General features: G+C 40.4%; 1 protein-coding gene across 2 annotated transcripts; it reads right to left on the reverse strand.

The window, feature by feature from the left end:
* Positions 1-6,543: 6,543 nt before the first annotated feature.
* On the reverse strand, positions 6,544-55,352 carry LOC142166338 (uncharacterized). Of its 2 annotated transcripts, XR_012696684.1 has the most exons (3): positions 54,701-55,352; positions 41,610-45,874; positions 6,544-9,465 (listed from the first exon to the last, which is right to left on the reverse strand). XR_012696684.1 is itself a non-coding variant. In XM_075225378.1 (2 exons), the coding sequence occupies exon 2, from the start codon at positions 45,779-45,781 to the stop codon at positions 44,663-44,665; it is 1,119 nt and encodes a 372-aa protein (XP_075081479.1). In that variant the 5' UTR covers positions 45,782-45,874; positions 54,701-55,352; the 3' UTR covers positions 38,528-44,662. The 2 variants fall into 2 exon arrangements, 1 of the variants encoding a protein (XP_075081479.1); XM_075225378.1 differs by lacking the exon at positions 6,544-9,465 and having other exon boundaries at positions 38,528-45,874.
* Between the last annotated feature and the right edge of the window lie 16,737 nt (positions 55,353-72,089).

Raw genomic sequence — 72,089 nt, forward strand, 5'->3', positions numbered from 1 at the left:
TCTATAACTTAGCCCTTTTTACATGTTTCACAAGTATAAGCCGCTCATGTACATATCTTTAAAACCGTTTCAATTATACACACCAACATTATTTTCCAAGACTCCTTTATAAACTCATACCCTTTTTAAATCGCACATTCCCTTTATAGATATCATATTCTCATTTAGATATATTAAGTCGTACCCTTTAACACTAATTAAGCATAATGAAAATAACTAATCCTATAAACCTAGTCAAAATCCTATGGAGCTATCTTAGGTAGATTATAAGGGGTGCCTAATACCTTCCCCTTAGAAGAATAAGAACCATTACCCAAAATCTCACCGGTTAGCATACTAACAGAAAAATGACTTTAGTAATTAAATAGGTACCCTGGTATACTTTTAAATATTAGGTGGTGACTCTCTTTTATCAGGAACAGAGAAATCACAAGTTGAATCTTGTTTCGACTCGTACAAAATAGGGTACAACATCAATACCTGTGAACACCGACGAATTCAAATAAAGAAACATGTTCACTCTGGAACTAGCAGAATCCCCTCGTTGGCTGGAAGAAGTGGGTGCAATATTCATTCTCTGGTCATGGGAAGCCACTATCTGAGCCAACATCTATATGGATCCCCTAAGGTCCCCATCAGAAGCAGTAGGATCAGAAGTTGAGGCTGGGGGTGGAACCAGAGTATCAATTGGAGGAGAAATCATTGTATTTTCATTATAAGAAGGAATTGGTGCATTCCTAGTAGGAATAGTATAATCAGAAGGCATTATGATTGGGGAACATCCTCACCCCACGGGTTCTCACTCATCGTATCAGGTAAATTATTGACTTCCACTCTTTGGGTGGCATCAGATCTTTGGATACTTCTTGCCTTCTTCTTAGGCACCATGTACTAAAAATTAGAACAATGCACGAGTTAAAGGAGGAACTGTCTTATAATCAAGCTCGATCGCACAATCTAGAGTATCAAAGAAGGGTGACATTCGTAAATGCCCAAGTCGACTCCTAATTATAGATGTGGTCTAAAAAAACCAATAAGAATGACTCTTGATGCATTCTACCCGACCTTAACCATGAATAAAGTGAATATGTATACCATTAGGTAGACAATAAGAGGATGATATGTACAACACCAATTCATTACCATTAGTAACTTCATTTGCGATTTTCAAAGTTTTACAAGTTCGTAGTTTGAAATTGGATACATGATTAACAATTATATCATTTCTAGTTAGACTTCCCCAAATCAAAATACAACCCACACTATGTCTACAGAGTCTCTAATTGATACAAGAGAGTAATATGATAGTGCCGGTGACAAGTCCCCCGACTATACCTCAAAACACTCTGCACAAGAAGCAAAAGACACAAGACCCCGATATGAAGTAGGGCTCGCCAAGTTAGCCAAGAAGAGGGTGTACAAGTATCACTGGTTGATGCCGCCTGCTATGGAACCACATGCATCCATTAAAGATGCAACGTCCCCGGCAAAATAAATGTTAGTATATATGAAATAGTAATAGTATGTTAAGATAAACACCCTCTCAACAAATCGAGTGACAACACAAAAGGAAAGAAACATGAATAAATGAGAAACCAGGTAATATTGAAATACCAAATCAAGATTAAGGTAAATCTTCAAGTAAAAATCGATGTTTTAGGTTGGGAGATCTTTAGTACTGATTCACCACCGTGCTTATAGAACAAAGTCTAATATTTGCCTAATTGGCTAAGCCGTCTCACCCTAAAGTATGAGACTCGACATCAAAACACAACACCACCTTGTGCGTGACATAACGTCTGATCTCTGCCTGATCGGCTAAGCCGTCTCAGCACAATGTCGTGTGGATCGACATCATCTTTTGCTAGAAATTACCTCATCCCAATTACGAGGAATAATCTCAACACATCAATCTCGTCCCAATTAAGGGGAATAATCTCAACACATCAGCATGGGAATTTACCCATCAATCACTCCTACACCGGCACATGTAGTTTCGGGTTTTGGTTATTTCAACCTACCCTTCCTCGGTGACTAAACGATACTCCAAAAAGACATTTATTATATAAAGGAATTACAACTCATTTCATAATCTTTCAAATTTCCTTTCATTTCTTTGGCACTATTAGCCACAAGTGTAATTTTCATTCTTAGCACGATGACCACATTTAACAATCATACTTTCATTCATTCATTTCCTTTCAAGGATCATTTTAAAATATTTAAGGATATTTGAAACATTGAGAAAAATTATATCTTCAGCTCATAAACATGTAAGAATTCAAAACACATTGAGTATAAGCATAAAAGAAGATCATAGCGATTTCAATGGAATCATAGATTGAGATTATAAGAAGTTGATAAATCAATCGTACTTGAAATATTTTAAAATAGAGAACATGGAATGATGAAGCAGTTAAAACATGAATTGGGTAGATAATCATTTGGTACATAAATCATTTGTGGCATTCGATACAATAAGAATAGGAACTCGGACAAATCAAACTTGGAACTTTATACGAAGATCATGGAATCCGATTATACGGAAGAAAGTTAGCCAACATACCTTAAATTCTCCCCTTAATGATATTATAATGATCCACTACACTAAAAAACTTCAATATATTATAACAACATCCAATGAGACCAATATTAGTAACACATTTCACAATTGAGGCCATTTAGGCACTTTATCAAACACCTAGTAGGTATAAATCTTTACATTTTTTATTCATAGAACTAGTTCATCCAACTACCACCATTTACTAACAATTTATACCATTATCATTCTTAAGCAATTTATAACTCCAGCATCACATGCATATCCAACCATCCACCCCCAACCAATAAAATTCAATCAAATAATTACTTTTTCAATCTCTACAATGGTTATAAATTTAAATTGAGAACTTATGGCTTCCAATAACCATCCCATAAGTTCCAATGCTTAATTCTTACTCATTTCCCATAATAAATCTGTGCATGTAAGTCTAAGGGTGTATGATTACCTTTTGGAAGAAATCTTGTAAAACCCTCCTTTGTGTTCTTGAAGAAATTTTCTTGAAAATCTAATGATTCCATGGTGGATTGAGCTAGTTCTTGTGTGGAAATGATAGGGTTAACACCAAGACAGTGCAGATTTCTAACCTTGAAGATGAGAGGAGTTGGGGTTCTTGAGAGAGTGGAGTAAAGCTCCAAAATTCTTCCAAGTGAAATGGGGAAAATGTTCTCCCGAAATGACTTAAAAGAAACCTTAAGCTGGGGCACGCCTAGTCTTGCGAAGTGAGCCTCACTTTGATGTCCACTCCATATAAGGGAAGATAAGATCCATGCCTGGTCTGGCGAAGCGAGCCTTGCTTTACTGTCCACCAAGGTAACTGGGTGGTTTAACTTTAGTAATTTGAACATAACTTTTAGTAGGAATGTCCAAATGATGAATGACTTGATGAGTTTGAAACGAGACTCGAAGAGTTACGCTTTAGGGGAAAAATTCATGGAAAGTATCTTTATATTATGAGAGTTATACCCATTCAAAGTCAGGTGTAGTGCAAATTTAGACATCTTTTTCACTTAATACATCCAACTCGTTCAAAGCAATTTCTTCCCACTTACAAACCTCCTTAATATGTTCCGAAACACTTTTTCTTTATAAAATATACTACTAGGTTGTGTGCCTAGAATATATATATATCACTACAAGAAAATAGGCATACGACGACATTTTTTAAATGTCATTTTGAGTCATATAAATGTCACAAAATTATTAACGACATTTATTTGACATTTATAGCAAACATCGTAAATTTCGTTGTCGGGAATTTTCCGACATTTACATTAATGTTGGCAAATAAATAGTGACATTTATATACTGACTTTTTATCAAATGTCACCAGCTTGAGTACAAAATCAATATAGTTTCAACATACAAAGAAATGTCGGCAATCTTACTCATCCTTTCTACATATACATGCAAAATGTCGGTAAATCTTCTTTTGTCAATAGCTTTTTTTCTTTTTATACTTGAAGGAAGTTAATAATTCTTATCTACTAATAACACAATCATTCATACAATTTTGATACTACAATGCCATACCCAACAAAAGAATTTTGAATTAAAACAAAAGAGATACGTACACATTATTTTTGAAAATCTTACAATACCACTCAGTAGTGGTTCTCAAAAATATAAAGTTTTTCCCCAGTACATATTCAGAACAAGCTATGCTAACTATAAATAAACTCCAATGTTGAGTACAAAAAATATTAATTCACAACAGTTCTTTGCACAAGAGTTTCTCTTTTGACTCCAATTTTTGCATATCAACCTGACATAAAACCAAACAATAAAAGCAATAATTAGAAGTTAAAAATTCAAGGTAACAAAAACCAGTTAGCAAACCACTTCTATAGAGTTATATGGCATATGATATCACATGCAAAGTTAGAATCCGTGCAGCTTAAAAACCTTTCATCATACAAACAAAAATGAATAATAGACTTACTTATCACAAAGAAAAATAAAACAATAAGAAACTTCAAGTCTTCGAATACGAGCCACAATGTAAATATGTACCATAAAGTAAGAAAATGCAAAATGTGCTTGAACACATCTACATCTGTTTAGTTAACATACAGAATGCGAAGTTCTCTCTATCCTTTTCCTCTCCCTAATCCCTTCTAACTAAGCATGACATTTCAATTTTAGGATTAAATGATGTTTGTATAATCATTTGGATATACTGATACCCTTTTCGCAAGGAAACCACAAGAATTTTCTTTATCTCAAAGATATTGTGAAGAGTATAACCTTTGACGAGCTGGCAGACCTTGAGTATGCTCCTAACACAACTCATTTTCAATACTTGCATGGTAATCTTGTTAGTATTGCATTTTAGGTCTAATCAACCAAGCAAACGTCTAGAGGTATTGATAGGTAATACAAACTAGATATTTACTTATCTCAATTTAAGGAGATGATCCTCTTGAGTGACCTACGGATGAGAACCACAATCAACTAGAATTCAGAGGCCATATTTGGTTAATGACCATGCTATAGAGGTCATTTTTCTCCTAGAAATACATAGTACTATCCATATTCTTACTCATGAAAAGCAGAATGTCATCTCCTGTGAGGAATCTAACATTATAAATCGATGAGGTTAGTTATTTGGTGCTACAGTTTCAAGTTTTTCTTCCTCTGGTGAACTAATCTCGAGTATTTATGTGTCAAGGAAACATAATCTTGCTTATTTTTCTACTAAAGTTTTGGCATTATAGGTGTAAATAAGTTATTCTATCATACTAAAAGATTATTCTATCGGACTTAAATGTAATCTTACCCAACTAAATGCAAAAGCGTGATATTTCCTATAAGGCATAGTTCAGTTTCTGACTTATCCAAGCTAGATTTCTGTAATTTGGACCTGCAGGTACCTTTCTACACTCATCCTACCACTATTAGCACCTATAAACCTAATCAACTAATTAAATAATTTACATGGACTAAGAAGGAGCGTAACAAGGATGAACTATAACAACATGACAGTAAAACAATCATATTAAAGATGTAAGAATAGACAAAATACAATAAAAGAAAGAATCAACCAAATAAAATAAAAACTGCGAATACACAATGACATTAAAAGGAAAAAGGCGGAGATACTAAAGATACTAAAGCTTTATCCCCAAAATGATTCAATTTCATCACTCCACAATAGCCATGTATCTTCAACATAAATAGAGAACTGTTAAATTCATAAATAACTCTATCTACCACTTCCCAAGCACAACAAACTTCGGTACATCAAACTAAACGAAAGGTCAACCATTTTAAAGGCAGAAAATACAATCCAGTGGACATAATAGAATGAAAATCACAAAAAGAAAATACTTAACACACCTTAATAACCTCGATCAAAAGTCTGAGAAGTATCAGTAGTATCTGTCATGTTTAGAGTTTAGAACAATCTAAGACCAACCTGGTTGCTTCCCCTTTCAATTTTCGGCGCCACACTGAGATTTGCTTATCGCTAATCGAGTGCAACTTTGAACTTCGAGAATGTGATTTGCAATCGATCAATTTGTGAATTTGAGATGACGACATCAATTATTTGGGTATGAGGAAAGGGGAAGATCGGAGGCATGGTTTTAAGAGGAAAGATTGGGGTTAGGGTTTTTAATAAACATAGTTGACCATGCCTATATATTTTTAGCTTAATAAGTATAAATGTAAGTTTCCTTCATTAGATATAAATGTCAGTAAATAACGACTCATATAGCTACATTTCAATTAAAAGTCGCAATTACTGTGTCATTTTTAATCAAATGTCATTGAATTTACCGCATTTTTTATGAAGTGGCACAAAATGATTTTTTTTCCGACACTTTTTTCACATGTCACTGATTAAATGTGGCCGTAGATCTCTTTTCTTGTTGTGTATATATATATATATATATATATATATATATATATATATATATATATATATATATATATATATATATAATCCCAAAACATGGGTCCAAGTCTTACAATTTGTCCAACAGAATACTAAAACGAGCAACCTACTACTAGGAAAAACAACAGCAACTAAAACAAATGAAAATAAACTAACTATTACATAGTTTGCATAAGTAGACTGCCATAGGACATTGATGTGATTAAGTCCACAAGCCAAGTGCAAAGAACTCATAGTTTAACCTCTAAAACTCTCACCGAGCCTCAGGTTTTGCATTCCAAAGGAGAAGGCAAATGTGCGACTCCAAAAACACACTTCTTCTTAGCAATACTACAGAAATCCATCAAAACTGTGTAGGAGCATTTGATCACACCATGACATCCAAGCATGATATTAACTATCAAATAGGAGTCCTTGCTGATCATGGTAACACTCTAGTTCAGTGCAGCAGCATAGGGAAAGATAAACCTGCTATCCATGTATATAATACAAGCAGGCGAAGACTGGAACAACATCAACATTTCCCGTTCATACAGTACCGTGTCACCTCCAGATTGAGTATGAGAACATACTAATACCATTGAACAGTACCAAGATACTATACAAACACACAGTAGTTGAAATACTTCATGTATATCGACACTTACTCACAAGAGATAATGCAAACTTGTAGAAGGTGCAATCTGTAACCATAAACTAAACCAAAACGACAACCTCACAGCTACATGATGCATGCCAGTATATAACTAATTAGTATAAACACCTTGTGAACTTATAGTAATGACAATCGACTACTTGCTTGCTATAATAGAGCCATACAGTGTCAGGTGACTACCAAAATAAGCAAGATTACATGCTAATACCACTAGAAAGTCACCTACCAATACATATCAACAGAAATAACAACAAACAACAATAGGCAATAGAAATACAAACATAGTCATCAATCAGGTTCATTTATCTTTGCCACCCATACCCTACGATTTGGGGTTTGGGCCTTGTCCATATTGAGTAGTCTCCTCCCTAAACTAGGTAGTTCAGAAAAGGATTGGAAAGTGATTGTATCTGCAAAAGACAATATAAAGTTAGCTAAAAATCCGCCATAGTGTTGCCTTCCTTTAACACATGCTGGAATATCACATTAAACTCCTCCTTCATCTCCTTTATCCTACTAACTTCAGCCACAATACACCGTGGTGGATCCCAATCACCTTCAATTATCTTCTTCATCCCTAATGAATCAGCTTCCATGATGAGAGTGTGAAGATCCCGAGCCACACAATATGCTAAGCCGGTTTCAATTGCCTTAGCTTCAACTATAATATTGGTTGTGTCATCCAGTTATTATGCTCTTGCATACACCAAGTCTCTTGTACTATCTCACACAGAAACCTAATGGACTAGGACCCGGATTGCATCTTGAGGCACCTGTATTGCACTTATACCATCCATCATAAGGCAATTGCCAAGTTACCCTTCTAGTCACTATCACTGGCTTGTAATCCTCAAAAAACTTAATCATATCCGGCCAAAGATAGGGAATATTAGGTAACCAACAGTATATAGCTTTAGTTAAGAAGTGTAGAGTCTTGTTAATCTCATAAATCACTCTGTTAACATACTTTGATCCCCCATTTCTATTTATGTTTCTCATCTTCCACAACTCCAAAGTGAAAATTGCTGGCACATATTGTTATAATGGTTTCAGTTTTGGACAACATGAAACATACCACCATGCCCTAATCACTTGATGCCCCTGTATGAGCTGAACATTAATCCTTGTTGCATTCATAAATGTCTTCCACAATCTAGGGCTAGTATGACCTGATAGGAACAAGTAATCACAGCTTTCCTCTTGTGGAGATTGACAACACCAACACCTAGACATATATATACCCTTGCCTTTTCCACGGGTCATCAGTAGCCAATTTGAATCTCTATAGCCTCCAAAGGAAGAACGAAATCTTGAAGGGCAGATCTTTAATCCACATATGCTTGAATTCTTGAGTAGGGTTTGCCCTATGTCTCACTTGTTGCCATGCACTATCGATTGTGAACTTGAATGAAGCTATAGGTCTCCACCAAGGCTTGTCCAGTAACCTCCAGTTCCTTCAAACTGCGCCTGATGTATAATATGTTCTGCAATATCCTCAGGAAAGGATTGTTCAATCAACTGGTCATTCCATCCATCTCCTTGCCTCAAGTCTGCCACTTCTTGTAAGTCCTCATTGATGTGAAAATTAGGTGGCACTACATGATATAAAGATCCTAATCCAGTCCAGTTTTCATGCCAAACATTTGTAGTACCACTCTTCATAAATCTCATGCTCCACATCTTGCCTAGCATTTAACATTTACCTCCAAACATGAGAGCCTTGCCTAATTTGTACCACTGTTGGTATCTCCTCCTTGCAATATTTGTTTAGCATAAAATTTGACCACAATGACTTTGTAATCCTAAATCTCCACCATAACTTTGCAAACAGTTCCCTAGATACATCAAACAAGGATTTGAAGCTTAACCCTCCTTCCTCCTTTGGGAGACAAAGCTTTTGCCATGAGGACTAATGTCTATTCCTCCCTTCTTCTTTATTGCTCCAGAAGAATCTTGCAAATAACTTATGCAATAGTTCCATTATGTTTTTAGGAGGATTCAAAACTGAAAGTAAGTTCACTGGCATGCTTTGAAGCGCACTATTGATTAGTGTAGCCTTGCCTCCATAAGATAACAACTTTCCTTTCCATGAGTGCAGCTTGGCCTTTACCTTTTTTATAACATCATCATAGTAGTCTTTCCTTCTCCTAATATTGAATACTGGACACCTTATGTAGATGAATGGTAATTCACCCTTAGTAAAACCAGTGATATTACCAACTGTTTGAACCAAAGCAGTTTCCACCTTAGAGTGCATATAATAGGAACTCTTTTCCTTTTTGATGAGCTGGCCTGAAATCTTCTCATATCCACATAACACTGCCATGATCTTCTTCAATGAGTACGCATAAGCTGAGGCAAAAAGAACTGTATCATCAGCATATGAAATATGATTCAATAGATCAGTCCACTTAGTCATTTTAAAACCCCTAAAAGATTTGGCATCAAACAATTTGTTCAATGATCTAGACAACAATTTTTCTGACAGTATGAATAATGCAGAAGATAATGGATCTCCTTTCTTCACCCCTCTAGTACAATAAACGAAACCTGAATATTGCCCATTCACCACGACGGAGTACCAGTTATTTGACAACAAATTCCATATCATGATGATAAAATGTTCAGCAAATCCCATCTTCCTTAACATATGAAGCAAGTACTTCCAAGACACCCTGTCGTTTTCTTTAGCCATGTCCAATTTAGTCATTACATTAGCAGGTTTGCCCCTTAGCCTAATGTCAGTAACACTTTCCTGAGTGAGGAGTATGTTTTCAAAAATGCTTCTTCCCTTCACAAAGCCAGACTGGTTAGAGGATCAAAGAAGGAAAGAACTTCTCTAGTCTATCAAGTATAACTCTAGACATCACCTTATTGATGAAACTTCTCAATCTTATGGGCCTCAAATATAAGAAAGTCTGAACCCTTGGCTTTTTTGGAAGTAACACAAGATTAGTATGTGTCATAGTGTAACAAACCGGCCGGTCATTTTAAGAATTAATGCCCCGATTCCCTATTAACATCTTTTCCCATGTTTATTTTTGCTATTTTGATTTACCGGGATGTCTGATTGAGTTTCGGAGAGTTTTGGGACACTTAGTCCCTAAATGAGAGTTTAAGTTTTAGAAATTGAACCGTAGTCGGAGCAATGTAAAGACGACCTCGGAATGGAATTCCATTGGTACCGTTATCTCCGTTGGGTGATTTCGGGATTAGGGGCATGTTCAGATTGCGGTTTGGAGATCCGTAGCTAATTTAGGCTTGAAATGTTAAAAGTTGAATTTTTTAAGTTTCCGGTTCGATAATGAGATTTTGATATCGGGGCCGTAATGGGATTGCGGAAGTTGGAGTAGCTCTATAGTGATGAATGTGACGTTCTTGCAAAATTTTAGGTCATTCAAACAAAATTTGATAGACTTTTTGATCGAAAGCATAATTTGAGAGTTTTTGGGATTCTTAGGCTTGAATCCAATGTAAAATTGGTGTTTTGATATTGTTTTGAGCGTTCCAAAAATTGGAACAAGTTTGATTGATGTTTTAGGATTGGTTGGCATGTTTGGTTGAAGTCCAGGGGGCCTCGGGTGTGTTTCGGATGCTCAACGGGGCATTTTGGAACTTGTTGGAATTGTAGAAAAATTAAAGTAGCCTAGTTCTGGTTTCCTTCTTCGCGTTCGCGAGTAGGGTCTCGCATTCGCGAAGAGGAGCTGGGGCTGGGGGGAGTTTTAGTGCTTCACGTTCGCAAAGTTGGAGGAGATGTTGCATCGCGTTCGCGACCTGGGAATCGCGTTCGCGATGAAGGAAGCTGGACCCAAGAAAAGTTGTACTTCGCGAATGCGAGAGTCCTTCTACGTTCGCGAAGAAGAAATAACTGGGCAGTATTTAAATAGCCAATCTGCGACCCTTCTTCATTTTTCCACCATTTTTGAACGAGATTGAAGCTTTTGAGAGAGATTCTTGAGGAAACCAAAGGGGAATCACTTGGAGGTAATATTATTGACTTCATAACTCGTTTATATGTGCTTAAAGGTCTAATTAGTGGTAAAAATTAGGGAAAAATCAGTGCAAAATGGGTAATTAGGGCTTGAGATTAAGAGACCTTAAAATGGGTGTTTGAAGGGTCAATTGAACTCCAATTTTAGTGTTCTTGATATGTATAGACTCGTGAGATTATGAAGATTCTGAAAATGTAAATGTTACCCGATTCCGAGATATGGGCCCGAGGGGCGTTTTGTTCATTTTACCTAATTTTGCGTATTAGCTTTGAATTTGTTTGTAGAATCAGTTACTTGAAGTATTATTTACATTATGCAATTGAATTGAATAGGTTTGGGTCATTTGGAGTCGAGTACTCATGGCAAGAACGTGGTTTCGGGTTGATTTTGAGCCTGTTCGAGGTAAGTGGCTTGCCTAACCTTGTGTAGGGGAAACTCCCCTTAGGATTTGGTATTATTGATAATTGAAATGCCTTGTATGTGAGGTGATGAGTGCGTACTTATGCTAACTGTTGAAAATTCGGCTTTCATTAAGTAATTACTAGTATGTTTCTTTTCATGTTTATACTACTTGCGATTTATGCCCGTTGCTAGCTTAGGAAAGCATGTCTAATTGCCTTACTTGCTCAAACTGCCTTATTTGGGTTACGTGCAATACGCTAGGTTATAAATTCCTATTTTACCTTGGTATGGAACTTTAATTGAACTGTGTACTATTCTTGTTGTTGCTGTGTGTTTACTTTGGTACTACGGGATGGTATCCTAGGAGATCCCCCTGTATGTTTACTTTGGGACTACAGAACGATATTCCGAGAGACCCCCCTGCACATTTACATTGGAACTACGGGACTGCACCCGGTAGATTCCCCTTGTACTGAGTATTTACTTTGGGGCTACGGATCGGTATTCTGGGAGATCCCCTCGCATTATGAATTGGAGTACGGGACGGTATCCCGGGATATCCACTGGATATTTATATTTGGGACTACAGAACAGTATCCTGGGAGATCCCCAGTTGTTATCTTTGTGCTGAGCTGTATTTCTTTCTGTGTTTACTTTGCCTCTGTAGTTGTTGTTGTCCATTATATCCTGTGTTACTTTTACTCTTGTACTTACTTATACTATTTTGTTCTACACTATTGAACCTTATATTTTATTTAACCTCAGTAGGGCCCTGACCTTCCTCGTCACTACCCGATCGAGGTTAAGCTTAACACTTACTGAGTACTGCTGTGGTGTACTCATGCCCTTTCTGCGCATGTTTTTCATGTGCAGATCCAGGTACTTCCACTCAAACTTATCACGCTTGAGACGAGGTGTTTATAGAGACTTCGAGGTATATCTGCCACATCCGCAGACCGAAGAGTCCCTTTCTACTCTCTTTTTAAGTATTAGCCGTTCTGTATTTCTTTATTCTGTTAGATATTCTAGAGTTAGACACTGTAGACATTCAAAAGCTTGTGTTTCATGAGATTCCAGGTTTTGGAATTTTTTTTTGTTTTCGAGAGTTGTTATTGTATGTGCCAAGCGGCACCTTAAACACTATTTTATTTTACTATTTCATTTTTTTTAATTATTTCTTGCGCAATTTTTGTTTATTTTCCGCATTGTTAGGCTTACCTAGTCGTAGAGACTATGTGCCATTATCAGAGCTCTAGGTTCATAGGAGTCATGAATCACAAGCCGGTTTATTAGAGTCTCACGGATCGGTACGGAGACGTCTGTACTTATTTGCGAGAGGCTATGTAACTATTAGGAAAATTCCACTTCATTTGATTTCCTTTTCGTGCGAGATTTTGATGTCACAATTCTAAACTTCTATCTTCTATTCTCTCATAGATGGTGAGGACACGCGCTACCCGAGATGATCATGCACCCACACCCCCTACTGCAACCGTCAAAGGCCGGGGCTGGGACAGAGGCTGAGGATGCACACGTGGTGCAGCTAGAGCACCCGCGCGAGCTGCCACCGAGGTACCACCAGCAGTTCCAGACGGAGTCCAAGCACCTGATATGCATATTGCTACTACTACTCTAGCTCTTCAGGAGACTCTTGCGGAGTTCATGGGCATGTACACCACTTTGGTTCAGGTAGGATTGTTTCCTCTTGCTGCAACCACATCTCAGGCTGGGGGAGGAGCACAAAATCCCGCCGCCCGCACTTCTAAGCAGTGAGTGCATGTTGATCAGGTCCCAAAGATTATTCCTGTACAGCCTATAGTCCCAGGTCAGCCCGAGGGCAGGATAACGACTTTAGAGGATGAGCAGCGGAGACTGGAAAGGTTCAAGAAGTATTATCCTCGTGTATTCAGTGGGTAAAAATCAAATGATACCTTGGGATTTCTGGAGAAGTGTCACCATATCCTCCGCACTATGGGTATATCAAGATCGAGTGGGGTTTCTTTCACTGCCTTCCAACTTCGAGGGGCCGCCTATGAGTGGTGGTACACCTATGAGTTAGATAGTCCGGATGAGGCAACTTCATTGACTTGGACCGAGTTTTCAGATATGTTCCTGAGAGAGTTTGTTCCTTAGAGCCTCAAGGACGCATGGCACATAGAGTTTGAGCATTTACGTAAGGGTACTATGACTATCTCGAAATATGTTGTCCATTACACCAGCTTAGCTAGACATGCCCCAGCCTTGGTTTCTACTATTCGCGAGAGGATTCGCCGGTTTATTGAGGGGTTTATTCCCAGCATCAGGTCTAGCATGGATCATGAGTTGGAGATGGATATTTCTTATCAGTAGGTGGTGAGCATTGCTAGGAGGATAGAGGGTATGCATGCTAGGGAAAGAGAGGAGAGGGAGGCCAAGAGATTTCGAGAGTCGGGCCATTATTCTGGTACCCGTGCCCCAGCTGCAGGTCGTCATGGTAGGGGTTATATGAGTTGCCTCATTCATTCAGCTCTTCCTGCAGCCAGTGGTATTCCCCCTCCCCCTAGGCCTTAGGAGCCTTATTATGCACCGCCAGTATCTAGTGTGCCTCCTGCGCGGGGTGCTTTCAGTGGTCAGTCCAAAAAACCTGGCCTTAGACAGTCATAGACACCACGTCCTCCCAGAGCTTATTTTGAGTGTGGTAACACATGCCATATGGTGAGGGATTGCCCTAGACTTAGGAGGGGTGCACTGCCACAGACTTCTCAGCCACAGCGTGCCTTGCAGAGTTCTCAGGCTATGGTTACAACTCTAGCTACTACCCCACCCACTCAGCTAGCTAGAGGTGGAGGTCAGGAAGGTAGGGGTCGCCTTAGAGGGGGAGGCCATTCCCGATAGTATGCCCTTCCTACCCGTACCAAGGTTGTTGCCTCTGATTTTGTCATCACAGCTATTATACTGGTTTGTCACAAAGATGCATCAGTTTTATTCGATCCAAGCTCCACTTATTCGTATGTGTCTTCTTATTTTGCTCCACATTTGGGTGTATCTCAGGATTCTTTGAGTTCCCCCGTTTATGTTTCTACTCCTGTGGGAGATTCTCTTGTTGTGGACCGCGTTTATCGATCATGTTTGGTTGCTCTTAGTGGTTTTGAGACCAGAGCCGATTTATTGTTGCTCATCATGGTAAATTTTGATATTATCTTAGGCATGGACTGGTTGTCACCCCATTATGCTATTTTTGATTGTCGTGCCAAAACCGTGATGCTGGCTATGCCAAGTGTACTACGTGTTGAGTGGAGGGGTGCTTTAGATCACACTCCTAGTAGAGTTATTTCTTCCTTAAGGCTCAGCGTATGGTTGAGAAGGGGTGTGACGTGTATCTAGCTTATGTGAGAGATGTCAGTATTGATGCCCCTACAGTTGATTCAGTCCTAGTAGTACGAGATTTTCCTGATGTTTTTCCAGCTGACCTTCCGGGCATGCCACCCGATAGAGATATTGATTTTGGCATTGATCTGTTGCCGGGCACTCAGCCCATTTCTATTCCTCCGTATTGTATGGCTCCTCTTGAGTTGAATAAGTTGAAGGATCAGTTACAGGAATTGTTGGATAAGGGTTTTGTTAGGCCTAGTGTATTATCTTGGGTGCTTCTGTCTTGTTTGTGAAGAAGAAGCATGGTTCTATGCGTATGTGCATTGATTATTGCCAGTTGAACAAAGTTACAGTAAAGAACTGTTACCCTTTACCTCGTATTGATGATCTATTTGACCAGCTTCAGGGCGCACGAGTGTTTTCTAAGATTGACTTGCACTCAGGTTACCATCAATTGAAGATTCGGGAGCCAGATATCCCAAAACTGCTTTCAGGACTTAGTATGGTCATTACGAGTTCCTTGTTATGTCATTTGGGCTGACCAATGCCCCAGCAGCCTTCATGCATTTGATGCACAGTGTGTTCCGGCCGTATCTTGACTCGTTCATCATTGTCTTTATTGATGATATTCTGGTGTATTCCCGGAGTCGGGAAGATCATAAGAAGCAACTGAGGACAGTGCTCCATACTCTGAGGGAAAAGAAGTTATATGCTAAGTTCTCGAAATGTGAGTTTTGGTTGGATTCTGTGGCATTCTTAGGCCACGTGGTATCGAGTGAGGGTATTCAGGTGGATCCCAAGAAAGTAAAGGTAGTGCAGAGTTGGCCCAGATCATCCTCAGCTACAGAGATCCGCAGTTTTCTTGGCTTGGCGGGTTACTACCGTCATTTTGTGGAGGGGTTTTCATCGATTGCAGCCCCTATGACTTGGCTGACCCAGAAGGGTTCTCCGTTCCAGTGGACGGAAGAGTGTAAGGTGAGATTTCAGAAGCTCAAGACAGCTTTGACTACAGTCCCAGTTTTGATATTGCCTACAGGTTTGGGGTCTTATACCATCTATTGTGATGCCTCGACGATTGGCCTTGGAGTGGTATTGATGCAGGATGGTAGGGTGATTGCCTACGCATCCAGACAGTTGAAAGTACATGATAAGAATTGCCCTGTCCATGATCTCGAGCTGGCTGCCATTGTTCACTCCCTGAAGATATGGCGTCATTATTTGTACGGTGTTCCTTGTGAGATTTGTATTGATCATTGGAGCTTGTAGCACCTATTCAAGCAAAAGTATCTTAATTTGCGCTAGAGGAGATGGTTAGAGTTGCTGAAGAACTACGATATCACTATTTTGTATCACCGGGGCAAGGCCAATGTGGTGGCCGATGCCTTAAGTCACTGGGCAGAGAGTTTGGGGAGTTTGGCTTATTTACTAGTTGCGGAAAAGCCCATGGCGATGGATGTTTTGGCCTTAGCCAGCCAGTTTGTGAGATTGGACCTTTCAGAGCCAGTCAGGTTCTAGCTTACATGGTTTCTTAGTCTTACTTATTTGATCGTATCAGGGAGCATCCGTATGATGGACCTCATTTGCTTGTCCTCAAGGACAAGGTTCAACATGGTGATGCCAGAGATGTGACTATTGGTGATGACGGGGTATTGAGGATGCAGGGTCGGATTTGTGTACCCAATGTTGATGGGCTTCGGGAGTTGATTCTAGAGAAGGCCCATAGTTCGCGGTATTCCATTCATCCGGGTGCCACAAAGATGTACCCGGATTTGAGGCAGCACTATTGGTAGAGGCGGATGAAGAAAAATATAGTTGGATTTGTAGCTCGGTGCCTCAATTGTCAGCAGGTGAAGCGTGAGCACCAGAGACCGAGTGGGTTGCTTTAGCAGATAGAGATTCCGGAGTGGAAGTGGGAGAGGATCACCATGGACTTTGTAGTTGGGCTCCCACGGACTTTGAGAAAGTTCGATGCTATTTGGGTGATTGTGGATCGGCTGACCAAGTCCGCACACTTCATTCCTATGTATACTACTTATTCTTCAGAGCGGTTAGCATAGATTTATATTCGGGAGATTGTTTGTTTGCATGGTATCCCAGTTTCCATCATTTTAGATAGGGGTACTGAGTTTACATCACGGTTCTGGAGGGCCGTTCAGCATGAGGTTGGTACTCGGGTAGAGTTGAGTACAACATTTCACCCTCAGACGTATGGACAGTCCGAGTGCACTATTCAGATTCTTGAGGATATGCTCCGTGCGTGTGTGATTGAGTTTGGAGGGTCTTGGGATCAGTTCTTGCCATTGGCAGAGTTTGTCTACAACAACAGCTACGTCTAGCATTCAGATGGCACCGTATGAGGATTTATATGGTAGGTGATGTAGATCCCCAGTGGGTTGGTTTGAACCGGGTGAGGCTAGATTATTTGGCACAGACTTGGTTCAGGATGCTTTGGAGAAGGTTAAGGTCATTTAGGATAGACTCCGTACAGCCCTGTCCAGACAGAAGAGCTATGCAGACCGGAAGGTTGGTGATGTTTCCTATATGGTTGGAGAGCGGGTTCTGCTTTGGGTTTCGCCTATGAAGGGCGTTATGAGATTTGGGAAGAAAGGGAAGTTGAGTCCGAGGTTTATTGGCCCTTTTGAGATATTAAGGCGTGTTGGGGAGGTTGCTTATGAGCTTGCCTTACATCCCATCTTGGCCGGAGTTACTCTGGTATTTCATGATTTGATGCCTAGGTATTTTTGTACCCAAAATACTTCCAAAATAGCATGTATGTGCATATATAAGCACACCGAAGAGTTTTAGTTTTTTTAATGATTTTTAAACCGATTTACTACCCATTTTAATACCACAAAATCCAATAGTTATTCTCAAAATTATCATATTTTGGTGAATAACTTATTTCATTCCCGTATTTACACCAAAATATAATTAAGGTAATTTTTGCAAATTTGTTACAAATTTATTTGGCATTTTTAAGCTAATTGCATGTAATTGCAATTATAGCCTATTTTACAATTAACATCATTTTATAATTATAAGATCACTTTTAGTATTTTTACATTAATATTTATATGTTATTAATTATTTTAGTGCCTTTAATTTATTTTTAAATCATCTTTTTACTATTTTATAAAATAATAAAAGGGGAGATTGGCTATTTAACAAACATCCCTTATTATTTCAATTCTAGCCAAATTGGCCACACCCACTATCAGATTCAAATGGCCCAATATCCTGATTAAATTAACCCAGCCCAATCCCCAATATAACCCGGTCCAATTTGAGCCATTGATCAAATAAGATCAACGACCCAGATTTAATACCATTAATTAAATTCAATTACCCCCCCCCCAAAACCCCTCATTTCCATAGACCGTCTCTCTCTCTATGTCGTCTCTCCCTCTCCCTTCTCTCTAGAACCTTCTGGTTCTCTCTTCTCCGATGCTCTCCACCGTCTTCCCGGCCATCTCCGGCCACCTCCCTTCAACCCCAAGGCTCCGATGGACCTCTCATCGTCCTGTTCAACACCTCGAAGACCTTCGAGGCTTATGGACCATGGCGATTTGAGACCTAGGGTTCCTAGTTCTTCTATATGCGAGTTCTCCGGTGTGATTTCAGGCGAAATCACACCCTATATGTCACGATCTATGAGGTTACGACAGGTTTTTCCCACTTCTATTAGGTTTCCTTTTTTTTGAAACCCTAACTCTCTCCTGAATCTCTCAAAAACGGTGTCATTTCATGCTATTCTCATGTTTTCCTCTGTGCTCTGTTTATTCTCGAGTTTATTCTGAAAGATCCTTTGCTTTGAACCATTTTTTTTTACTTTCTTCGAAATTAGGATTTCTGGGATTTCTTTTTATGCATGCTTCGATTGATTTTCTTTATGATTAAAACCTTTTCTTTGTTTATTCTGATCAATTCCTATGCTCTTACTGCGTTTTAGGTTGACTCTGCTAAAAACCCTAATTTCTAGAAAATGTTTCTTCATTCGATTATGTGTGTTAGCATGTTTCTTTGTTTCGATTACCTGTGTTAGCCTAATTTCCTTTGTCTTGTCTCTATGTGTTAGCATGTTTCCTCGTTTGATTGTGTGTATTAGCCTGATTTTCCTTGCTTTGGTTCTACCTGCTGGCCTATTTGCTTGTTTCTTGTTGATGTTTCATAGTCACCATGCTTCGAATATGTCTTGCTGAATCTTAACTTGTTTTCACTATCCCTGAGTGGTCATGTTTGTTCATCCCTTGTTCCTTCCTAGTTAACTTTGCTCGCTACTTTTGTTCATTTACCTCTATTTATATGTTAAAAATGCAGAATCATGACTTAACATGATTGATTCTGATTTTCCTTGATTGATTGGTAATTCAAAAACTTTCTTAAAAAAAAAAAACCTAAGATTCTACCCGCCCGTTTGAATTAATTGGTTTTGTTACCTCATTTGTTATAGTACTCTGTTCTTTTAAGCCTTTCCTTAATTGGAATTTTCCTGAATTTTGTCTTACTCGACTACTATATGCAATACTGAACCTTGACTCTTTCCTTATTTAATCATACGTTGATTTTTCCTATTTGCCTTATATGGTGCTGAATCTTTTCGTTTGATTTTGATTCCCTTAATTAATGGGAGTACTTCCTTGATTCTTTGATTAATTGATTCTAAGTTCTTCAATTAACCTATTTCCGTGATTTTTACCTTATTTTACCACCTACTTTTGACTATAAATACCCTAAGTCTTTACAAAAAAAACACACAACAGTCTTCTGACTTACACACACCACTGAATACTTTCAAAATCTGCATTCCCTTTTGCTCTTTTGCTCTACTGCTGTTCTTTGCTCCTTCTTATTATTAGCTGGCTAAAAGCCAAGGCTAATATACTATTACTGCTTTTTCTTTGCATCATACTCTTGCTCTTTTACTGGTTTGTCTTAACTCAGTTCCCAACAATCATCCTAATGTGTTTACTTATGTCTTTATATCTATGCCTGTTACCTGCAGAGTTTGACATGTTCATATGTTACTCTTCGCTTTACTTTCCTGCAAATGCTTGATCCCTACTCCCTTACCCTCTATGTGTTTATAAATGGGGATTCAGGGCATGGCAACATGAATTGTTGTCCATGAACTAAATTTTGACCCCAAGTAAAGAGTGTGTCAGTATGTTTCATTGCTGATCATGCCCTTTCCCCCTTCTTCCTTTGTTTAATGTTTCTGTTATGAATTCCCTATCATTACCCCCTATGTATGCTGAGTTAAAGTTTATGGTTTGGTAGCCTTTAAATGGCTATCCAGGCCTGAACCTGGCTTTCAATAAGTCATAACTCCTCAATTTGAAAATGACAAATTGGTCAGGGGTGTGCCAGCACTTCAAATTGCTTGGCATGACCACCAACTTATCATTTCCCCTCCCCTGCACTTGCACTTACTCTTAGACTTTAAGTTCTGCCCCTCTCATATGAGCCTTGCCTTGGGACCTTGAGTTCCCTCTGAACTTGGACATTTGAGGGCTGGCTTTTCCACACTGCACTTTACTACAATTCTGGAATGATGTTTGGGGTGTAAGCACTGCCTGGAGCTCTTGAAGCTCCTTGGAGCTTTGACACATCCCAAATAAGAGAAGACTTTAGAAACCTGGATCCTTGGAAGTTGGTTTACTACATATGTTAGACTAGGAGTTTGAATTAGGCCCTCTTTGGTTGGAATTCTGATTTCGGATGTATTTTATTTATTTTTTGATTAATTCTGGTCTGTAATAATTTTGTAATAACATTTGGGGTCGGCTAGTAAAAAAGGGGTGGAGAACTATGCATGCAAGGGGTAGATATCATGCCTATAGGGGTTATCATTTCTGAAATTCTGTATCCCATCTAGAGATCATGCTTGTAGGAATTACTGTCTCTAAAAGTTCTGCATCTTATACAAATCACTGAAACTCTGCATTTTCATATAGGTGCCATAGGAACTCTGCATTTTCATACTATGACTATAGGATTTTCTGCACTTTCACATAGATACCATGTCTATAGGATTTTCTGCAATTTTGCATGTGCATCCGTCATTATGCAAACTTGTTATAGGATTTAAACAACTAACCAATTGCATATAGATGACCTGCCTATAGTATTTCTGTATAATAATAACAGTGTTTAAAATCAGTGACACTTAGAAAGAATGCCTATAGGAGCTGTTAACTAACTTGAATCGCCAATTCGTCTGAAATCAGTAGCAATAACGCGTAAGGACCTGCAGAACTTATGTTTTTGTAACTAACAAATCTTTTCTGCAATCAGTTTACTCTCTTTGTTTTTCCTGAAATTGATAGATATCATGCCTATAGGTTCTGTTTAACGCCTAGGCAAGCCTTAGGGTAAAATTTTATAACTGCATCAGTCTTTGATAATTACAACCAGCAGGCAGGCCTAATTCGGACTTCTTATCTGAAAATATGTAATAAATCAGCCTGCCTTAACGTTTAAGTTTAATACAGACCAAACCAGTATGTGCAAGACATGCTAAACTCTATGGCTCATCTGATTTAAGGAGGTTTACTTGAGCCTTACTTGCTTATTTGCCCTCCCATTTATTGTATTATGTGTTTTGATTGACGCCTTAGTATTTTGTCCTTTGAAACTCCCCAAAAAGCCCCAACTCCCTCCCTCTTAGGATTAGTAGTCACAATGCCTCCGAGACTGATAGGATTGTGGGACGGGTACTAGCATACAATAAGTAACGATACCATTCCGCGCTTTAATACCTTAACGGGGTGGGAAGGGTAGATATGGATATGATGACCGGTGCGCTAATATCACGTGCGACCCCTCTTCTGAGGAGTGATTGCTGGGTATTGCATTGAAGTGATCCATATTGATAATAAACTTAGGACCCCCTCCCTTTATTTGCTTTCATCTTTTCTTGTAAAATTATTCAAATCTTTTTTTTTATTTCTGCCCTCTCTATATACTTTCAAAAGTTTTCAACCTAATTGCAATGTCATATGCGAGTCCTTATTTGAGATTTGATTGTTTACTTGTAAAGTCACAAATGCAACATGGTCGGGAACCACACTAGTGGATCTTGAGGGGTGCCTAACACCTTCCCCTCGAGATAATTTCTAGCCCTTACCCGAACTCTTCTAAAAAATGTCCTAATGCACTATAATCATTAGGTGGCGACTCTACAACTTCTAAACCCAATTCTCGAAAGGGAATAGAGTTGTCATCCCAATGTCGTATACCCGATTTCTGACCCCACGGTTAGAGAAAAAAGGGGGCGTCGACAACATGGCGACTCTGTTGGGGATTTTCTTTAGGCTTTTACCATTGCATGTTGCTTGTGACTTTACTATCTCATTAATTGCTTTATTTACTGTCTTTTATTCGCTACGAAACTGACTTGGCTCTTCATGTCTTTTCTTTCCTTTAGCTGCTTTCCTTTACTGCTTTATTTCAATACTGTTGTAATTACTGCAATTATTGTAATAATTTATCTTATAAACGTGAAAATACATGCCAATTTGTTTCATTCTTGTAAACTGCATCTTCAACATCATATTCCACTCGTGCTAAACAAATACCATAGCAACGCTTATAATGAGTGGTTGCGCTCTTCCAATATTATCACCCTTTAAATTTGGCAAAGGCGTATTTGCGGTAAAACCAGTCGATCAGCGGTGCAGTCGACGGTTCCGTGCCTTTCCCTCTTGAGTTGTCCGCTCAAGGGTACCTGTCTAATACCCTAATAGAAACCTTACTCTGTCTAACTGTGCATGCATCATGGTCAAACCTAGCCGAGTCAGTTATGTTGTACACATAATGACTCATTAAGATAGCCTTGTCCAAAGTCCATCGGGTTTCCCTAAAACCCAAACGGACACCTACACGTTCTGTGCATTTATTTGGATAACTAAATACTTTTTATGCTAATTATCAATTTAAATAGTCGAGTCTGGCGGGGTAGGGGTCTCACACTTTGTTTTGCAGAAAATGAGGCACGAAGTCCCTAGATTTGGCATGGTAACCAACATTCATCCAAGGCTGCTGAATTGGTGGGAAGATCTCCACTCCAGTGATCAGACACTCGTCCGCAAATACTTAGGGAATCTGCCTTCTCTTCTAGAAATCCAGCTTGACAACAAAATCATAGAGGTTGCAACTCTGTTCTGGGATAGTGACAGGTCTGTGTTCCGCTTCGGGGACCTTGAAATGACTCCTTTGCTCGAAGAAATAGGAGGCTTAGCTGGTATTCCTTGGGAGACTCCGGGTTTGCTTATGCCAGAGAATCGCAAGGGTAGGGGTTTCCTTAAGATGATGGGACTGAAGAAGAACCTAGACTTGACCTGTCTGAAAGACTCCTACATCCCATTCGACTATCTGTACGAGAGGTACGACCATAGCAAGTCATACCGCACCTACTCAGATGAATTTTCCCTCACCTCACTGGGGCATATTCACAGAAGGGTCTTCGTATTCATGTTTTGTTTCCTGGGGATGATAGTGTTCCCTATGAAGAAGGCTAGGATCCACACCAGACTGGCCATGGTAACCAAGACTCTGATGGAAGGAATTGGCGGACAACCTTTCAGTATAGTGCCCATGATTGTTGCTGAGATATACCGGGCTCTGGACAACTGTCAGCGAAAAGCCAGTCATTTTGAGGGATGCAATTTATTACTTCAGCTCTGGCTCATGGAGCACCTCCAGAAAGAAGAATACCGATAAGAGATCTTACGCAGAGACTAGGATGATCACATTGCCTTCTACCAACCAAGGCGTATGAATTATATGCCTAACATGTTCGCTCAGCCAGAGGACGCTGGAAGATGGGTAGAGCTATTCGAGAATCTAAAAGAAGACCAGGTACAATGGATGGTGGAATGGTTCCCTATGGAAGAATTCATTGTTAGATCCCGAGACGCACCATTTCTCATACTCATTGGTCTAAGAGGAACTTATCCCTACGTTCCCCTCTGAGCCATGAGGCAGGCGGGAAGAAAGAAAATCATACCAAGGGTCGACAAAATGAGTCACTTTAGGGCTGATTTCCAGGACGATGATAGCCCTCACAAATGCCAAGCTCAACACATGTGGCATTGCAAGCTCGTTTTGGGAAAAGAATCTATTGAGCCAGACATGTATCACGCTAGTTACGTGCCGCACTATTCGGGTTGGTTGGAAGATGATCACAATGGTATGGGTCAGCCCGGGTTCATTCACGGACACAGAATTATCGACGAAAAAGCTGAAGCACGGGTTAAGTATCAACTGCGCAAGAGAATTCGAGAGTGTGAAAGTGAGCATCGGGAAATACAAGAAGCCCATCAAAAGTTGATCGAAGAATGGAAGGATATGGCTGTCAGCGCCAACAAACGACTAGGGTATTTGTCGCGGGGTCTAGTGGAGCTAAAAGGAAAGTTCCTCAAGATGATTGAAGATTGTCGAAACACTGAAAGGAATGCAGACTGACATTTGGCCCAAGCGTATCTGCTGCTAGGACTGTACGTGCTGGTGAAGCTGTTCGAGGGGGATAAATATGCCAAATCTGGGGAAGGTTCTTCTGGGACCAATTAGTTAGGAGTCTTTTATTTTGCTTTTAATGATGTAATAAGGCCAATGGCCACTAGTGACATTTTATTTTCTTTTATTTAGCATCGTTGCGAATTCGTCTTATTTTTATCAATAAAATGAGGCATTTAACATTATAAGTTCTCCAAATTAATTTTTCTCTAGGCCTACCTCGGGCATAACGAGTCACCAAATTAGGACGCGATATATATTCTTGCACAATGTGTTTAAATATTGCAACATTTTCTTCTCATAACCCGCACTAACTTGTTACCTTTTTTTGTTTTTCTTTATTTTTATTCCCCTGCCCAAAGGTTAGTTCGTGCATTCTGGCACCATCATCATACAGTACGAGATCCAAGGGCCCTCCTTCTCTTCCTCCTCCATGTCCTATCCGGAACAAGAACAAAGGTAGAATGGGAGATTCAAGTGCCAGAAAGGAAATTGAAAGAATTGAGATTCCTCAGGGTACCCCGGTTGCTAAGGAAACTGCTGCCCAACTTGAGCAGAAACTGTTGAAGTTCCAAGAAGAACTGGATCAAGTTCGGAACTTGGCAAATTTATCATTCACTCTCACCGCTCCTGATGTCAACTTCTCAAATGCTCAAAATCCCGCACCTCCACAAAACACCCCAAAACCACAGATGCAACCCACTCATGCTCAACATTGCAACACATGCCATACTCCACTACCCATTCACGAACCACTGAACACCACAAATGACCACCCCCACTACACTCAACCAATCTCAAGTGCACTTGAGTCTGATGACAAGGACTCTCTTATCAGAAACTTGGTAGCAGAACTCAAGAAATTGACCAGCTGAGTCCAGGGCATGGAAGGAAACAAAGGCATAGAGGGGCTGAATTATGAGGACCTCTGCATTCATCCAGATGTTGAACTTTCGGAGGGATACAAACCTCCCAAGTTCGAAATGTTCGATGGCACGGGAGATCCCAGAGTCCATTTGAGGACATATTGTGATAAGCTGGTCGGAGTCGGAAAGAATGAGAAAATCCGTATGAAACTCTTCATGAGAAGCCTGAAGGGGGATGCTTTATCCTGGTACATCAGTCAGGACCCCAAGAAATGGACAAGCTGGGTAGGTATGGCATCGGATTTCATGGATAGGTTCCGATTCAATACAGAGAATGCACCGGATGTATTCTACATCCAGAATCACAAGAAGAAGCCTACTGAGACATTCCGCGAGTATGCTACTCATTGGAGATCAGAGGCTGCTAAGGTCAGGCTGGCCTTAGAAGAGGAACAAATGAACATGTTCTTCGTCCGAGCTCAGGACCCACAATATTATGAGAGGTTGATGCTGATCGAGGGCTAGAAATTCTCCGATATCATCAAGCTGGGAGAAAGAATTGAGGAAGGCATTAAGAATGGTATGGTTACTAATCTTGAAGCATTGCAGGCTACCAACAAGGCTTTACAGTCTGGTGGCACGTCCAAGAAGAAGGACGTCAATCCCGTGATGGTCGCACAGGGAGCCAAACCACCATTAAAATGCCACACTTACCCGTCACCTCCACTTACATATAAGCCTATCCCGAATTACCAATCACTCGCACCCTCTTACCAAAATCCACCACCCATTTACCAATCATCTCCACCACCCGCATATCAACCTACTTCACCCAGATGCTCTCAACCTACACCTGTTTACCAAGCTTATAATGCCCAACCCCCTCACTACCAATAACCTCCCACTCGCCAAAATTTCCCTAGACCCAGACCAAATTTTGACCGCAGACCTCCCAGACAATATACAGCCATCGCTGAGCCAATTGACCAGCTGTATGAGAAACTTAAAGTTGCTGGTTACGTCTCCCCTATCCCTGCCATAACTCCAGAAAATCCTTCCCATTGGGTCAACCCTAATAAGACCTGTGTGTACCACTCCGGCATGAAGGGACATACCATTGATGAGTGCCGCTCATTGAAGGACAAGATTCAAACTCTGATCGACAATAAGGTTATCATAGCAAAGGAGCCTACTCCCAATGTCCTCAACAACCCTCTGCCTGATCACAGAGGTGAGGACATTCACATAATCAAGATCGAAGATGACTGGGACCCCAAGGGATCGATATGATTGATTGCTGAGGATGATGAGCCAAAGAAACCGGCAGTCACACTTAACTTGATAGTTGTACAGAACCAGCCCTCTAGGGGCGATGAAGTCAACATGTCTACACCTCTCGAATTTGAAGCACCTTCTTCTGCGAAGGTAGCCAGGCCAATTGAGGTTGAGTTTGGGGCTCCGAAGGCACCTGTACTCTTTGAAGTTACTGTGTTACCACCGAGGGTACCCATTCCTGTAGCAATGTCAGACATAACACCGTTCCACTCAAAAGCCATACCATAGGATTACACAGCTGAAGCAAGGAGGAAAGGAAAGACCAAGACGGGAGAAGTAATTGTTGTGAAGGGTATGACCAGAACAGGCAGGGTTTACACTCCAGAGCACCTAGCTAAGTCCAGTAAGCAAGCCTCGGGACGGACTACTGAAACTGGTCCCGATGATCTTTGGAGGAAAATACAAGCTAAGGAGTATTCGGTCGTTGAGCAGTTGAACAAAACACCAGCACAGATCTCCATCCTAGCTCTTCTACAGAGCTCTGACGCACACAAAAATGCCTTGATGAAGATATTGAGCGAAGCTTATGTGCCCAGCAACATAACTGGGGGAAAAATGGCAAATGTGGTAGGACAAATAGTGGAAATCCACAAAATAACCTTCCACGAAGATGAACTGCCGCCGAAAGGACTGATTCACAACATGGCCCTACACATCACCGTGCAATGCGAGGATTACTTCGTCACTAGAGTCTTGATCGATGGAGGCTCCAGCCTCAACATCTGTCCGTTGGTAACTCTCAGAACATTGGGAAAGAGCCTGCACGAGATCAAATATGGGGCCATCAATGTCAAAGCCTTCGATGGGTCCCAAAGGTCTACTATCGGAGAGATCAGCCTATGCTTGCAAATGGGGCCAACCTGGTTCGACATTGACTTTCAAGTGATAGATGTCCCAACATCCTACAATTTGCTGTTGGGACGACCATGGATCCATTCCGCTGGAGCTATAGCATCGACCCTGCATCAGGAAGTGAAGTTCGAATGGAATCACCAAGAGGTGATCATTCATGGCGATGGTAGAAACCCCATATATAGTCGCCAAACTATCCCGATGATTGGAGGCAGAAGGAGAATAGGCGGAGAAACATACCACCACATTGAGAGAGTAAACGCTGTAGACAAAGATAAATGGTGGGATAACAAGATTGAAAGTATCCTGAATTGGTGTGGATACGAACCTGGAAAGGGACTCGGCAAAAACCTCCAGGGAATCGCCAAATCCATCAAGCTGGAAAAAACATGGCACTATATTTGGTTTGGGGTATGAGTACACTTGGGAGGAGTTCAATCACTTGTCGCCACCATGGCACGGTCCCTACTACCCACTGGAGCATCCGATACCTCACCTAGAGCAGGCTTTCCAGCCGGCAGATATTATATATGGGTCGGAGGAAGATGAAGCATTGGCAGCCGTGAAGAATCTGTTCCTAGAGGATGATGATATGGACTGCTGTGTTATTTTCAAGGAGGAAGGGGAGGAAGGACCTTCTATATAAGTTGTGAACCGAGGAAAGCGCCTCAGCAATTGGTCAATCAGATCCACCAGGGCCCGGAAAGCTTCGGGGTAGCAAGGCTAAACAAAAGCACCATGCATCACACTTTACTTTTTACTAGCTGATTTTATTTTCGCATTGTCTTTAATTCTGAAAAGAGCTCTGATACTCAAAACAATTACTAATTTAATCGAAGAATTTCAGTTTATTATATATCTCGCTCTTATTATTTTTCTATCATTCACTTTATTTTACACAGCATTACTATTACTTGCCTTGACGATGAACCAACGATTGTGACTTGCAATGAGACGACGCAACAAACGGATACGGACTCAGAAGAGGATGATATACCATAAGAGGTCGTCATAGGAGTTGAGAATTTTGAAAATAGGCCTAAGTCTAACTTGGACGAAACTGAGGTCGTTAATCTGGGAGATACAGGGAATGTCAAAGAAACACGCATCAGTATTCACCGGTCACCCTCAAAAAAGAAAGAGTACACAGAGTTCCTGAAGGATTATGAAGACATATTCGCCTGGTCATATGATGATATGACTGGTCTCAGCACCTCCATTGTAGCTCACAAAACTGTCAACAGATCTAACATGCCCGCCGGTAAAGCAGAAGCTCAGGAAATTCAAAGCCGACATGAGTTTGAAAATCAAAGAAGAGGTTACCAAGCAAGTCAAAGCCAAGGTTCTCAGGGTAGTAGAGTATCCGACATGGTTAGACAACATCGTGCCAGTTCCAAAAAAGGATGGGAAAGTTAGAGTTTGTGTTGACTACCGGGATCTCAATCGGGCCAGTCTCAAAGATGACTTCCCCTTGCCTAACATACACATTCTTATCGACAACTGCGCCAAGCATGAGTTGCAGTCTTTTGTTGATTGTTTCGCTGGGTATCATCAAATATGGATGGATGAGGAAGATGCAGAGAAAATGACTTTCATCATGCCGTGGGGAATGTACTGTTACAAAATGATGCCATTCGGTTTGAAGAACGCTGGTGCCACCTACATGAGAGCCATGACTACCATTTTCCATGACATGATACACAAGGAGATCGAGGTATATGTGGATGACATCATCATCAAATCCAAGAAAGCCAGGGATCACATGGCAGATCTAAGAAAATTCTTCAACAGACAGAGGGGGTACAATCTAAAACTGAATCCCGCCAAGTGTGCATTCGGGGTTCCTGCTGGAAAATTATTGGGTTTCATCGTGAGTCGTCGAGGAATAGAATTGGATCCATCAAATATCAAAGCTATCCAAGAATTGCCGCCGCCAAAAAACAAGAAGGACGTGATGAGTTTCCTAGGAAGACACAACTATATCAGTCGGTTCATAGCTCAATCCACGGTCATTTGTGAACCTATCTTCAAAATGTTGAAGAAGGATGCTGCTACCAAATGGACTGATGATTGTCAGAAAGCTTTTGACAGAATCAAGGAATACCTATCAACGCCGCCGGTCTTGGTTTTGCCTGAGCCAGGAAGACCCCTGTTGCTTTACCTTGCGGTATTGGATAAATCATTCGGTTGTGTTCTAGGACAACATGATGAAACATGGAGAAAGGAGCAAGCCATCTACTATCTTAGAAAGAAGTTCACACCATACGAGGCTCGATATTCTCTTTTAGAACACACTTGTTGTGCTCTGACTTGGGTCACGCAGAAGTTGAGACATTACTTCTGTGCTTACACTACTTATCTCATATCCAGAATGGACCCTCTGAAGTATATCTTCCAGAAGCCCATGCCCACTGGCAAGCTCGCCAAGTGGTAGATCCTGCTAAGTGAATTCGACATTGTTTAAGTGACCCAGAAAGCAATCAAAGGGCAAGCCTTGGCGGACCATCTCACTGAGAATCCCGTGGACGGAGAATACGAACCCCTAAAATTTTTTTTACTCGATGAAAAGGTATCTTTCATAGGAGAAGATATTGCAGAATACTATGATGGTTGGAGGTTGTTTTTCGACGGAGCTACAAATTTCAAAGGAGTTGGCATAGGATCAGTCTTAGTATCAGAAACCAGCCAGCACTACCCGGTATCCGCCAAGCTCAGGTTCCCTTGCACCAATAATATGGCCGAATATGAAGCCTGCATCTCGGGGCTCAAAATGGCCATTGACATGAACGTTCAGGAGTTGCTAGTGATCGGGGATTCAGACTTGGTCATACATCAGGTTCGAGGAGAGTGGGAAACCAAGAACTCTAAGATACTTCCCTACTTGCATCATATATAGGAGTTGAGGAAAAGGTTCACAAAGACAGAATTTCAGCACGTCCCTAGAGTCCAGAACGAGTTTGCTGATGCATTAGCTACTTTATCGTCCATGATCCACCATCCAGATACAAATTTCATTGACCCCATCCTAGTAAAGATTCATGATCAGCTAGCTTATTGTGCCCATGTTGAGGAAGAAGCGGATGGAAAACCATGATTCCATGACATCAAGGAGTACTTGACAACCGGGGAATATCCAGAACTTGCCAACGCTACTCAAAAGCGCACACTTAGTAGGTTATCCAGCAACTTCTTTCACAGCAGAGGAATCTTGTATAGAAGGACTCCCAATTTGGGTTTACTAAGGTGTGTCGAAGCGAAAGAAGCATCCAGGCTATTGGACGAAGTGCATGCAGGGACCTGCGGGCCGCACGTGAATGGTTTTGTCTTAGCAAAGAAGATACTCCGAGCAGGGTATTTTTGGATGACTATGGAAACAGACTGTATCCAGTATGTTCGCAAATGCCATCGCTGTCAGATACATGCAGATATGATAAAGGCACCTCCAAACGAGCTTACTACAACAAGCTCACCATAGCCATTTGCCGCTTGGGGAATGGATGTTATCGAACCTATCGAGCCTGCTGCATCAAATGGGCACAGGTTCATCTTAGTGGCAATCGATTATTTTACCAAATGGGTCGAAGCAACATCATACAAGGCGGTCACTAAGAAGGTTATGGCGGGTTTCGTCCGCAACCGCATTGTTTGTCGGTTCGGGGTTCCGGAATCAATCATCACTGATAATGGTTCCAATCTCAATAGCGACTTGATGAAAGCAATGTGTGAAACTTTCAAGATCAAACACAAGAACTCTACAGCCTACAAGCCTCAGATGAATGGAGCTGTGGAAGCAGCCAACAAGAATATCAAGAAGATACTAAGGAAGATGGTCTAAAGGCACAAACAATGGCATGAGAAGTTATCATTCGCATTATTGGGATACTGCACTACAGTCTGCACATCGACCAGAGCAACTCCCTACATGCTGGTTTTTGGTACAGAGGTGGTCATCCCCGCCGAGGTAGAAATTCCCTCCCTAAGGATCATACAAGAAGTAGAGTTGGATGATGCATAATGGGTAAAACGTCGCTACGAGCAGTTAGCCCTTATAGACGGGAAAAGGATGAATGCAGTTTTCCACGGTCAGTTGTATCAGAACAGAATGTCCAGAGCCTTCAACAAAAGAGTTAAACAAAGGAAGTTTACACCGGGGCAGCTGGTGTTGAAGAAAATATTCCCACATCAAGATGAAGCCAAGGGGAAGTTCTCTCCCAATTGGTAGGGTCCGTACATGGTTCACCTGGTTCTAACTGGAGGAGCCCTTATTCTTGCAGAGATGGATGGAGAAGTCTAGCCGAAGCCAATCAATTCAAATGCAGTGAAACGATATTATGTGTAACCACTTATGATTCCCTTAATGATGTAATTTGAACTACGCTTGACCTGATTCCCGTTTAAGAGGGGATACGTAGGCAACCCTATGGGTTCGGTCATAATTTAATAAAAATTCCATTTTCCCCCGCTTTTGGAACTGGGGAAGAATTTTGAGGAGGACCCTCAAAATTCTGAAGTTAATTTTAGTTCATGCATCGCCAGAAGCGCCAGCCCAGTAAACTGGGGCAAAATTTTGAGGAGGACCCTCAAAATTCCAAAGATGTTTTTAGTCATTCAGCACAGCCGTCAGAAATGTCCGCTCAGCAAACTGGGGCAGAATTTTGAGGAGGACCCTCAAAATTCCGGAGAAAGAGAGGTTGCAATATCTTGAACCACGTCGCAATCGTTGGATCATCTAAAGAAAACTATTTTCGATTATATACGTTATATTTACTAAATCATGCATAGCTATTATCCGAATTGCTGTTGTTTAGCGACGCTACCCCAATGACACACAACGCCAAGAGCCCGGGGAAGACGAACTAACCTTTACCCTCACAGAACTCACAATTTTCTTTGGATGCAGGCACTCGACTTGCAATATCGTCAGGTATATTTATGTACGCATACTTTCCCAAGAATGCAACTTCTCAGAATCATCACTTGCCCGCAATTGCTATCCGTACACAATCTCCCCAGCAGTCATATTGTCGTAATCGGCTATCAGCTAAGAGATCTTACTACTAATCATCCTTTTACATTCTTGCACTGCATAAGGCTACCTTTCTGCCTTCCGAGACTAAGCATTGTCTCCATCTGCATTTCTCTGCATTGCATAAGGCTACCTTTCTGCCTTCCGAGGTTAAGCTCTACCTCCATCTGCATTTCCTGCATTGCATAAGGCTACCTTTCTGCCTTCCGAGACTAAGCATTGTCTCCATCTGCATTTCTCTGCATTGCATAAGGCTACCTTTCTGCCTTCTGAGGTTAAGCTCTACCTCCATCTGCATTTCTCTGCATTGCATAAGGCTACCTTTCTGCCTTCCGAGGTTAAGCTCTACCTCCATCTGCATTTCCTGCTTTGCATAAGGTTACCTTTCTGCCTTCCGAGACTAAGCTTTGTCTCCATCTGCATTTCCTGCATTGCACAAGGCTACCTTTCTGCCTTTCGAGACTAAGCTTTGTCTCCATCTGCATTTTGCATAAGGCTACTTTTCTGCCTTTCGAGGTTAAGCTCTACCTCCATCATCGTCTGCATAGGGCTGCCTTTCTCCCTTCCGAGACTAAGCTCTGCCTCCATCCTGCATGGCTGAAATATCGCCACTTTATTTTCTTGCATGGCTGAAATATCGCCACTTTATTTTCTTTCATCGGCTGAAAGATCGCCACCTTATATTTCTTGCATCGGCTGAAATATCGCCACCTTTTATTTACGTCTTGCATCGGATGAAAGATCGCCACCTTCTGCATTTCATGGGCTGAAAGATCGCCAAACTGTCCAAGGGCGTTATTGTTAGGAGACACCATTTTCATAACCCAAGAACGCCATGCCATGGCCTGAGGACCCCATTTTATCTTTTGCATATCATTATTCAAGGCATCATGGTTCGGAGGCACCATTCTCATAGCCCGAGAACATCATCTCATAGCCTGCGAATCCTTTATCATACGCTTCATGGCCTAGGACGTCATGGTTCAAGGACGTCATCCTAACCGTCCGAGGACAACATTCATGGTCCAATGGGAACTTGCATCACGTTTAAATTTACGCACAATATGCGCTCGTATTGCTTACTTGCAGGTACACCGGCTGGTAAACGGCTGTCTCAGCAAGAGCGATCCCACTCCGGTTCCCGCAGCCTATCAATTTTTCAGAAAACCTTTCTCAATTTAAACATTGCGTTCGTCTGTTTCAAATCTCCATCGGCATATTTCGTCAATGGTTTCGGAACTACATATGGCCTAATTCCTGTAAGACCAGGGATATGTAAACGGCTCAAAAAACCAGAGCTCGGTCAAAACTCCTTTCAAATCTCCACTTCCGATCAAAATTGGCCATCTTATCTTTACCCGACAACTCTTTCATCCTCCTCGGGTAAAGAGGGACAGCTGTTGATACCCAATTTTTCCCTAGGTATTTTTGTACCCAAAATACTTCCAAAATAGCATGTATGTGCATATATAAGCACACCCAAGAGTTTTAGTTTTTTTTAATGATTTTTAAACCGATTTACTACCCATTTTAATACCACAAAATCCAATAGTTATTCTCAAAATTATCATTTTTTGGTGAATAACTTATTTCATTCCCGTATTTATGCCAAAATATAATTAAGGTGATTTTTGCATATTTTTTACAAATTTATTTGGCATTTTTAAGCTAATTGCATATAATTGCAATTATAGCCTATTTTACAATCAACAACATTTTATAATTATAAGATCACTTTTAGTATTTTTACATTAATATTTATATGTTATTAATTATTTCAGTGCCTTTAATTTATTTTTAAATCATCTTTTTACTATTTTATAAAATAATAAAAGGGGAGATTGACTATTTAACAAACATCCCTTATTATTTCAATTCTAGCCAAATTGGCCACACCCACTATCAGATTCAAATGGCCCAATATCCTGATTAAATTAACCTAGCCCAATCCCCAATATAACCCAGTCCAATCCGAGCCATTGATCAAATAAGATCAACGACCCAGATTTAATTCCATTAATTAAATTTAATTACCCCCCCTCCCCCAAAACCCCTCATTTCCACAGACGGTCTCTCTCTATATATCGTCTCTCCCTCTCCCTTCTCTCTAGAACCTTCTGGTTCTCTCTTCTCTGATGATCTCCACCATCTTCCCGGCCATCTCCGGCCACCTCCCTTCAACCCCAAGGCTCCGATGGACCTCTCATCGTCCTGTTCAACACCTCGAAGACCTTCGAGACTTATGGACCATGGCGATTTGAGACCTAGGGTTCCTGGTTCTTCAATATGAGAGTTCTCCGGTGTGATTTCAGGCGAAATCACACCCTATATGTCATGATCTATGAGGTTACGACATGTTTTTCCCACTTCTATTAGGTTTTTTTTTTTTGAAACCCTAACTCTCTCCTGAATCTCTTAAAAACGATGTCATTTCATGCTATTCTCATGTTTTCATCTGTGCTATGTTTATTCTGAAAGATCCTTTGCTTTGAACCATTTTTTTTTACTTTCTTCGAAATTAGGATTTCTGGGATTTCTTTTTATGCATGCTTCGATTGATTTTCTTTATGATTAAAACCTTTTCTTTGTTTATTCTGACCGATTTCTATGCTCGTACTATTTTTAGTTTGACTCTACTAAAAACCCTAATTTCTAGAAAGTGTTTCTTCATTCGATTATGTGTGTTAGCATGTTTCTTTGCTTCGATTACCTGTGTTAGCCTAATTTCCTTTGTCTTGTCTCTATGTGTTAGCATGTTTCCTCGTTTGATTGTGTGCATTAGCCTGATTTCCCTTGCTTTGGTTCTGCCTGCTGGCCTATTTGCTTGATTCTTGTTGATGTTTCATAGTCACCATGCTTCGAATATGTCTTGCTGAATCTTAACTTGTTTTCATTATCTCTGAGTGGTCATGTTTGTTCATCCGTTGTTCCTTCCTAGTTAACTTTGCTCGCTACTTTTGTTCATTTACCTCTATTTATATGTTAAAAATGCAGAATCATGACCTCACATGATTGATTCTGATTTTCCTTGATTGATTGGTAATTCAAAAACTTTCTTAAAAAAAAAACCTAACATTCTACCCACCCGTTTGAATTAATTGGTTTTGTTACCTTATTTGTTATAATACTCTGTTCTTTTAAGCCTTTCCTTAATTGGAATTTTACTGAATTTGGTCTTACTCGACTACTATATGCAATACTGAACCTTGACTCTTTCCTTATTTAATCATACGCTGATTTTTCCTATTTGCCTTATATGGTGTTGAATCTTTTCGTTTGATTTTGATTTCCTTAATTAATGGGAGTACTTCCTTGATTCTTTGATTAATTGATTCCGAGTTCTTTAATTAACATATTTCCGTGATTTTTACCTTATTTTACCACCTACTTTTGACTATAAATACCCTAAGTCTTTACAAAAAAAAACACACAACAGTCTTCTGACTTACACACACCACTGAATACTTTCAAAATCTGCATTCCCTTTTGCTCTTTTGCTCTACTGCTGTTCACTGCTCCTTCTTATTATTGGCCGGCTAAAAGCCAAGGCTAATATACTATTATTGCTTTGTCTTTGCATCCTACTCTTGCTCTTTTACTGGTATGTCTTAACTCAGTTCCCAACAATCATCCTAATGTGTTTACTTATGTCTTTATATCTATGCCTGTTACCTGTAGAGTTTGACATGTTCATATGTTACTGTTCGCTTTACTTTCCTGCAATTGCTTGATCCCTACTCCCTTACCCTCTACGTGTTTATAAATGGGGATTCAGGGCATGGCAACATGAATTGTTGTCCATGAACTAAATTTTGACCCCAAGTAAAGAGTGTGTCAGTATGTTTCATTGCTGATCATGCCCTTTGCCACCACTTCCTTTGTTTAATGTTTCTGTTATGAATTCCCTATCATTACCCCCTATGTATGCTGAGTTAAAGTTTATGGTCTGGTAGCCTTTAAATGGCTATCCAGGCCTGAACCTGGCTTTTAATAAGTCATAACTCCTCAATTTAAAAACGACAAATTGGTCAGGCGTGTGCCAACACTTCAAATTGCTTGGCATGACCACCAGCTTATCATTTCCCCTCTCATGCACTTGCACTTACTCTTAGACTTTAAGTTCTACCCCTCTCATATGAGCCTTGCCTTGGGACCTTGAGTTCCCTATGAACTTGGACATTTGAGGGCTGGCTTTTCCACACTGCACTTTACTACAATTCTGGAATGATGTTTAGGGTGTAAGCACTGCCTGGAGCTCTTGAAGCTCCTTGGAACTTTGACACATCCCAAATAAGAGAAGGCTTTGGAAACCTAGATCCTTGGAAGTTGGTTTACTACATATGTAAGACCGGGAGTCTGAATTAGGCCCTCTTTGGTTGGAATTCTGATTTTGGATGTATTTTATTTATTTTTTGATTAATTCTGGTCTGTAATAATTTTGTAATAACATTTGGGGTCGGTTAGTAAAAAAGAGGTGGAGAACTATGCATGCAAGGGGTAGATATCATGCCTATAGGGGTTATCATTTCTGAAATTCTATATCCCATCTAGAGATCATGCTTGTAGGAATTACTGTCTCTAAAAGTTCTGCATCTTATACAAATCACTGAAACTCTGCATTTTCATATAGATGCCATAGGAACTCTGTATTTTCATACTATGCCTATAGGATTTTCTGCACTTTCATATAGATACCATGTCTATAGGATTTTCTGCAATTTTGCATGTGCATCCGTCATTAGGCAAACTTGTTATAGGATTTAAACAACTAACTAATTGCATATAGATGACCTGCCTATAGGATTTTTGTATAATAATAACAGTGTTTAAAATCAGTGACACTTAGAAAGCATGCCTATAGGAGCTGTTAACTAACTTGAATCGCCAATTCATCTAAAATCAGTAGCAATAACGTGTAAGCACCTGCAGAAATTATGTTTTTGTAACTAACAAATCTTTTCTGCAATCAGTTTACTCTCTTTGTTTTTCTTGAAATTGATAGATATCATGCCTATAGGTTCTGTTTAACGCCTAGGCAAGCCTTAGGGTAAACTTTTATAACTGCATCAGTCTTTTATAATTACAACCAGCAGGCAGGCCTAATTCGGACTTCTTATCTGAAAATATGTAATAAATCAGCCTGCCTTAACGTTTAAGTTTAATACAGACCAAACCAGTATGTGCAAGACATGCTAAAATCTATGGCTTATCTGATTTAAGGAGGTTTACTTGAGCCTTACTTGCTTATTTGCCCTCCCATTTATTGCATTATGTGTTTTGATTGACGCCTTAGTATTTTGTCCTTTGAAACTCCCCAAAAAGCCTCAACTCCCTCCTTTTTAGGATTAGTAGTCTCAATGCCTCCGAGACTGATAGGATTGTGGGACGGGTACTAGCATGCAATAAGTAACGATACCATTCCGCGCTTTAATACCTTAACGGAGTGGGAAAGGTAGATATGGATATGATGACCGGTGCGCTAATATCACGTGCGACCCCTCTTCTGAGGAGTGATCGCTGGGTATTGCATTGAAGTGATCCATATTAATTATAAACTTAGGACTCCCTCCCTTTATTTGCTTTCATCTTTTCTTGTAAAATTATTCAAATCTTTTTTTTTATTTCTACCCTCTCTATATACTTTCAAAAGTTTTCAACCTAATTGCAATGTTATATGCGAGTCCTTATTTGAGCTTTGATTGTTTACTTGTAAAGTCACAAATGCAACATGGCCGGGAACCACACTAGTGGATCTTGAGGGTTGCCTAACACCTTCCCCTCGAGATAATTTCTAGTCCTTACCCGAACTCTGGTTTTCCAACTCAAACTCTTCTAAAAAGTGTCCTAATGCACTATAATCATTAGGTGGCGACTCTTCAACTTCTAAACCCAATTCTCGAAAGGGAATAGAGTTGTCCTCCCAATGTCGTATACCTGATTTCTAACCCCACGGTTAGAGAAAAAAGGGGGCGTCGACATCCGGTATTTCATGTTTTGATACTCCGAAGGTATCATGGTGATTTTTCGCACGTATTGGATTTCAGTTCAATTCAGTTGGTCAAGGATCTATCTTATGTTGAGGAGCCAGTGAGAATATTGGACAGGTAGGTTAGAAAGATGAGGTCAAAGAACATTGCATCATTGAAGGTTTAGTGGCGTGGTCAGCCGATCGAGGAGGCGACCTAGGAGACCGAGCAGGATATGTACAGTCGTTACCCTCATCTTTCCACTACTTCAGGTATGTCTCTATGCTCGTTCAAGGACGAACGAATGTTTAAGTGTGGGAGGATATAACGACCCAGCTGGTCGCTTTAAGAATTAATGCTCGATCCCCTGTTAACTGTTTTCCCCGTGTTTATTTTTGCAATTTTGATTTACCGGGATGTATGGTTTTGAGTTTCGAAGAGTTTTGAGATACTCAGTCCCTAAATGAGAGTTTAAATTTTAGAAATTGGACCGTAGTCGGAGCAGTGTGAAGACAGCCTCAGAATGGAATTTTATTGGTTCTGTTAGCTCCGTTGGTGATTTCGGGCTTAGAGGTGTGTTCAGATTGTGTTTTGGAGGTCCGTAGCTAATTTACGTTTGAAATGCCGAAAGTCAAATTTTTGAAGTTTCCGGTTCGATTGTGAGATTTTGATATCGGGGTCGGAATGGGATTCCGGAAGTTGGAGTAGCTCCGTAGTATTGAATGTGACGTGCTTGCAAAATCTCAGGTCATTCAGGCAAGGTTTGGTAGACGTTTTGATCGAAAGTGTAATTTGAGAGTTTTTTGGGATTGTTAGGCTTGAATCCGATGTAAAATTGGTGTTTTGATGTTGTTTTGAGTGTTCCGAAGATTGGAACAAGTTTGAATGATGTTTTAGGATTGGTTGGCATGTTTGGTTGAGGTCCCGGGGGCCTCGTGTGTGTTTCGGATGCTCAACGGGGCATTTTGGAACTTGTTGGAATTGCAGAAGAATTGTAGCAGCCAGTTCTAGTTTCCTTCTTCGCATTCACGAGTAGGATCTCGCGTTCACGAAGAGGAGTTGGGGCTGGGGGAGTTTTAATGCTTCGCGTTCACGAAGGTTCTCCTGCATTTGCGAAGCTGGAGGAGATGTTGCATCGCATTCGCGACCTGGTAATCGCGTTCGCGATGAAGGAAGCTAGACCCAAGCGAAGTTGTACTTCGCGAACGAGAGGGTCCTTCCGTGTTCGCGAAGAAGGAATAACTGGGCAGTATTTAAATAGTCAATCCGTGACCCTTCTTCATTTTCCACCATTTTTGAACGGGATTGAAGCTTTTGAGGGAGTTTCTTGAGGAAACCAAAGGGGAATCACTTGGAGGTAATATTCTTGACTTCATAACTCATTTATATGTTTTTAAAGGTCTAATTAGTGGTGAAAACTAGGGAAAAATCAGTGCAAAATGGGTAATTAGGGCTTGAGATTAAGAGACCTTAAAATGGGTATTTGAGGGGCAATTGAACTCCGATTCTAGTGTTCTTGATATGTATAGACTCATGAGAGTATGAAGATTCTGAAAATGTTAATGTTACCCGATTCCGAGATGTGGGCCCGAGGGGCATTTTGGTCATTTTACTTAATTTTGCATATTAGCTTAGAATTTATTTGTAGAATCAGTTACTTGAAGTGTTATTTACATTATGTTGTTGAATTGAATAGATTTGGATCATTTGGAGTCAAGTACTCGTGTCAAGAATGTGGTATTTGGTTGATTTTGAGTCGGTTCGAGGTAAGTGGCTTGCCTAACCTTGTGTGGGGGAGACTCCTCTTAGGATTTGGTATTATTGATAATTGAAATGCCTTGTACGTGAGGTGATGAGTGCGTACTTGTGCTAATTGTTAAAAATCTGATTTTCATTAGGTAATTACTAGTGTCACACCTCCTTTTTACCTACCCCCGGAAGGGTAGTATAAGTGAGTTTTTTTTCAATTTAAGTGACAATCGAAACAAGATCATTTATTTATAAAATTCAGAGTCGCCGCTTGGGATATTTATGGTGTCCCAAGTCACCGGTTTTAAATCCCGAATCGAGGAAAGATTGACTCTGTTTTACAGTCCGCGAACACAGAAATCCGGGTAAGGAATTCTGTTAACCCGGGAGAAGGTGTTAGGCATTCCCGGATTCTGTGGTTCTAGCATGGTCGCTCAACTATTATAATTGGCCTATTATCTGATTTTAGTACATGTTTTAGCCTATGGTGTAATTTTAAACTTTAAAATCGCTTTTAATTATTTTAAGAAAGATTTCAACACCATCTAAAACATGTCTTTGGACCGCGCCACATGAAATGCACCCGCAATCCGAAACACATTTTATTCAACGTTGTTAACATTTGGATTTGGGTCACATGAAATGCACACCCAAGTTTAGGAAGGTAATATTATTAAAATAACGCGCCTAAAGCAATTACGCGTCTTTAACTTTGCGAGGGCCATGGGAAATTTGCTAAATGGTGCGTCTCAAATTAATTCAAAGGATTTTATTATTCGAAGTTGTTATAATCGGGTAACATGAAATGCACACCCAAATTGAGGATTACGTATCACAACTACGTCACGGGAACCATACCCGTTGCTATGACAATTTTATTATGCTCCCAAAAAATTGGCCTACGCACGTGTGGTCAACTCAAACATTTTACTAGCGGAACGAGAAAGTAAAGTAAAACCACTAAAATGATAAATTCAAATTTTCCATTCTTGTTGTCCACCCCCCGTTCAACATGACAAAAATTCTAACATTCTTTGCATTTGCATAATGCTATATCTTCAAGATAATTACTACAACCACAAACATCCAAGACAAATAAACTAGATGAAAACAAAGAGGCCTAAAATCCATATTAACATGGACCAAAACCAGAAAAGCTATTTGAAATTTCCATGTCCTGCACAACTCCAAAATCCTTAGTGCCTTATTTTGTTAAGAAAACATAGTGATGGATTAATGGTCCAACAGTCATAAGACAAAATCTATAAATTGTTTTCAATCGAAAATTCAAATAAAAATCCCAACTCAAACAAGCATAAGAGAACAGAAGACTAGAGGAATTAAAAACTTAACCATGGATACAACGATTAAAGCAAGACTAAAAATAAAACACAGAACACTCACATGGGAAATGACGGAAAGGAAGAGTTTAGAATCGGACCTTAATAATATTAACAAGAACTCAGTTACAACACACTCCAGCGAACTCAATCTGACTGAAAAATGCAACAGTAGCAGGAGCTTGGACCGCAAACCCTGTCGACAACCTCGAATCGGCACCGAAAAGCTCGAAACTCGACTGGCGACGAAACTAAAAGGGAGAGACCGTTTATAACAAGGTTTGGTAGTTATTTGGAGTTGAGTTCAGGTTCAATTCCAGTCGGGTTTCACGACTGATTTTCCTGCTTTTTATGATTGTTTCACGAGAGCTTTTGGGACTACTTTGTGGTTAAGTAGCTGCACATTTCTGGGACAATTTTCAGCTCGTTTTGGAGCATGTTTGAGAATGATTTCGAGCTGAAATTTCGCTCGTGTTTCTGGCCAAACTTCGGACTGTTTTACGGAGGATTCAAGAAGGTTTCATGGCTGTTGTAGTTGTGATCGACGAAGAAGAAGAAATAGTAGCGACGGGATCCTTTGATGCTGAAGAAGAAGATTTCGAGAGGGGCTCGTTTCTTGTCACAAATGACTGAAGGGTCGATTTTTGGAATTGCGGCAATGATTGTTTTTCTTGGAGTCCCTAGGTCTTAGGCTCTCATTTCTTTTTGTATTCCCTTTTGCTGATCGTCCTTCGGCCTTCTTTTTTTGTGTGTATAGGTTTAGATTAGTTTTATAGGTTTTTTTAGGTTAAGGGGTATGGGCCTAGGAATTATGGGCTTAAAAATTATAGGCTAGGTTCGGAAGTTAGGCTTAAAAAAATGGGTCGCTTGAGCCCAAGTTTTATTCTTTCCCCGCGAACGAGACTAAAAGTACGATCTCATTTATTAATAAATCCTACTATTAAAATAATTATTAAAATAAAATTAACCATTAAAAAAACCTATTTTTTGGTTTTTTCAAATATCATATTAACATAAAAATACGATACTATTTTTTGTATTTTTTTAAGATTAAAAATGACTACAAAACATTAATGAACCTATTATTTGTAATTTTCGTTTTCTTGTAATAAAATAAAGTAAAAGAGTAAAAATAAGTTGAAATAGCTATATTAGGCCTAAATTAAATATTTACGTGCTAAAATATAAAAAATCTTAGGGAGGGTCAAAAATTACATGTCTACAGCTGCCCCTCTTTGACCGAAAATGCGAAGAGTTTTCGGACAAAGAATGACTAGACAGGTTTTTTGACCCGACCCTTATTTGGAGAGACTAAAACTAAGAGAGAGGGGAATGTGATCGAGCCCTGGTATCCGAACTGCCTACATATCCTTGGCTATAAAGGAATCAGGCCATGTGTAGTTTAGAGGTGAGTGAGATGATGGAGTATGCCGAGGTGGAGAGCCAGTCGAGGTGCCGTTCCACCGAGGTTCCGGTCTGCGGGCTTGTTATTACATCAAAATCAAAAGAAATGAAAAAGAATAACTAAGCCTGTCAACTACGAGTTACAAGATTCCTATCTATAAGTCTTCTGAAGCTTGATCTTGAGCCTTGAATGGTTCTTCATGCAGACTTTGGATTTGAACCTTGACGCTTGCTAGTTGCAGGTGCTAGCTCGTTCGTCTTCAGATTTTCGGATCAAGACCGAACATGTAGTGCTTGTGACCTCAACCATGTCTCAAGAAGCTCATATCTGTCATCAACTTCTGCATTTGAATTAACTTTTTGGCTTTCTCTTTTTTTTCTTTATTGTGACTAACTTCTGTTGATCACCTCAGACTGCTGACTCGCATTCTTGCCACGAGCTTCTTTTATTGCTGACTTGAATTTTAATCAGAGATGCTTTCCCTTTTCTTCAGGTGGACGCCTGATTACTGAACTCGAATTATAAATTGAGATGCTTTCCTTTTTCCCCAGGTGGACGCCAGATTACCAACACCTAAATTGTTTCCTTTCCTTAAAATTGGTGATGCACTCCCTTGCACTCCAAGTGATCGCCTGATTGCCAAAGGTTTTATCTGTATTCCCCTGCTTTCCAGGTAGGCGCTTGATTTTCAAGACTTTGACTGTATTCCCATGCTCTCCAGGTGGGCGCCTGATTGCTGAACTTGAACTGTATCCCCGTGCTCTCCAGGTGGGCGCCTGATTGCTAAACTTGAACTGTATTCCCCTGCTCTCCAGGTTGGCTCCTGATTTCTGAACTTGAACTGTAGTCCCGTGCTCTCCAGGTCGGCGCCTGATTGTTCAACTTGAACTGTATTCCCGTGCTCTCCAGGTGGGCGCCTGATTGCTGAACTTGAAGTGTATTCCCGTGCACTCCAAGTGGGCGCCTGACTGCTGAACTTGAACTGTATTCCCGTGCTCTCTAGGTGGGTGCCTTACTGCTGAACTTGAACTGTATTCCTGTGCTCTCTAGGTGGGCGCTTGATTGCTGAACTTGAATTGTATTCCCGTGATCTCCAGGTGGTGCTTGATTGCTGAACTTGAACTGTATTCCCGTGCTCTCCAGGTGGGCACCTGATTGCTGAACTTGAACTGTATTCCCGTGCTCTCCAGGTGGGCGCCTGATTGTTGAACTTGAACTGTATTCCTGTACTCTCCAGGTGGGCGCCTGATTGCTGAACATGAACTGTATTCCCATGCTCTCCAGGTGGGCGCCTGATTGCTGAACTTGAAGTGTATTCCCGTGCACTCCAAGTGGGCGCCTGACTGCTGAACTTGAACTGTATTCCCGTGCTCTCTAGGTGGGTGCCTTACTGCTGAACTTGAAATGTATTCTTGTGCTCTCTAGGTGGGTGCTTGATTGCTGAACTTGAATTGTATTCCCGTGATCTCCAGGTGGTGCTTGATTGCTGAACTTGAACTGTATTCCCGTGCTCTCCAGGTGGGCACCTGATTGCTGAACTTGAACTGTATTCCCGTGCTCTCCAGGTGGGCGCCTGATTGCTGAACTTGAACTGTATTCCCGTGCTCTCCAGGTCGGCACCTGATTGTTGAACTTGGACTGTATTCTCGTGCTCTCAAGGTGGGCGCCTGATTGCTGAACTTGAAGTGTATTCCCGTGCTCTCCAGGTGGGCGCCTAACTGCTGAACTTGAACTGTATTCCCGTGCTCTCTAGGTGGGCGCCTGATTGCTGAACCTGAATTGTATTCCCGTGCTCTCCAGGTGGTGCCTGATTGCTAAACTTGAACTATATTCTAGTGCTTCCAGGTGGGCGATTGATTGCTGAACTTGAACTGTATTCCCGTGCTCTCCAGGTGGGCGCCTGATTGCTGAACTTGAACTGTATTCCCGTGCTCTCCAGGTGGGCGCCTGATTGCTGAACTTGAACTGTATTCTCGTGCTCTCCAGGTGGGCGCCTGACTGCTTAACTTGAACTGTATTCCCGTACTCTCCAGGTGGGCGCCTGATTGTTGAACTTGATTTGTATTCCCGTGCTCTCCAGGTGGTGCATGATTGCTGAACTTGAACTGTATTCCTGTGCTCTCCAGGTGGGCGCCTGATTTCTGAACTTGAACTGTATTCCGTGCTCTCCAGGTGGCCGCCTGATTGCTGAACTTGAACTGTATTCTCGTGCTTTCCAGGTGGGTGCCTGATTTCTGAACTTGAACTGTATTCCCGTGCTCTCCAGGTGGGTGTCTGATTTCTGATCTTGAACTGTATTCCTGTGCTCTCCAGGTGGGCATCTGATTTCTGAACTTGAACTGTATCCTCGTGCTCTCCTGGTGGGCGCATGATTGCTGAACTCGAATTGTATTCGCGTGCTCTCCAGGTGAGCCCCTGACTACTAAACTTGAACTGTACTCCCGTGCTCTCTAGGTGGGTGCCTGATTGCTGAACTTGAATTGTATTCCTGTGCTCTCCAGGTGGGCACCTAACTTCTAAACTTGAATTGTATACCCGTGCTCTCCAGGTGGGCGCCTGATTGCTGAACTTGAATTGTATTCCCGTGCTCTCTAGATGGGCGCCTGATTGCTGAACTTGAATTGTATTCCCATGCTCTCCAGGTGGGCGCCTTACTGCTGAACTTGAACTGTATTCCCGTGCTCTCCAGGTGGGCGCGTGATTGCTGAACTTGAATTGTATTCCCATGCTCTTCAGGTGGGCGCCTGATTGCTGAACTTGAATTGTATTCCCGTGCTCTCCAGGTGGGCGCCTGATTGCTGAACTTGAATTGTATTCCCGTGCTCTCCAGGTGGGCGCCTGATTGCCGAACTTGAATTGTATTCCCATGCTCTCCAGGTGGGCTCCTGACTACTGAACTTGAATTGTATTTCCGTTCTTTCTAGGTGGGCGCCTGATTGCTGAACTTGAATTGTATTCTACCTGTTTTCCAAGTGGGTACCCGATTTCAACAAAAATAGATAAAACAAAGAAAAGTTTCTGCCCCAGTTTGGTAGTTGGGCACATATGTGAGTGTTAAACTGAATCATGTAACCAAACATTGCTAAGAATTTGACATCTAGGTCCCATTATCCAGTGGGGTCCTAACAATTCTTAACTAAATGACAATTTTTAAATCTAAGTTATATCTTCTAAAGGTGTGACTTCCGCTAAATCTTGTTATCTAAGAGGGTCTTAAACTACACCCCACTATCTAGAAGGGTCCTGAAGATAAAAAATCAAGTATTATCTTAATAGTGACAATTTTTACGGCTGAATTACACTACCCTACAACAGAGCTTACGCCAAATCTTGTTTTCTAATGGAAGTCTTAACGCTAAGTCCCATTATTCAGGAGGGTCCTGAAAACTCTTAATTGCATCCTATCTCAAACATGCAAACTTTGAAGCCTACTTATGTTCCTTTGGGGTACATTTATGTTAGATATTGCTACTCAAGATTGTTTTGAATATTAAACTAGGTCCCATTATCTAGGAGGGTTCTGAAAATTTAATGTCAAACCTGTTTGGTGCCTGCCTTTCCTTACGGAGGGTCCCTCCGAAACAATCAAAAATTTTTGCCCATGTTTCAATCAAAAAAAACTTTATGAATTTAAACATGGTGGTTGGTTTGTGGCCTTGAACTTCTAAGACGACTGCTCCTTCATTTCCCATGATAACTTTAATTTCCACTCGAAGACCTTGCTTGTTTATTGACTAACCACTTTCTCTGACACCCTTTTCACAGAAAATACCTCGTCTCCATTCAGACCTGATACCCTCCATCTGTTGCATTGCTCATGAACCAAACATTTGTGTCTTACATGAATCTCAAAGCACGACAATCACCACCCGCTCAGTGCGTGTGTTGTTCTTTCTCGACTTAAACCACTGGCCTTGGACTTGAAGTCTATTGCTCCTTCACTTGCCATGATAACTTTGATTTCTGCTTAGAAGACCTTGCTTGTCACTGGTTAACCACTTTGTTTGTCAATCTTATCACAGAAAATACCTTTGATCCGTTCATCTTACACCCTCCATCTGTTGCATTGTTCATGAATTGATATATACCAAACCTTTGTATTTCACATGAATCCCAAAGCATGTTGATTGTTAGCAACTTAGTGCACACGTTATTCTTTCCTAACTTATGCCACTTTGATGTGCTGGCCAGATCCCGTTTTGTGCAATTGGAAAGCTGGTGGCAAATTTTGAAGTCATTTCTCACTTATTTTGACCACACAGACTCAGGAAGAGGAAGTAAACAAGACAAAAGGAACAGAGTAAAGGATAAAGGAAAGAGATGATTCCTAACAATAAAAACTACAAAGTAGAAACCTATCAGATGTGGATACCAAATCTAATGACCATGACATGCACCTGTGGCCTATTGTGTTGAGCAAGTATGATGTTCAACTCCTGTTATACCCCTAAATCGTGAAACTGGGCTTCAATGCTCCAATTATCCAATCTGATTCACAATCCTTATTTGACTTGTAGTGGCCGAAGGGTTTTCACCATCAAGCCTCTCTCATTTTGTTCTTTCTCTCAACTTATAGTCACCTCAAGGTGCCCGTGAAGGTTTTCATCCATAAGACTCTCTCATTTTGATTTTTCTCAGCTTTCATCGCCTTGTGGTACCCGTGAGGGTTTTCATCAATAAAACTCTCTCGTTTTTCATTTCCCTTGTTTGGATCGGAGTGTTGCCCCTGATATGATTCACCTCTACTTGCTCGCCTTGGCATCTCTCGAAGACTGATCGGAAGGTCTTTCTTTGGACCGTAACGTGGGCTTTTGGATGGGGTTAGAAAGAAAGGGTATCAAAAGGCTCAAAACAACTCATTTGGGTTCAAGATTACAACTTTCGGAATCAGATTTCTTACAAGAACCACAACTTCTGCCCCAGTTTCTTGCTTGGGGACTGTTGGATTTTTATTTTTGATGGGACCGAACTGTGAGGCTGCCTACGTATCCTTAAAAGGAATCAGGTCGAACGTAGTTCATGTCATAGGAATTACTTTGTTGTTGTGATTTTCTTTCTTTTTTCTTCCTTTTTCTCCTCTTTTCTTTTCTTTCTTTTTTTCTCTTTTTGTTGTTTTGTTGTTTTCTCTTTCTTTCATTTTCTTTTTCTTCTCTTTTTTCTTTTTTCTTTTCCTTTTCTTCTTCTTTTTCTCTCTTTTTCTTCTTTTTCTTTTCTCTTTTTCCTTTACTTATCTTTCACGCTTGCATTTCTGATCTTTGCTACTGATTCCGAAAGAGGGATATGAAAGAAAATAAATAAGGCTCAAAGGGGTAACGAAGGATAAAGTGTTTAGATAGAAGAACAAAATCCCTTTGTCATTCCAATCTACAAAACATGCCAAGTGCAAAATACACAATTAAACAAACCAAGGAAAACATTTGTAACATCTTTTGATTGTACCAGATTTGACAACCATATCCACACATTCGCCTTCTGCATATGTTAACTACAAAGCACCTTTGGACAACACCCTCACTCTAATTACCACGAACGACCTCTGTCAATTTGGGCAAACTTGCCTTTAGCTTCAACCTGAAGCGGCATGATGCATTTTAATAAGGTTTCTTTATGTTCTATCTACCCCAGTTTCACACAATTTGGGCTTGAAGTGATCTCAAAATGCCTTTACTTATTTCGCTCAAATGTCCCTACATCTTCAATATTGTTTCATTGCTTCGTGATTAAACTGACTTTAAAACTAGGCTGAGAATTACGCGTGCATGTCATGTCACTAGACTCAACAGGAAAAGAACTATAAAAAGAAAAGAGAACTAAACAAAAATGACTAGAAATCACAAAAAACAGAAAATTGCATTAGACAGATGGTGAAAGGGTTTGGACAACAAAACAAACAAACTAAACTGGGGTTACAAACCTAGAACAAACCTAGATAACACTAAATGGGCTACTATGACTAAACAAACTAGGCAAAATAAAAGGATAGAAGGGTTTGAGTCACAAGGCAATATCCGAATTACAACCCTAAAATAACTCGGACAACAGAAATAACAACAAAATAAACCACCAAAACTCCTCCCTGGCTAACCAAGAAAATAGCGTCTTTCCAATCATCAAACTCAACATCTTAGCCACTGACTTCTGCATCATCAATACTAGGACCTTCACAAGTCTTCATCACATTGTTCTTAACAGATTGCTTTTGGGTTCCCTTTGCTTGCTCGTTCTTAGGTCAACATCTGATAACACTGAAAGCTTCATAGCGCGTGGACCTTTGAGGATCCCGGAAGAACTCTCACATTCCTTTTCAAAATAAATCATACCCACCATATGTGTCTCATTATGCACAGGTGACGGACTTTGGCTAGTGTCTGCTGCATCTGGATTTTGCACGAAAATGTTGCCTGCATCAATAAGCTTCTGAATCGCATTCTTCAGATTCCAACACTTCTCTATGTCATGACCCGGGGCACCTGAGCAATATGCGCTCCTTTGAGAAAAATCAAACTTCTTTAGAAGAGGGTTTGGCATTTTTATCTGGGTCGGCTTCAACATGTCCAATTTCCCTAGCCTCTGGAACAGACTGGCATATGACTCTCCTAATGGAGTGAAAGTTTTCTTCTTCCGTAACCTCTCGTTCTTAAATGCTTGATTGGGCCGGAAACCTGATCTAGGGGGTTTTCGGTAGGCTCGTGGGGGTAGATAGGCATTTTGTGGAGTTGGGTACTGGGAAACTGATGTACGACTTTGGGAATTCTATGGAGTGAAGTAGCATTGGGGAGGGTCATCTGGTGCACAAGGATATCAACGGGGATGATGTCGGGGCTGGAACTGTTGAGCAAGAAGGCCCATCGGATCATCTTTTCTGTTTCTCTTTCTTCCACCCAAGTTTACTGGGATGTTCTGAATGTCTCTCGAACAGCTCATGCTTTTGCATGACTTGATTCCCTTTTCTACTAGCTCCCCCATTTTTAACACATCATTGAAGGCTTTCCCAAGGCCGGGATCAAATGACTGATGTAGGTGGGCCTCTGGGCTTGTAGGAAAAGCTCAACCATTTCTTCTTCACCAATAGTGGTATTGACTCGAGCAGTTTGCTCCCTCCATCTGAGCCCAAACTCCCTAAAGCTTTCCTCCAGCTTCTTTTCCATTTTAGATAGGGAGGAGCGGTCTGGGGTAACACCTGATCTATATTGAAAGCAATGAACAAAATCTTGAGCCATGTCACCCAATGTAAGCCACTTACCAACATCTTGACGATTATGCCATTCCAAAGCTGTCCCAGTCAGGCTCTCACTGAAATATGCCATCAACAAATCATCTTTCTCACCAACACTTCTCATTTCACTGCAATAATCCCTCAAATGGGCTACCGGATCTCCACACCCATCATACAAGTTAAACTTTGGCACTTTAAATCCCGCAGGTAGACGAACGTCGGGGGACATAGACAATTCTTTGTAAGACATGCTACCCTGGTCTCCCATTGCTTGCTTGTTCTTTAAGGACTGTTCTATTCTTTTCAACCTCCTGGGTATCCCATCTCGCCCTTTTCTTCCTATGAACTTTTCATTTTCATCATAAGGCTCATCCCGCGGGCCCTGCTTGTATGAGTTGGGAACCTTGTGGGCAACATCTGAGGGGTAATATTGGGCATCGTGAGCTTTGAGTGGGTGTTCATTGTTGGGGATGGTGGATAAGACAGGAGGGCAATTTTTGGGAAAGGTAATTGGAAGATGAGTGATAGAGCTACTAGGGTGGTTGGGAAAGCCATGATAAGCGGGTGGATCTGGAGAGTATGGGGGATCATCTGGCACTATGACCGGTGTTTGGGTAAGGGTAGAATTTAGAAAGCTAGGAGGTGGCGGGGGTGGTGCCTTCCCAGTCATCCAAGCATGATACATGTCCGTCATGTGTTGTCTTAACATCCTTACCTCATTAGCCAAACCAGTGTCCTGTTCAACCAATTGCTTTCGGGCACCGGTATCAACCAACCCAGTTCGGTTGTTGTCCGCCATTGCCTTTTATGTTGCGGAGAGGAGTTACTAATTCGAGAACCACAAACCAACCACCTTTCTGCTATGAAGATATCAAAAGGAACAAAATGGGGCCATCCTGTTAACGTTAGGGCATTAACAGCTAAAATATCACATTGCATGCAATGCACCTAGTCACATTTATCGGTGCTAGAATGACTTCGAGGGTCATAAGGTCACTTGGAATCATCCCAATTTGCCCATTTGAATCTTCTCTTTTATTTTCTTTCCTCGCACTTCTTAGCTCGCTCATTTTCTTTCCCTTTTTTCTTTCTGATTATCGCTCTTTTCTTTCCTCTCATTTCTCACATCCCATGATTTCACCTCTTTTTTCCCTTTTTCTCTCTCTTTTTTTCCTTTTTTTTTTCTTTTAATAAATAAAAAATGATTCGATCGAACCTTATGTAGGTTGCCTACGTATCATGACGCCGGATGAATCAGATCTTTGCGTAGTTCTGGAAGATCGAGAGTAAAGAACATAAACTAACATTTCCTTTTTCATTTTCTTCTTCTTTTTTTTTCTTTTTACCTTAGTGACTACTCCGATGAGAAAAGTTTTTTATTTTTTTTGAATTTCCTAGACTGGATGCTCTATAACCTATTCTAAACTCAAGCTTAACGAGCATGTTTTTTTTTCTTTTTGAAACAAATACTCTATTAAGGAAAATCCTAGAAGATAAAAACCCCTTTTTATTAATTCTTCTTTTAGGAAGAAAATCTGAAGAATAAACCACAGCAAAGTATTTGAATTTTTATTTGATATCCTAACGCAAGATTTCGAAACAAGCAATAAACAAATAAAACCAAATATTTTTGGATTTCAATTTTGATTGCCTAACGGAAAAATTCTAATGATAAACAAAAGACAAAGTATGTTTTTTTTTATGTACAATATCCTAAAGTTCTAATGAAAATAAAAAGAATTTTTTTTTCCCATTTTTCACTAATTTCCCAAAGAAACGCCTCAAAAGAAACTCTTTTGGATTTTAAAATTAATACCTTAAAGAAAACTCTTAAAGAGGTACTAAAAGAAAATTCTCTTTTTTTTTTTTGAATTTTGGTCCCAATATAGTTAGGAAATATAAAAACAATTTTTATTTTGATATTAATTGCCTAAAGGAAAAACAATCTCAAAGGATTTTTTTTTCATTTTTAGAATTAGTATTCTGAAGAAAACTTATAACGGAAATATAAAAACGCAAAATTTCTTTTTTTGTTTTTGCTTTTTTTTTTGGATTTTTGACTTGTAACGCATTTCCAAATACAAAATAAGAAAAACAATAACACAAGACTCGACAAACATTACTAGACTATTACAAACTTTAACATCACCCAAAAGACTGGATAATACTATACAGAACTAGAAAGTAAAACATGAAAAATTGACTCAAAAACATGCAAAAGTATTTTTATAAAATTAACCTATGTGGTCAAAAGTGGCTAAAAATGCAAGATTTGGCTAAGACCCCGCATAGCCAAGAACCTAAGAATTACTAGGAAGACCGGACCCTATGTGGGTTGCCTACGTATCACGCCGCGAAAGACGAGAATCGGGTATGCGTAGTTCGGGCAGAGGATACGGGCGAGAAATAAAAGTAACAACTAATTTAGAAAAAAAATATTTTTTTCTCTTTTTTTTGGAAAAATGATGAAACACGCAAAATCTTTTTGGATTTTCTTTTTTCTTTTTTTGATTTTTGATTTTTCGAAAAATGATGAAAAAGTGCAAAATCTTTTTTTTTTTTCAATTTTCAAGCTCTTTTTTTTCCTTAACAAAAATGTGACAGAAAACATAATTAGGCCCCACTCGCTTTATCTTCACACTTGATCCTCTTTTTTTCTTCTTTTTTTCTTTTTTTCATTTGCCCTCAACTATCATTGGTCCGCCAAATGACCCTTTTACCCTTGAATAAATGCAACATGTAGCACATAGGATGCATCAAGATAGTCTGTTATTTTGGGTACACCTGTCCTAGATGGACCCAACCCTTGTGTTGAGTCCTCTAATTCAAGTGCACGTGATGCAAACAAACGTTCCTACTAGGGATCAGGCATGAGGTTTTGTTATACTAGGTTTAAAAACCTGAGTTTATTTGTTCTAGACCTGGCTTACTCGAGCGGACAGCTCGAGCCGAGGGGAGGCAGCGTACCGGGAATACAGAAGTTTCACCGGCTTTGCAACTTGTCCGAACCTCGTTCTAAAATTTGGGATATGACTCTAACAGAAGAGAAGTCACACGAAGTGCACACTTCTCCATGATTTAGAAGACTCAGAGAGAGGAAGGGTTTCGTAGTAGTTTATATACAGTTCACAGAATATCAAAGCAGTAAAAGCAACAATTAGCCCATTAGGCCCAAACATGTAACAAAATCAGATAATGTATAAAGCCAACTATAAAAATTCATCTAAACTCGAATTCTTGAATCCTGAACCAGAGATTCTGTGTTCGATCCCAAGCAGAGTCGCCAGAGCTGTCACACCTCCTTTTTACCTACCCTCGAAAGGGTAATATAAGGGAGTTTTTTCCAATTTAAATGACAATCAAAACGGGATAATTTATTTATTAAATTCAGAGTCGCCACTTGGGATATTTATGGCATCCCAAGTCACCGGTTTTAAATCCTGAATCGAGGAAAGATTAACTCTGTTTTACAGTCCGCGAACACAGAAATCCGGGTAAGGAATTCTGTTAACCCGGGAGAAGGTGTTAGGCATTCCCGGATTCTGTGGTTCTAGCACGGTCGCTCAACTATTATAATTGGCCTATTATCTTATTTAGGTACATGTTTTAGCCTAAGGTGTAATTTTAAACTTTAAAACCGCTTTTAATTAATTTAAGCAAGATTTCAACGCCATCTAAAACATGTCTTCGGACCGCGCCACATGAAATACACCCACAATCCGAAACACATTTTATTCAACGTTGTTAAGATTTGGATTTGGGTCACATGAAATGCACACCCAAGTTTAGGAAGGTAATATTATTAAAATAACGCGCCTAAAGCAACTACGCGTCTTCTTTAACTTTGCGAGGGCCATGAGAAATTTGCTAAATGGCGCGCCTCAAATTAATTCAAAGAGTTTTATTATTTGAAGTTGTTATAATCGGGTTACATAAAATGCACACCCAGATTGGGGATTACATATCACAACTACGTCACGGAAACCGTACCCGTTGCTATGGCAATTTTATTACGCTCCCGAAAAATTTGCCTACGCATATGTGGTCAGCTCAAACATGCTACTAGCGGAACGAGAAAGTAAAGTAAAACAATTAAAATGATAAATTTAATTTTTCCATTCTTGTTGTCCACCCCCATTCAAAATGACAAAAATTCTAACATTCTTTGCATTTGGATAATGCTATATCTTACAGATAATTACTACTACTACAAACATCCAAGACAAATAAACTAGATGAAAACAGAGAGGCCTAAAATCCATATTAACATGGACCAAAACCAGAAAAGCTATTTGAAATTTCCATGTCTCTCACAACTCCAAAATCCTAAGTGCCTTATTTTTGTTAGAAAACTTAGTGATGGATTAATGGTCCAGCAGTCATAAGACAAATCTATAAATTGTTTTCAATCGAAAATTCAAATAAAAATCCCAACTCAAACAAGCATAAGAGAACAGAAGACTAGAGGAATAAAAAACCTAACCATTGATACAACGATTAAAGAAAGACTAAAAATAAAACACAGAACACTCACATGGGAAATGACAGAAAGGAAGAGTTTAGAATCGGACCTTAATAACATTAACAAGAACTCAGTTACAACACACTCCAGCGAACTCAATCTGACCGAAAAAAGCAACAGTAGCAGGAGCTTGGACCGCGAACCCTGTCGACAACCTCGAATCGGCACCGAAAAGCTCGAAACTCGACCGGCGACGAAACTAAAATGGAGAGACCGTTTATAACAAGGTTTGGTAGTTATTTGGAGCCGAGTTCAGGTTCAATTCCAGCTGGGTTTCACGGCTGATTTTGCTGCTTTTAAGGATTATTTCACGAGAACCTTTGGGACTACTTTGGGGTTAAGCAGCTGCACATTTTTGGGACAATTTTCAGCTCGTTTTGGAGCATGTTTGAGAACGATTTTGAGCTGAAATTTCGCTCGTGTTTCTGGCCAAACTTCGGACTGTTTCACGGAGGATTCAAGCAGGTTTCATGGCTGTTGTAACTGTGATCGACGAAGAAGAAGAAACAGTGGCAACGGGATCCTTTGATGCTGAAGAAGAAGACTTCGAGAGGGGCTCGTTTCTTGTCACAAACGACTAAAGGGTCGATTTTTGGAATTGCGGCGCTGATTTTTTTCTTGGAGTCCCTAGGTCTTAGGCTCTCATTTCTTTTTGTATTCCCTTTTACTGATCGTCCTTCGGCCTTCTTTTTTTATGTGTATAGGTTTAGATTAGTTTTATAGGGTTTTTTAGGTTAAGGGGTATGGGCGTAGGAATTATGGGCTTAAAAATTATAGGCTAGGTCCGGAAATTAGGCTTAAAAAAATAGGTCGCTTGAGCCCAAGTTTTATTCTTTCCCTGCGAACGAGACTAAAAAGCGATCTTATTTATTAATTAATCCTACTATTAAAATAATTATTAAAATAAAACTAACCATTAAAACAAACCTATTTTTTGGTATTTTGAAATATCATATTAACATAAAAATACAATACTATTTTTTGTATTTTTTTAAGATTAAAAATGACTACAAAACATTAATGGACCTATTTTTTGTAATTTTCGTTTTCTTGTAATAAAATAAAGTAAAAGAGTAAAAATGAGTTGAAATAGCTATATTAGGCCTAAATTAAATATTTACTTGCTAAAATATAAAAAATCTTGGGAAGGGTCAAAAATCACATGTCTACAACTAGTATGTTTCTTTTTCTGTTTATACTACTTGCGATTTAAGCCCGTTGTTAGCTTAGGAAAGCATGTCTAATTGACTTACTTTCTCAAACTGCCTTATTTAGATTACGTGCAGCATGCTAGGTTAGAAATATCTATTTTACCTTGGTATGGAACTTGAATTGAACTGTGTACTCTTCTTGTTGTTGCTGTGTGTTTACTTTGGGACTACGAGACGGTATCCCGTGAGACCTCCCTGTATGTTACTTTGGGACTACGGAAAGGTATTCCAGGAGATTCCCCTACACATTTACAATGGAACTACGGGACTGCACCCGGTTGATTCCCCCTATACTGAGTATTTACATTTGGGACTACGGATCGATATTCCGAGAGATCCCCTCGCATTATGAGTTGGACTACGGGACGGTATCCCAAGAGATCCACTGGATATTTATATTTGGGACTACAGGACGGTATCCTGGGAGATCCCCGGTTGTTATCTTTGTGTTGAGCTGTATTTCTTTCTGTGTTTACTTTTCCTCTGTAGTAGTTCTTGATGTCCTTTATGTCCTGTGTTACTTTTACTGTTGTACTTACTTATACTGTTTTGTTCTACACTATTGAACCTTATATTTTATTTAACCTCAGTAGGGCCCTGATCTTCCTCGTCACTACCAGACCGAGGTTAGGCTTTGCATTTATTGAGCACCGCTGTGGTGTACTCATGCCCTTTCTGCGCATGTTTTTCATGTGCAGATCCAGGTACTTCCACTCAGACTTATCACGCTTTATACGAGGCACTTGTAGAGACTCCGAGGTATATCTGCCGCGCCCGCAGACCAAAGAGTCCCTTTCTACTCTCCTTTTAAGTATTAGCCCTTTTGTATTTCTTTTCTTTGTTAAATTTTCTAGAGTTAGACACTGTAGACATTCAAAAGCTTGTGTTTCATGAGATTCCGAATTTTGGGAAATGTTGATAGTTTCGAGAGTTGTTATTGTATGTGCTGAGTGGCACCTTAAACACTGTTTTATTTTACTATTTCGTTTTTTTAATTATTTCTTCCCCAATTTTTGTTTATTTTCCGCATTGTTAGGCTTACCTAGTTGTAGAGACTAGGTGCCGTCATGATAGTTCACGGAGAGCGAACCGGGGTCGTGACAAATAGATTTAGGTAGTGGTGCTACCCGAAAGAAGTGCAATACCATGTTATGAATATCAATACCAATGATGTCTCAACATACTTGATAGAAAATACTAGTGAATCAATCAGGACCATTCATACTCTCCCACTTAGTTCAAACACAACAACCTTGACTTCTTCAAAAGTAGGATACCTACATAATTCCAGATTCTGCTCCATAGTTACCATAGCTGGAACATTGTCTAGTAGAATGAAGTCAGGAGGAACAACTTCTCTAGTGAATTGCCTCTGGTAGAATTCAATAGCAGCAGCAGCTATATCATCTTGGCTTTCAACCCGGACTCCATCCACTTTTTATATTCTTTTCAATTGCAGGTTATGTCTCTTGCCATTAACATGATTGTGAAAGAATGTTGTATTCCTATCTCCTTCAGTAAACCATATCATCCCAGCCTTCTGCCACCAGTATTGATCTTTAATGCTTAAGTACCTCTTCAATTCATCTTATGCTTTTTGAAGCACTATTCCATTCTCAACTGTAGGTTCTTCTTCAAAAAGCATCTCCTTCACCTTCAAAATGTCTTCCCTAATAGCAAGTTGTTTGAATATATAGCATTGCTCCATATAGATAGAGTAATCTTCAACCTCTTTAGACTTTGCTTGAACATGATATATGGATCTCCAATAAAGTCAGCAATCAAGTTCTGTCTCACCACCTCCTTAAAAGTTTCATGTTTGGTAAAAACGTTCAGGAACTTAAAAGTCTTTATGAAGTTAGTAGCTTTTTTACCATAACTCATGAATAGAGGAGCATGATCTGATCCAGTCCTAATAAGATGTTCAACATCAATGGTAGAGAATAGAATCTGGAATGGTAAATTCACAAAAACTCTATCCAACCTTTTAAAGATACACTCAACATTTGGTCTACCATTCCACTAGGTGAATGAACTTCCTTTGTAGCCTAAATCGAACAGCCCACAAGAGTTCACACAAAAAGCAAAGTCTTCATATTCAGGAGAGTGAACTCACAGTCCCCCAATCTTCTCATCTTCATAAAGCACAACATTGAAATCACCACCAACAACCCAAGGCAATTCCATATCACTTGCCAGATAATACATATTATTCCGCAATTCCATCCTCTCAAGTGAAGAACATTTATCATATACAAAAGTAAACATGATGTATTGGCCAATATCTTGATGATAAAGTTTGATAGTGACCTGTTGTTCAGTCTCCATCACTAATTCCCATACTACAGCATCATCAAAGAAAAGCCAGATCTTCCCATTGATGTTAGACATAGAATTATCCATATTAAGTCCTCTTTTGTATCTTTGACTATGTCTTGTGTTCCATAAAGGTTCCATCAAACATCCACAAAGAATCCATGTTCCCTATTCATATGGATCACTCTTTGAAAGTTCTGTTGAGTTTTAACAGAACTTATGTTCCATATCAAGGCCTTGATCATCATTTAGTAACTGAGACTGCAATCTTGGGCATAATTCTTGTAGGTTGAGGTACTTCTTTAACTTGACCTTGCTTCTTGCCCTTCGTACAACTTCTGCCAGCAACTCTTAGAGATAAGTCTACATCTCTAGCAACTACCTTGAATTTGCCTATAGTAGATTCATCTTCTCCCTCTTCCTCAATCTCATCTTGTTCTACCTCTACATTCTGAAGATCCACAGGTTCCACATTGTGAGTGATAATGTCATATAGTATTTTATTAGGTGACATCAATGGGGCATTGATTTGAAGCTGCATAGATTGACCAATTCCTAAGGCACAATCCACTGATAATGCCTCAGTTGCACCTAAAGCCTTAGGAACAATGGCCTGCTCATGTGACACCCTATTTGCCTCCTACAACCCCTAGTTATGTAGTTCCATTACTCATAAAGATTCTTGCATCACCTTGAATTGCAATTCATAGACTGAACCCAGATTAGGGTTTACTATAGCAGTAGACACTGGAATTACTATTCCATTGGATTCCTTAAGCTTTCCATAAGTTGTTTTTATGTTCTGACCTCACTGTATCATTTAATACCTTATCATGGAAATTCCCAATCTGATCACCACCTGAAAGCTGCACCGGATCATACTTCAACATTAGCCAAAACCTCAACAGCTTCACTAGGTTTTACTGTTACATTAATCTTCTTCTTAGTAGCAACTTCCATTGTTGTTCCTCCAGTTGTTCTAGCTCCAATTAGTGCTCTTGTATCACCTCTAGTTGAAAAATTCGGTTGCTTCTTGTTAGGGATCATACTACCATCATCCCCAGTTTCTAGAAAACTAGGGTTTACTATAGCACTAGGATTCATTGCAGATTGCACCTGACTGTTACCTCTATTTTCCTTGTTGCTTGAGGTAATTTTTGCACCTGTTTGATCTTCCATAGTCTCCACTTCATCACTCCATAAAGACCTCTCAGAAATAACTTCATAATTTTCCCCATTCTTGCATGAATCTTCCAATGTTTGAGATAGAATCGCATGACATGAGTGGCTAATGGTGACATTGAGCTGGTTCATGTCTTCTTTTCTCGTACCAAAATGCCTATGTACCCAATCCAAAGTTGACTCCTTTCTATTTCCTTCCTCAATCCTATCATCAATAGGATTAGGAGGATTCTCCATAGCCGCATTATGATCTCCATTACCCTTTGGACTAGAACTCCTAGTAGGTCTAGGATTCACATTGTTCGAATTATTAGCCTTAGAATTCTCATTATTTTCCTCATTCAATACATCCTCCCTTTTTACTCATTTGTTCTCTACAATTTCCCCTTGCTTCACCATTGAAACCTTTTTACTATTTTGCACTGGACTTTTAACTTGAGGCTCCAGCTATTACTTCTTACTCTTGGCAGTTTCATTATACTCCTCCTTTCCATTAGTAATCCTCAAAATAGGTTGGCCAGCTTCATCAACTTCAAAGACATCAAAAGAGTTTTTATTAGCTACTGCCTCCTCATTGGTCTTCCCCTTCAACTTGTCATCTTCCTTACCCTTAGCATTATCAATGATATAACGTTTCTTGTTTTTTTGATACTTATTTTTCCTCCACTGCATCTATTCCTGCCTTGTAGGGTTAGAAATTGGCTTCCCAAGTGCCTTTCCACTCGATAACACCTTTGTAGAATTAGTTGTTGTTCCTACTACCTCCTTACCTTTGCCTTGATCCTCAACAACTTCCTCAAATTTCTTGTGCAGTTCTGGATGAATGATCCAACACTCCTGCTCATTATGGACTTGCTTCTTGCAAGTTTTGTAATATTTAGGTATATAATCATACTTTATTTTGATCCACTTCGATTCTTCTGGCCATACTCATATTCTTACTCAACAATCTTAATTCTTTGAGATTCACCTTTACTTTAAATTTAGCACAACTTGGCCTTGTACTATTTTGAGTTGCCATATCTATATGAAATGATCTACCTACTGCCCTAGCTAATGAAAATACGAACTCCTTAGTTAGGAGGCAAGTCCATGAATGATATCCAAGCTATAACAATTGGAAACTATTCTTCCAGTTTCCAACATGGGATCCATTTAGTGCACTTCATCTGCCACATATCACCTTGAGCCTTCAAATAGAATGTTGGCTTCGATAAAAGATGAATATAATCCTCCTTTAGTGATAACTTTATAAGAACATGAGAATCTTCAATAAATCCAACCGAGTAAGGACCTTTTAGTTCATATTGAATAGGAATAACTTTGCGCAATTCCTGAATAACAGGTATTCCATATGAAAACATGCCAAGAACAGCAAGTTATAATCCTTGTTGCGCAATGGATTGCCTTACTTCTATCTTCTTCCAGCGTACAATAGGTTCTCCATAGAAATACTTTACTGGTTTTAGGGTTACATAGGGCAAAGTTTGCATGGTAGTTGTCACGCCCCCACCTCAGGAGGCGCGACCGGTGCTCAATCGAGTGAACCTAACTGAGCAAGCCTTATCAAACACTTTCTACCCAACTCAATACGATTAAGAAAACCATGATTTTGTTTATTTAGACAATAGGAAAGATTGTACATTCAACATTGATAGTTCATTTTATATCACAACCTCAAACCGAAGTTAAGTTTCCAAGGTTCCATCTAGTTACAATCTAGAGAAACAAGAGTTTAGATTTATAACATAGTTCGTAGACCCCTCCAACACCCATACATAATCCACACAAACGTCTATGGAGACTCTAAGGATACAAACAATTATGACAACACCGCCAACAAGGCTCCGGCTATACCTCAAAAGTGGATATCTACAACAAAAGATGTACAACATAACCCCTTGAAGGATAAAAGGGCTCACCAAGGCTTTGAGAGGAGGATACTCTGCTACGCGCAATCGGCACTATCCGCTATGGAGCCACCTACATTCATTTAAAAATGTAGTGCCCCAGGCAAAAGGGGCGTTAGTACCATGAAATAGTACTAGTATGTATAACTAAACACCTTTTTATTTGAAAGAACTATCATATAAGAGCAAGGAAATCAAAAGAGACAATAGAAAGCTTTTAACCGAACACCACATCATCAAATACAAGAATCATATAATCTTTCGCATAATTTACATAGCTTTAGTTTGGGGCACTTCATACTGTCCATCATCAGTCACAATGCCACAGCTTTCTAGAGCGGAGTCCGATCACGACCCGATTGGTTAGGTTGCATCATTTAAGACATGTACTTCAATCACAATCTTATTCTCCCTTTCCGGAATTCAATATCAGCACAATACCACCATGTGTGCGGCATGGTGTCCGATCACAGGCCGATCGGCTAGGCAGCCATGCCGAGGCGTTTCCCTTCTCATTAATCATCTCGTTTCAATATTTTATTTCACATATATCAATTTATAGGCACTTAGGGCCACAATTATCACATCATTTCTATTTTCAATGTTAACCTTACAATTTGGGACCACAAGCACATCCAAAAGCAATTCAAGTTCAAAGCATAGGTAAGATTTCACATAGTTGGCATAACAATGTCAGTTTTAATCTTGACGTGAAGTCTAGGCATTTCAATACATGGTTCATATTCTTCACACATCTTTAAATATATGGAATAGTACATTACACACATTGAAGCACACCTTTCATATATATAATTTCAAAACCAATTTATGTGAAGTAACAATCAATACATCAATCAAGTTTTCAGTCTTACCACATTTGCACATACACCAACGGAGCTCAATTTCTAATAAGAGGGGGTGTTAGCCATACATACATCAACAGAGCTTTCTTTAAATTCTTACATAATTCTGGGACTCTTAGCAACTTCAATCTATTTTATGAAAATTACAAATTGAACCAAGAATTAGAGACATGATTAAGATTTTAGCTTATTTGATCACATTATCAAGCACTACGTGTACAATGTGATTATAGGACCCTTTTGTGAGAGATTTTCATTATCTTATACCCAATTTCTATCTTTTTTTAGTTCACTACCTCCCCATACCCTATTATCTTTTATGCATGCAAGAAAATTTATTTTTATACCCATGAACCCCCATGCTAATTACTCACTCTAGTGTGAATTTCAAAACCAATGGCTAGGGCTCTAGTTCTTACCTCTTGGGGTGAAGGTCTAACAACTTTACTTGATAATCTTCAAGGGTTTAGGAAAGGATTGAGTGAGGACTTGATGACGATCACCCTCTCTCTGTAGAACTCCCTCTCTCACTCTATTTGTAGAAAAATAACATAAAAGGGGTCTAATGGGGTATCTTTAATAGGATGGGGTCGAGTTTTAAAAGTAGGAAAATAGGAGCCCCGACAAAATTTGCGATTGCATAATGGACATACAGCCAGCAAAAGGGACCGCAAAAATGGCCCTAAAAACCTAAACAAACTATCTGGGCATGCGACAGAAATGCGGTCCGCATACCTGTTCTGCGGTCGCATAATGCACCGCAAAATTGCCCCTTACAAAAATTCCAAGGGGATTATGCAATGACTATGCATCCCGCATATTGATTATGCGATCACATAATTGGCTGCATAGTTGACCTCAAATTAACCATCAAACTGTCTGACTCTGCGGCGACTATGCGATTCACATAGCTATTATGCGATCGCATAATGGACCGCAGAAACACACTTTTCTGCAAAACATTATTCCTTAACTTTTTAATGCACAGATCAATCAAAAGGGTCCGAACCGCGGCGAGCAATTTCTAACACATATTCCTAATTTGGTACTACGAGCTTTCGAGTTTTTGAATAAAAATTTCACGGGGCCTTACATCCTCCCTTACTTAAGATCATTCATCCTCGATGAGGATCAAGGTTCACACATCAGCAATCTTTATGCAACCTCAACTTTTCACAACATGAAACATATCAACAACCCCAAATTTTGCTAACTCCCTAAATTTCAAAAAATTTTGCCAGAGTTTCCTTTGTATCTAGGCCTATCCACTTGTCAGAGAGCCCCAGAAACATATCCTAACAGCATATACACATTCCATAGATATAACATAACTTGTACAACACTAACCATGGTCGTATAGGCAACATATAACCAAAACAGGACAGTTTTACATAGATCCAATCAAAAGATAATAGTTCATAGGAACCAAATGCATATAATCTATTACATGACTATTCAAACAAATGTGGGTACTTCCTTCACATTTCTTCCTCAGCTTCCCAAGTGGCTTCCTCAACCTGCGGGTTCCGCCATAACACTTTTACGGAGGCAATTTCCTTATTTCTCAATTTTTGGACTTGACTATCAAGAATGGCAACTGGAACTTCTTCATATGACAGTTCCTCATTAACCTCAATAGTTTCAACTGGCACAATAGTGAATGGATCTCCCACTACCTTTCTCAACATAGACACATGGAAGACCGGGTGTACCAATGACATCTCGGGTGGCAGCTCGAGCTTGTATGCTACCTGACCAATCCTCTGAATGATTCCGTATAGTCCGACATACCTTGGACTCAATTTTCCTTTCTTTCCAAACTGCATGATACCGTTCATGGGGGAACCTTCAAAAATACCCAATCATCATCTTTGAACTCCAAATCTCTGCGACGAACGTCCGAATAAGACTTTTGGCGACTCTGAGTAGTTTTCAACCTTTCTTTAATAATCTTGACTTTCTCCATGGCCTGATGCACGAGGTCCGGCCCTATCAATTCCTCTTCTCCAACCTCGAACCACCCAATGGGAGGCCTACATCTCCTACCATACAACGCCTCAAATAGTGCTATCAGGATACTAGCAGGGAAGCTGTTGTTTTAAGAAAACTCTATGAGTGGAAAATGATCATCCTAGCTACCTTTGAAATCAAGAACACAAGCACGCAACATGTCCTCAAGCATCTGAATAGTCCGCTCCACTTGCACGTCAGTCAGAGGGTGATGTCGTGCTAAGATTTACCTACGTGCCCAAACTCTGCTGAAATTTCTTCCAAAAGTTAGCTGTGAACTGAGCCCCTCGATCTGAAATGATTGAGACTGGAGTGCCATGCAACCTGACTATTTCTCTGATATACAACTGAGCATACTGTTCCGCTGTGTCGGTAGATTTAACTGGCAAGAAGTGCGCTGATTTCGTGAGTCGATCCACGATCACCCAAATTGAGTCGAACTTGCACGAAGTGCGCGGTAACCCTACCACAAAATCCATATTGATCATCTCCCATTTCCACATTGGAATTTCTATGCATTGAGCCAATCCACCGGGCCTTTGATGTTCGGCCTTCACTTGCTGATAGTTCGGATATTTTGCCACAAAGTCCGCCACATCCTTTTTCATGTTGTTCCACCAATAAACTTCCTTGAGATCATGATACATTTTCGTAGAACCTGGGTGCACGGAATACTTGGAAGTGTGAGCTTCTGCCATGATCCTTTCCTGAAGACTATCAATATCCAGAACACATAGGCGGCCTTGGTACCGTAAGGTACCATCATTCATTCCAAAGGAAAAATTGTGGTCTTGCTTTTATGAATCCCATCTTTCAGTTTTGCTAACAATGGATCGCTGAATTGCTTCTCTTTCACTTCCGTCACAAGCGATGATTCAACCCTATTCTGCACAATCACTCCTCCTTCATTAGATTCCGCAAGGCAAACTCCCAAACTACCTAATTGGTGAACCTCCCGGGCCAAGGGCCTTTGATATGCCTCCAAATGAGCCAAACTACCCATAGACATTCGACTAAGAGCATCCACCACAACATTAGCCTTTCCCGGGTTACAGAGAATATCAATGTCATAGTCCTTGAGTAACTCCAACCATCTTCTCTGTCTTAGATTCAACTCCTTCTGCTTGAAAATACATTGAAGGCTCTTGTGGTCCGTTAATACATCCACATGGACCCCATACAAATAATGGCGCCAAATATTTAGCGCAAACACCACTGCCGCAAGCTCTAAGTCATGGGTTGGATAGTTCTTTTCATGGTTCTTGAGTTGCCTAGAAGCGTAGGCTATTAACTTGTTGTGCTGCATTAACACACACCTGAGCCCGATCCTTGAAGAATCGCAATACACCACAAATCCCTCTGTACCCTCTGGTAGGGTAATACCGGTGTTGTAGTCAATCTTGATTTCAATTATTGGATTCTCCTTTCACAAGCATCGGACCACTGGAACTTAACTGCTTTCTGCGTCAATTTAGTCAATGGAGAGGCAAGAGTAGAAAACCCCTCCATATATATCATGTAGTACCGAGTCAAACCCAAGAAACTGCGAATCTCTATTGGAGTGGTAGGTCTAGGCCAATTCTTCACTGCTACAATCTTTTGAGGATCAACCATAATTCCCTTCCTGGAGACGACATGACCCAAGAACACGACAGATTCAAGCCAAAATTCACATTTCGGAAATTTTGCATACAGTTGATATTGCTGAAGAGTTTGCAGAACTGCCTTGAGATGGTCAACATGGTGCTCTCGACTTTGGGAATACACAAGAATATCGTCAGTGAACACTATCACAAAGGAGTCAAGAAAAGGTTTCAAGACTCGATTCATAAGATCAATGAAAGCTGCTGGGGAATTTGTGAGCCCAAAAGACATCACCAATAATTCAAAGTGCCCATACCGAGTCCTGAAATTCATTCACAACTGGTACGGACTCAAGTCTAGGTGCCTCGGCATCGGAGTCCGTAACACAGACTAAATGATAGATATACCCCTTCTTGATCATCTTCGCGGCCTTAAGGTAAACCGACCTTTTGCCACTACATTATCTCCCTTCCATTCAACAACGGGCTCATTAGGAAATTCAAGCCTCACAGTTCTAGTCTGACAATCAAGTTTAGCAAAACATGAATAAAGCCAATCCACTCCCATTATTACAATAAAATCGGCCATCCCTAATTCAATAAGATCGGCCATGGTATCCCTACCACGCACCATGACAACACAACCTCTACAGACTCGAGCAGCCGTAATTGACTCACCAACTGGAGTAGACACAGAAAATGCCTCATGAAGATGATCCGGTTTTATCCTAAATTCCATAGAAACAAAAGGGGTAACATAGGAAAAGGTGGAACCAGGGTCAATAAGTGCATACACATCATGAGATTGGATAGTCAGAATACTTGTAACAACATCTGGAGAAGCCTCTGCATTCTGGCGACCACTTATCGCATAGAACCGGCTGGGTCCTCCTGAACTCTGCGCACCACCCTTAGCTGCACCATGCCCTGCGGGTGCTGGGGTACCTAGAGGTGGAGAAGGGGCTGAAGATATAGCAACTGCTGGGCTGGCTGGTTGAGCTATGCCCCTACCTGCTCCCTAGCGAGATACACGACAATGCGTCTGAATATGACCCCTCATCCCACATCCATAGCATATAGGTAACTCCAAGTAGCAAATCTCTGAGTGCATCTTCCTGCACCTGTGGCACAGGGACCTCTACTGCTGCTGGGTCCTCTCTCCTAACCGACCCCGCTGGTGGGATCCTCTATTGCCCTGACTGAGCCTGAAACGACTCCACTGATGCTGTTGGCTGGGCCCTGATGGTAGTGCACTTTCTGAAGACTGTGCAACAGACTGGGACGGACCTGATGATCCTCCCCTGAAAGATTATCTCCCCCCACCTAGTGACTCTCGCATGTTGCCCGTAGACAGGGCCTTGCTATTACCCTCTCTCTCCATTCTGTTTTTCAGTTTACAGTTCTCTGTGGCCTGACCAAATGCGACCATTTTCCCATAATTCATATCAAAATTCAAGGCAGCTATAGAAGCCTCATTAATAATCAAAGGATTAAGGCCCTGGACAAACCGGCGCACCCTAGCCTCCATTGTGAGAAACATGTGAATGACATACTTGGACAGGCGAGCAAACTCCATATGATACTCCCACACACTTCTGCTACCTTACTTCAGATTTTCAAACTCTGTTGCACGGGCTGCCCTTGTCTCAGCAGGCAGGAATGATCTATAAAGGCATCGGCAAACTCGCTCCACCTCACCAGAGGGCTCCCCTCCTCACGGGAATCTTCCCACAATTCAAACCACGAATCGGCCACCCCTTTCAGACGGTAGGCAACCAACTCTACTCCCTCTGTCTCAGTTGCACGCATAACCCCAAGAGTCCTGTGCATCTCATCAATAATATCCTGAGGGTCTTCTTCTGGATTGGCATCTGTAAACACCGGAGGGTCTAACTAAAGAAACCTATTCACCCTACAACTGGTGGAATCCCCTTGCTGGCTGGATAAACTGGGCGCAACATTGGACCTCTAAGCCTGAGAGGCCACTAGCTGGGTCAACATCTGAATAGCTCCCCTAAGATCCCCATCAAAAATACCAGAACCGGAAGCTGGGGCTGGAGGCGGAGAAGGAGTATCAATGGGAGGGATAGTGGTACCCTCCGCAGGTGTAGGAACTGGGGTAGTCTGCTCTGGAATAGAAGAACCAGGCAGGGTGATAGCGTGACGACTACCCTCAGCCCCAGTATCAAGCAGTGATTCATCAGCCACTCCTAAGGTGGCATTGGCTTCTTGGCCAATTCTCGCTTTCTTCTTGGGTTCCATTTACTGTAAGATAGAACAATGCACTAGTTAGAGGGGAAATAGTTTCGTAACATGTTTTGCCACACGATCCAGAATATCATAGAAGGGTGTTATTACTAAATGCCCAAGTAGCCTCCAACTTATAGATGTGGTCTACTATACACCGATAAGAAGGACTCTACTAGACACCGCTCTGACACATCCTAGTACACTTCAAAACCTTAGGCTCTGATACCAAGTTTGTCACGCCCCAACCTCGGGAGGGAGACCGACGCTCAATCGAGTGAACCCAACTGAGCAAGCCTTATCAAACACTTTCTACCCAACTCAATACTATTAAGGAAACCATGCTTTCATTTATTTAGACAATAGGAAAGGTTGTACATTCAACATTGATAGTTCATTTTATATCACAACCTTAAACCGTAGTTAAGTTTCCAAGGTTCTATCCAGTTACAATCTAGAGAAACAAGAGTTTAGATTTATAACATAGTTCATAGACCACTCCAACACCCATACATAATCCACACAAACGTCTATGGAGACTCTAAGGATACAAACAATTATGACAACGCCGCCAACAAGGCTCCGGCTATACCTCAAAAGTGGATATCTACAACAAAAGATGTACAACATAACCCCTTGAAGGAGAAAGGGGCTCACCAAGGCTTTGAGAGGAGGATACTCTGCTACGCACGATCGGCACTATCCGCTATGGAGCCACCTACATTCATTTAAAAATGCAGTGCCCCCCCGCAAAAGGGGCATTAGTACCATGGAATAGTGCTAGTATGTATAACTAAACACCATTTTATTAGAAAGAACTATCATACAAGAATAATGAAATCACAAGAGATAATCGAAAGCTTTTAACCGAACACCACATCATCAAATACAAGAATCATATAATCTTTCGCATAATTTCCATAACTTTAGTTTGGGGCACTTCAAACTGTCCATCATCACTCATAATACCACCGTTTTCTATAGCGGAGTTCGATCACGACCCGATCGGCTAGGTTGCCTCATTTGAGACATGTACTTCAATAACAATATTATTCTCACTTTTCGGAATTCAATATCAGCACAATACCACCATGTGTGTGTCATGGTGTCAGATCATGGCCCGATCGGCTAGGCCGCCATACAAGGCGTTGTTCCTCTCTCATTAATCATCTCGTTTCAATCTTTTATTTCACATATATCAATTCATAGGCACTTAGGGCCAAAATTATCACATCATTTGTATTTTCAATGTTAACCTTGCAATTTGGGACCACAAGCACATACGAAAGCAATTCAAGTTGTAAGCATATGTAAGATTTCACATAGTTGGCATAACAATCTCAGTTTTAATCTTGACGTGAAGTCTAGGCATTTCAATACATGGTTCATATTCTTCGCACTTCTTTAAATATGTAAAATAGTACATTACACATATTGAGGCACACCTTTCATGTATATATATAAAATTTTAAAACCAATTCATGTGAAGTAACAATCAATACATCAATCAAGTTTTCAGTCTTACCACATTTGCACATACACCAACGGAGCTCAATTTCTAATAAGAGGGAGTTTTAGCCATACATACCTCAACAGAGCTTTCTTTAAATTCTTACAAAATTCCGGGACTCTTAGCAACTTCTATCTATTTTATGAAAATTACAAATTGAACCAAGAATTAGAGACATGATTAAGATTCTAGCTCATTTGACCACATTATCAAGCACTAGGTGTGCATTGTGATTATAGGACCCTTTTGTGAGAGATTTTCATTATCTTACACCCAATTGCTATCTCTTTTTAGTTCACAACCTCCCCATACCCTATTATCTTTTATGCATGCAAGAAAATCCATTTTTATACCCATGAACCCCCAAGCTAATTACTCACTCTAGTGTGAATTTCAAAACCAAAGGCTAGGGCTCAAGTTCTTACCTCTTGGGGTAAAGGTCTAGAAATTTTACTTGATAATATTCAAGATCTTAGGAAAGGATTGAGTGGGGACTTGATGAAGATCACCCTTTCTCTCTCTAGAACTCCCTCTCTCACTCTATTTGCAGCAAAATAGCATAAAAGGGGTCTAATGGGGTGTTTTTAATGGGATGGGGTCGGGTTTTAAAAGTTAGAAAATAGGAGCCCCGACGAAATCTGCGATCGCATAATGGATATGCGGCCCGCAAAAATGGCCCCAAAAACCTAAACAAACTGTCCAGGTATGCGATAGAAATGCGGTCCGCATAACGTTTCTGTGGTCGCATAATGCACCGCAGAACTGCCCTTTACAAAAATTCCAAGGGGATTATGCAATGACTATGCGGCCCGCATATTGATTATGCGATCGCATAATTGGCCGCATAGTTGACCTCAAATTAATCATCAAACTATCTGACTCTACCGCGACTATGCGGTCCTATTTTGGTACTACGAGCTTTCAAGTTTTTGAGTAGAAATTTCACGGGGCCTTACAGCAACATTTAATGCATTAGGTTTCACCAATTGCACGTAGTTTTGGATTGTGTTTGGGTTTTTAGATGTTTTGAGGGGCTGTAGGGATGGTAGGGAGGACTGACCAACCTAAAAAGGAGGTTGGCCAGTGGTTGGAGCAACCATTAAAGGCTTTGCGATGCTTCAAGAGCAGTCTTCTCCTAGTCGTTTCCTAATCGCCAAAGGTCATGTATACTTTTGAATAAAGTTGCATCAATTTATGAAATACTTTCCATATGTATTTTCATGTCAAAATAATGTGGTTCTATCCCATAGGTCTCCTTTATACACAAAAACACTATTCTCAATAATCGTTGGTGCACTATAAGGTCATAATCATTAGAAAATTCTATGGGTTTTTACAGTATGTAAAGCTATGAAAGCATATAAATAATAGTCATAGTATGTACGCGGTGAAATCGGAGGGTCCGATTTCTCATTATCAAAGCACCTTGGAAGATCGTCTCGAAGTCTCGAGGCTAAAAGGCTACGACCGAGATTCCTCCCTCGAGGTTCGTCGACACTCGATCTTGTGATAATATCAACCATAGCCACGGCGTAAACAGGGAGTTCCCAAGTCACATGGCTAGGACTGACAGAGCCTAGGGAGCTACTCTAAGACCCGAGTCCGGGTGTCATCTAGTGGTCATATCTCCATATCTTTGTAATTAATGTTTGTTGTACTATGATGGGATTTTTCTCCTATATAGAGGGGATCCTTATCACTTTGTAAGGGCTGGTCACTTCAGCTACTCCACACGAAAATATACAAGAACTCTCTATTTCACTCTTTAACATATTCTCTTGATATTATAGCTTTTGTTTAATATCCACATATCTGTTCATCATTCATTGCTTATTATTGGCCATAAAGAGCCTTCATTGATTATTTCATAATGGTTAGCCTTACTCCGATCACCCACGATAGCTCGAGTCCGAGCCTTGGAATCAACATCGAGGCCCCAAATCGATTGGCTCGAGGCCCTGAATAGCTTACCCGACGGTTTGGTTATAGCTCTCTCCTTAACTCCATTTCGTTGCTAAATCTCGCATGCTTAGCACCAACTGCCTAACAAACTAGCATAAAGATAGATCACGTATTTTTAGAGTCCCATTAACAAATTTAATTGTTATTACCATTTTCATGGTAAACAGTTTGGGGCCCACCATGGGGCTAAAAATAATAGTGATTATTTTCTTGCTGGTTTCATCCTTTAACGCAAGTTATCTTTCACGCCTTTTCTTGTCCAAGATCTTCGATTTCAGGTCGAAATGTCTAACTCAGTGAACGGAGGTGAAAACAACAATCTTGAGGACCACGGAGAGAACGGTGTGGCTGCTCTAGGTGTTGGTGTGCCACCACGAAACCCTGGGGACGCACCGGACCCAATTCCTATAGATGCAGTCTCGCGCTACGCCCGGTGCATCAGCATAAGCTCCCACACTAATAGGAGCGTGCACCAAGGGGATCAATAAGGAGCGCAGAAAACCCCAACTAGGGAATAACGTGAGGTTAGCCTTCATGTTATTTTTGAAATGTTGCAGGCAAAACAATTAACTATTGCTCAGCTGCAAAGTCACCAGAAAACTCCTAGCACGGTAGCATCGGGAATAGCTCCCCCAACCGAACAG

The sequence above is a fragment of the Nicotiana tabacum genome, chromosome 11 (assembly GCF_000715075.1).
Source record: "Nicotiana tabacum cultivar K326 chromosome 11, ASM71507v2, whole genome shotgun sequence".
Classification (NCBI taxonomy): Eukaryota; Viridiplantae; Streptophyta; class Magnoliopsida; order Solanales; family Solanaceae; genus Nicotiana; species Nicotiana tabacum.

Coding starts and splice junctions, on each gene's coding strand:
- LOC142166338 (XM_075225378.1), bottom strand. CDS start 45,781: ATGGGAATACAATTCAAGTTCGGCAATCAGGCGCCCACCTGGAGAGCA.